The sequence below is a fragment of the Sapajus apella genome, unplaced genomic scaffold (genome assembly GCF_009761245.1).
Source record: "Sapajus apella isolate SASKATOON/1434 unplaced genomic scaffold, GSC_monkey_1.0 scaffold3, whole genome shotgun sequence".
In the NCBI taxonomy this organism is placed as follows: domain Eukaryota; kingdom Metazoa; phylum Chordata; class Mammalia; order Primates; family Cebidae; genus Sapajus; species Sapajus apella.
In genome coordinates this window covers 7,230,272-7,291,219 of record NW_022436943.1, presented here as the reverse complement: position 1 = coordinate 7,291,219, position 60,948 = coordinate 7,230,272, and the positions used below count along the sequence as shown (strand labels likewise).

Below are 60,948 nucleotides of genomic sequence, written 5' to 3'. Positions count from 1 at the left end.
ACAGCTTTATTGAGATGTGATTAACATGTGGGAAATTCACATATTTAAAATATACAACCTGATAAATTTTAGCCTATATGTACACCCATGAAGTCGTTACAGAAATCAAGATTGTGAACCATTGGCCAGGCACGATGGTGTGCCTATAATCCCAGCTACTCAGAAGACTGAGGTGGGAGGACCACTTGAGCTTATGAATTCACCAGCCAAGACAACATGGCAAGACTCCATTAAAAAAAAAAAAAAGTGAACCCCCCAAAATTTCCTCATGTGCCTTTATGTTAATAATTAATATAAGTAATAATTGATAAATTTCCCCAATCCTTCTCCAGGCAACCAGTGGGAGAGGATCACACTTTTCCCAGTGGCTCATTCCATTATTAAACAGCCATAACCATGTTTTCCTGTAAAGAATTGAAGACTGACTTCCAACCACTGGTTTCCACTCCCTGCTCTTCTCCTCCCCTCTCCCCCAATCCTTTCCTCACCACCAACGTAGTACTCTGTGGAGCCTCTCACAGTGGATGTCTTATTCTGTCCTTAGTGGAAGGTGTGGAGCTGCAGAGATATGGGCAGGCACTCAATTGGAGTCCTTCATGTTTCATTATAAACTACACATGGAAAGAGCCATGTGGAGCATTCTAGAGATGGAAACAGAACATTGCACACAGGTGGAAGAAAATTTGGTTTATGATTCTAGGAGGCTGAACCTGAAATCATGCCAGCAAACCAAAGCACATTATTTTATGAGATTGAATTCTTTATAGAGACACTCAGATCCTAGGAATAAATACCTCATGTTTAGAAGGTCTTGAAACCATAAATCTCACTAATTATCTCAGTGTCTGTTTATGACTGGGGCAGAGCAAACCCTGCAAGCACTACTCAGCAGCCCCAGGCTTCTGCCCCTTCAAGTACCAAAGCGTGCAGGTGAAAGCACAGCATTTTCCAGACAGGTTCTACCTGAGGGCCACCATTCATTTGTTTTTAGAGGCATTAGACCTATTTTATATATATATATATATCTTTTGGCAGATGCTACTGTGTGGAAGATCCTAAGTAAATATTTGCTTGGAGGCATTGGAGATAGGAATTGTCTACAGATGGTATCCTAACTGGTTAATTGAGAGAAGTCTCCTTTTTTCTGCAGAATAGTATAACCCAGAATTGGAGGACAGTAGACTTTGCTCCTGTGTTTCTCTTCTTGGGCTGTTCTTCCATACTTGGAGTGGGATTTATGGTGTAGTTAGGGGATGGTCCTGTCTGTTATGGTTTGGCTGTTTCCCCACTCAAATCTCATCTTGAATTGTAGCTCCCATAATCCCCATGTGTCATGGGAGGGACTTGGTGGGAGGTAATTGAATCTTGGGGGCAGGTTTTTCCCATGCTGTTCTGGTGACAGTAAATAAGTCTCAAGAGATCTGATGGTTTTATAAAGAGCAGTTCCTCTGCACACGCTCTCTTGCCTACAGCCATGTAAGATGTGCCATTGCTCCTCCCTCACCTTCCACCATGGTTGTGAAGCCTCCCCAGCCACGTGGAAATATGAGTCCATTAAACCTCTTTTTCTTTATAAATTACCCAGTCGTGGGTATGTCTTTATTAGCAGTGCAAGAATGGACTAACACACTGTCCTAGATAAAGTTGAGTTTGGCCAGTTGATGGAACTAGGGAGGGGGAGTCTCCATGTCCCTAAATAAAGGCCATGGAGACTCAGCCAACTTCATGCAAACATACTCCTCAGTCCTTCGTCTGGTAGAAGAATTGCACCCTACAGGCTGCTGGAGCTTACTTCCTGCATCAGACCTAAGGAGTACAGAACTCCTCCAAGAAGATGGAAGGTCAGCAAGACAAAAGACATGTATCTTGTCCCAAAGAGTCCCTGAAGTAGAATTTATGGGAAAGTCTTGCCTTAAAGATCCATCAGTGGACATTTTTCAGATACTACAGTGACCAGTCAGTGATTTCCGTGAATCATTCTGTGTTGCTATTTCCCTTTTGGCAAAATGGAGATAACAGTGGGACCCTCCCCATCCAGTTTGGATCTGTGTCCCTTCTAAATCCCATGTTGAAATGTAATTTCCAGTGTTGGAAGTGGGGTCTGGTGAGAGGTGTTTGGGTCATGGGGGCAGATGGTCCCTTATGGTTTGGTGCCGTCCTTGCAATAGTGAGTGGCAATATCTGGTTGTCTGAAAATGTGTGGCACCTCCCCTAACCCTCTTTTGTTCCTGCCTTTACCACGTGCTGTACCTGCTCCCCCTTCGCCTTCTGCCATAAATAAAAGCTTCCTGGCACTTCTCTAGAATCTGAGCAGATGCCAGCACCAGGCTTCCCATCAAGTCTGCAGAACCATGAGCCAGTTAAACCTCCTTTTTATAAATTACCTAGTTTCAGATATTTATTTATAGCAATGCAAGAATGGCCTAATATAATGCCACATAGGTGACTATGAAGATTAACTGAGTTAACACGTGTACAATGCTTAGAGTAATGGCCTAGCATAATGAGCATAGAATGGATATTCAATTTAGCAAATGTTTACTTAGGATCTTCCACACCGTAACATCAAGAATAAAAGCAGATATCAATAACAACCAAGGTTTTGGTCAGGCATGGTGGCTCATCCCTGTAATCCCAGCACTTTGGGAGACTGAGGCGGGTGGATCACTTGAGCTCAGGAGTTTGAGACCAGCTTGGCCAACATGCTGAAACCCCCTCTCTACTGAAACTGTAAAAATAAGTTGGGCATCGTGGCATGCGCCTGTAGTCTCAGCTACCTGGGAGACTGAGGCAAGAGAACTGCTTGAACCCAGGAGGCGGAAGCTGCAGTGAGCTGACATCACACCACTGCACTCTAGCCTAGGTAACAGAATGAGACTCCATCTTAAAAAAAAAAAAAAGAAAGAAAGAAAGAAAAAACAGAGGGGTTTCTTGGTTTCTGGAGTTTTGAGATCAACCTAAAAGTGTTTGTCTGTTTATTCAGCAAACATGCTTTGGTGTTTCTTCTACTCTGCACCTATGGCCTCATTCTTCATCCAAAGACTCTCTTGACTAGAGGCCAGTATCTTAGGTCCACTCTGTTCTGGGCTGTAAGACATCCAGGGTCTTCCCCTTAGTTTTCCCTGCATTTTCCTTTCCTTGACTCTTCTGGCTCATGGTAGATCAGTGGCTCTCATCCATGGGCAACTTTGCCCCAAGAGGACATTTGGCAATGTCTGAAGACTTCTTTGGTATCCATGACTTGACATTGGGGAGGTAAAAGGGAATTGCCAATGGGTTGAGGCCACAGATGCTGCTAAATGCCCTACAATGTACAGTATTATAATTTTACAATGTATCATTTTATTATTTAACAGAGACAGGGTCTTGCTGTGTTGCCCATGCTGGCCTCAAACTCCTAGGCTCAAATGATCTCCTGCTTCGGCCTCCCAAAGTGCTGGGATTAAAGGTGCGCCCGGCCAGTATCTTACAATAAATAGAACAGCATGCCCCACTAAGAATTATCTGACTGCCAGCAGTTCCCAGGTTGAGGAACTTTGCCACAGACTAATAATTTCTGGACCAGGAACTGAGGGAAAGATAGAGGGTAATCAGCTACTCCTTAAAGCTCATAGGACGATACTCTTGGACACCAGAGCCAAGGGTTCCATAGAGTGGCTGGAAGCTAAGACCTTATTCCACTAAATAAGACCTTGTTTTCTCTCCCAGGAGCCATCAGTTTGTACCTCACCTTTGCTCACCTGCTGGAGAAGAATGCATCCAGACAGTGCTTTCAGGGGTTCAGGATCCTGCCAATAGATCTTCACATTTTTCTTTTTTTTTTTTTCTTTGAGATGGAGTCTTGCTCTGTCACCAGGCTGGAGTGCAGTGGTGCAATCTCAGCTCACTGCAACCTCCGCCTCCCGGGTTCAAGCAGTTCCCCTGCCCTCAACCTCCCAAGTAGCTGGGACTACAGGCACGTGCCACCAAGCCCAGCTAGTTTTTTGTAATTTAGTAGAGATGGGGTTTCACCATGTTGGCCAGGATGGTCTCGATCTTCTGACTTCGTGATCCACCTGCCTCAGCCTCCCACAGTGCTGGGATTAAAGGTGTGAGTCACCGTGCCTGGCCGAAAGTTTTCTTTCAATGAGCTTTCCCAGGTTGAAAGAACCTGCCAATAGATTTGCCTCTTGGAACAAATTGAATAGTCAAGAGACACGCTAGCCAATGTAAACAAAAATAAAACTCCAAGCGCCCCAACCATCTAAATAAACCCCTCCTTTTGGCCAAAAGCATTCCAACTGAAAAAGTAGTTTAGGCCATGATGGAAAGTAGGGGTTGGACATGACATTATCCTCCTCCCTTTGGAATTCATTATACGCTCCTCCCATTGGAATATATCTTTGATATTCCTGCTAATATCACAGTGGGTGTACAATCTGTGATATGCAAAATATATCTTCAATATTCCTGCTAATGTCACAGTGGGTGTATACCTTGTGATACTATGCAGAGTATATCTCTGATAATCCTGATAATATCACAGTGGGTGTACTCCCTGTTATATTATGCAAAATATGTCTGTGATATTCCCCCTGATGTCACAGTGGATGTACACCCTGTGATATTATGCAGAATATATATTTGATTTCCCTGCTAATATCACTGTGGGTGTACAGCCTGTGTGTACATTTTGTAATATTATTAAGAATACATCATCAATATTCCTGCTAATATCATAGTCAGTGTACACCCTGTGATATTATGCAGAATATATCTTCAATATTCCTGCTAATATCACAATGGGGGTACACCCTGTGATATTTTGCAGAATATATTTTCAATATTTCTGCTAATATCACAGTGGGTATACACCTGCAATATTATGCAGAATCTATCTTTGATATTCCTACTAACATCACAGGGTTTACACCCAAGGTGATGTTAGTAGGAATATATCACCTTGAGATATATTTCTACCTATCTATATATATGTTAGTAGGAAGAGCATCACCTTGGGTATACGCCCTGTGATGTTATGCAGAATATATCTTTGATATTCCTGCTAATATCACAGTGGGTGTACACCCTGCGTGTACACCCACTGTGATATTATGCAGAATGTATCTTCAATATTCCTGCTAATATTACAGTGGGTGTACGCCCTGCATGTACACCATGTGATATGCAGAATTCAGCTTCGATATTACTGCTAAGGTCACAGTGGTTGTACAACCAGTGTGATATTATTCAGAATATATCTTTGATATTCCTGCTAATATCACGGTAGGTGCACACCTTGTGTGTACACCCTGTGATGTTATGCAGAATATATCTGTCCTCCATATTCCTGCTAATATCACAGTGGGTACAAACCCTGTGTACAGCCTGTGGTATTACTCAAAATATATCTATCTTTGATATTCCTGCTAATATCACAGTGGGTGCACGCCCTGTCTGTACACCCTATGATATTATGCAGAATATATTCATCTTTGATATTCCTGCTAACATCACAGTGGCTGTACAACCTGTTTGTATACCCTGTGATATTACGCAGAATATATCTATCTTCAATATCCCCACTGATATCACTGTGGGTGTGATATCAGAATATATCTATCTTTGATATTTCTGCTAATATCACGGTGGGTGTCCACCATGTGATATTATGCCAGAATAGATCTATCTCCGATTATCCTGCTAATATCACAATGGGTGCACACCCTATTTCTACATCCTGTGATATTTTGCAGAATATAGCTATCTTCAATATTCCTGCTAATATCAAAGTGGATGTGCACCTAGTGTGTCCACCAATGTGATATTATAAAGAATATATCTATCTTTGATATTCCTGCTAATATCACAGTGATTGTATACTCTGTGTGTACACCCTGTGATATTACTTCAAATATCTTCGATATTCCTGCTAATATTTCTGTGAGATGATTGATAAACATCTCAGCAATATTTTTTCATTCATATCACAGTGAGTAAACACTGTGTAAACACTGTGAGATGACTGATGAGCATCCAAGCTATATTTCCTTCATTCATATCACAGTGAGTAAACACTCTGTGTAAACACTGTGAGATGATTGATAAACATCCGAGCGATATTTCTTTTATTCACATCACAGTTTGTCAACGCTCTGTGTAAACACTGTGATACGATAACTATCATCAGAGCGATATTTCATTAATATCAGTGTAAACACTGTGACATGATATGAATATCAGAGGGATATTTGATTAATATCATATAAACACTGTGATATGATATAAGTATCAGAGGGATATTGTATTAATATCACAGTATATAAACACAGTGATATGATGAATATCAGAGTGATGTTTTATTAATATCACACTGTGTACACACTATGATATGATGAATATCAGAGCAATATTTCTTTAATATCACAGTGTAAACACTGTGATATGATGCATGTTGGAGCGATATTTCATTCCTTAATACCAGAGTGATATTAATCTCTGTGTACACTCTGTGTTCGTGCTGTGATATGATGAATATCGGAGCTATGTTTCATTATTTACTATCACAGTGTGTACACACTCTGGGTAACCAATGTGAAATGATGAATATCAGAGTGATATTTCATTAATATCACAGTGTGCATACCCAGTGATATTAGTCAGAATATCTTAGCTAGATACTCTTAGATAGATATTGTGATATAATGAATATCAGAGTGTTATTTCATTAATATATCACAGTGTGTACACACTGTGATATGATAGATATCACAGCGATATTTCATTAATACCACAGTGCATAAACATTCTTTGTAAGCACTGTGATATATGATAAATATCAGAATGATATTTCATTAATACCACGGTGTGTAAACACTCTGCATCAACACTGTGATCTGATTACTATCATCAGATGGATATTTCATTAATATCACAATGTGTAAAACAGTGTAAACATCTTGACATAACTATCATTAGAACCATATTTCATTAATATCACAGTATGTAAACACTGTGTAAACACTGTGAGATGATAACTATCATCAGAGTGATATTTCATTAATATCACAGTGTGTAAACTCTGTGTGTAAACCCTGGATATTATAAGTATCAGAGTGATATTTCATTAATATCACAGTGTGTAAACACTGTGTGTAAACTCTGGCTATTATAATTATCAGAGCGATATTTCATCAATATCATAGTGTGTCAACACTGTGTGTAAATGCCGGATATTATAAATATAAGAGCAATATTTCATTAATATCACAGTGTATAAACACTGTGTGTAAACTCTGGATATTAAAAGTATCAGAACAATATTTTGTTAATATCATAGTGTGTAAACATGTGTGTAAACCCTGGATATTATAAATATCAAAGTGGGATGTCATCAATATCACAGTGTGTAAACCCCGGATATAATAACTATCAGAGTGATATTTCATTAATATCACAGTGTGTAATCACTGTGTGTAAACCCTGGATATTATAAATATCAGAGCGATATGTCATCAATACCACAGTGCAGCCCACACTTAAGGAGAGAGGACTTTTACTCCACCTCCTTGAGGATGGAGTAGCTACACAAATTATTTGCAATTCTTCTGTGGGAGATTTGTCTCTTCTCCTCCATTCATTTATTCATTTAATCTCAGCATAGACTCAGGAATATTTTTTTACTTTGGGTTATAATCCATTACTACTTTATTTTCTTGCTCAAATTGTTCCAGCCTTGGCCATCCAGAGCCCTTTTAATTGACTCCCATGTCTCCTTAACATACCCTCCCACGTGTGTTTTTTGTTTTGTATCAATTTTTCAAATCAATTCACAAAAAGATTAATGTATTAATAATTAATGCATGCTAATAGGTATATTAACAATGCTTATGTAGCATTAGGCACAGAGACCTTAATGATAAGACTGCTGATATAACTTAGCTAACAATGTTAGCTCAACAACATTATTACAAATTCTCCCTTTTTAAATTATCCAAGTTAGAGAAACACTGACAAATCTATGGCATTAGTAGGCGCTAACTTTTGTGGACCACTTACTACTTCAGGCACCATGCTAAGCACTTAACATCTAGTACTCCGCTTAATCTTCACAACCCCCGAGCTAACCCCGAGGAATGTGAGGCACTCTGGAGTCTAGGCCAGTGGTTCCCAAAGTGTGGTAGGGACCAGCAGGTTCAGTACCACCTGAGAATTTGTTATAAAGGCATATTCTTGATCCTTACTTCAGAACTCCTGAATTAGAAACTCCAGGGCTGGGGATTAGAAAACTGTGTTTTAACATGTCCTACAAGTAATTCTTGCTAATGCTTGAGAGAGCAGTGGAGCCATACTTTAAATCCAGGTATTAGATATAGAGCCCATTGAAGTCCATGTGCTTAATTACTTAATCGTACTCCCTCCCTATTACACTAAGAAGAAAACCAGTAATAGGTGATTTCTGCTTAAAAACGAGTCATAAAAGAGATAGCAGTCCAGGGCAGTTTCATTCTGTTCTTTTTGTCTTCCAAGGCTTGACCAAGTAACTTTAAATATTAAATTCACCACTAGAGGGAGTCCTGACATTCCTCAAATACTGAACCTTTTAAAAGCTGTAACAAGCAAACCCTAAATCTTTTGCTGGAAAAAAAAAAAAAGGTTTGATTTGTATGTATCATCATTAAAACAATTTGTTTAAGCTACTTAACATGGGACAGCTGCATTTGGAGTTATATTGTTTGGCACAAATTACTTTTAACAAATAAATACAATATAGCATGACTGGTCACTTAACATCTTTCTTCATTTCTAAAACAGAACTGGAGAAGGGAAGGAGGAAACTCCAGTTAGCAAATAATAATATACTTAACTAAAAATAATCTAGTTTTAACTACATCATCATCTCTAAATTACTGATGAAATAAGACTGGAAAAGAATTCAGCAAAATTAGCCAGGTGCATGTGTCTCCTTCCACATTACTCTGAGCACTTGAGTTCAGGAATGTCAAATTCAGCACCTAGTAGATGGCAAGTTCTCAGTAAGTAATGCTGAATAAATAAATAAAGCAATTGCAACTCTCTGCCTCCAATAGACCCCTCTTAAAACATGCTAAATAAATTGGAGTTCATTCAATATTACACAAAATAATAGTGTGCTGTTTTCACAATAAATATACAAATATCACATAATAGCTCAGATAAGTCAGAGCCTATAATGCTTATAACCTGGAACAATAATTTCGAGAAATTTTGAAATGCTATACTCAGCGATGGACCGATCCTGTGACACACACCCTCCTTCTTCCAAATATGGAATGACATTCAAATGTTTCAACTTAAGATCTTTGCAAAAAATCACTTTTTTGTATTTCATTTTTATTTTCTATTTCAATAGGTGTTTGGGGAACAGGTGGTGTTTGGTTACACGAATATGTTCTTTAGTGGTGATTTCGGTGCACCCATCACTTGAGCAGTGTACACTGTATCCAATGTGTAGTATTTTATTCCTCGTCACCCCCCACTCTTTCCCTCAAGTACCCAAAGTCCAATGTATCATTCTTATGCCTTTGTGTCCTCATAGCTTAGCTCCCACTTATGAGTGAGAACACATGATGTTTGGTTTTCTATTCCTGAGTTACTTCACTTAGAATAATGATCTCCAATCCCATCCAGGTTGCTGCAAGTGCCATTATTTTGTTCCTTTTTATGACTGAGTATAATCCACCTGTATTCCATGGTATATATACGCATTTTCTTTATCCACCTGTTGATTGATGGACATTTGGGCTGGTTCCATATTTTTGCAATTGTGAATTGTACTGCTATAAATATGCATGTGCAAGTATCTTTTTTGTATAATGACTTCTCTTCCTCTGGGTAGATGCCCAGGAGTCAGATTTCTGGATCAAGTGGTAATTCTACTTCTAGTTCTTTAAGGAATCTCCACACTGTTTTCCATAGTGGTTGTACTAGTTTACATTCCTACCAACAGTGTAAAAGTGTTCCCTTTTCATCACATCCACGCCAGCATCTATTATTTTTCAAATTTTTGATTATGGCCATTCTTACAGGAGTAAGGTGGTATTGCATGGTGGTTTTGGTTTGCCAAAAAAAAAAAAAAAAATTCACTTTTAAGAGCAAAAAAGATCCTGGTACTATGGAAAGAACACTGAAGAGAGAAGACAAAGGATTTAAATCCAGCTCTTCTACTATCTGATCATGCAACTCTGCCAAGGCACTTGATCTCCCAGGCCCCCAGCTCCTCTTTGATGAGATAATGTGTCCTTGGAAAGAGTATAGCCTGTAAGAAGGAACATGCCTCCAAGTAATAAAAAGACTTGAGAGCGATTGTGTTAATGCATATTTTTTAGATATCTGTTGACAGGAGAATAATATCAAGAGCTCATATCTCAGGAGGAAGTTTCCTTGAGCACTTTTATTTCCATATATTAAGTGGATATTGAAGAAGGGTAATTCAATATGCATCTGTTCAACAATTATGATACCCTATACCAGGCATGTGCTAACAGCTTTAAGAGCTACACAATAAATCATTCGCTTTAACAACTCAATACCTTCACACTGATACAAAGACAATGACGGTGATGGTTCATTTTATGTGTCAGTATGACTGAGCCATGGGTGCCCAGACATTCCTCCAAACACTATTCTGCTGTGTCTTTGAGGGTGTTTATGATGAGACTAATATTTGCATAAAGGAGAGTGCCCTCTCTAATGTGGGCAGGCCTCATCCAGTCAATCAAAGACCTCAATAGGAAAAAGTCTCAGAAGGAGGAAACTGCTCCCACCAGACCACTTGACTCAGGACACCATCTTTTCTAGCCTTCCCTCTAGGACTCAGTCATCTGTTTTCCTTGGGTCTCCACCTGCCAGCTTTCAAACAGGAAATAAACAATCAGCTCTTCTTGTTCTCCAGCCTTTGGACTTGAACTGAAATGACATATTGGCTCTCCTGGATCTCCAGCTTGTGAACTGCAGATTTTGGGACTTCTCAGCCTCCATAATCACTTGAGCCAATTCCTTATAATAAAATTATACATATTATATATTATATTAATTATAACACAGACTATTTGTTCTGTTTCTCTAAAGAATCTTAGCTAATACAAGAACCAATCTCTAAACTCCTTAGCATGGCCAAAATGCTCTATACAACCCGGCCCCCATCTAGCCATCCAACTAAATCTCAGACCATGGAGTGCCACTTCCTCCACTCCACCCCATTGGCTTTCTTCCATGTCCTCACAAATACTGTGTCCCTTCTGTCATGAGGTTTTCACTCATTTATTTATTCATTCATTAATAAATTCAACTAATTATTGAGTTTCTACCATAAGTCAAGCACTGAGGTGGTACTGGGAATATAAAGTGAACAGGTAGGCCAGGTGCGGTGGCTTATGAATGTAATCCCACCACTTTGGGAGGCCAAGGTAGGTGGATCATCTGAGGTCAGGAGTTCGAGACCAGCCTGACCAAAATGATAAAACCCCATCTCTACCAAAAATACAAAAAAATTAGCTGGGTGTGATGGCACATGCCTGTAGTCCCAGCTACTTGAGAGGCTGAGGTAGGAGAATTGCTTGAACCCAGGAGACAGAGGTTGCAGTGAGCTGAGATCACATTACTGCACTCCAGCCTGGGAGATAGAGTAAGACTCCATCTCAAAACAAACAAACAAACAAACAAAAAAAAACAATTAAAAAAATTTTTTTAATTAAATAAATAAAATAAAGTGAACAGGTAACAGCGTGGCTAGTTTCACGGAGAATATATTCTAGTCATAGAAGACAGACATAGATCTACAGCCGTACCTGAACACCTGATCTTTGAAGCTAAGTGAGGTCCAGCCTGATTAGTACTTGAATGGGAGAAGACAGAGAAAGCATGTAAATAAACAGGTTAATTTCAGGACATGACACGTGCTTCAAAGGAAACAAAACAGGGTGATAGAATCATTTGGTGATCAGAGAAAGCCCCACTCATAGGTGATTTTTAAGCACAATTTCATACGAAGGGGCCATCCATGCAAAGATCTGAAGAAGGAACATTCCAGGCAGAGAGAATTGCAAACACAGAACTAACACTGAGATAAGCTTATCTACAGATAGACACAGAGAGAGAGGAAGAGAGAAAGCGAGAGTGAGAGTGACAGCAAGAGAGAGAGGGAGAGAGAGAGAGGGAGAGAGGGAGAAGCTTATCTATCTATCTATCTGCCTATATAGATATAGATAAATAAAGTGTGGCTATAGCACAATGGGGCAGCAATGTAGGCTTTAAATTTTTATTTGAAGCACACTGAGAGTGTTTGACATCATCCGATTTACATGTTTGATTTCACACTGCAATGTGTAACAGTGGACATGGGGAAACTAGTAAGGGAGATTTGCGTTAAGGATGACTGGTAGTAGTAGCTTGTTTTATGGGGATGTAGAAAAAAAATAAAGAAGAAATGATTCAGGGTATGTTTTGAGACGGAATAGATAGGAATTGCCCATGTGGCTGGAGAAAAGAAAGGATGACGCCTAGGTTTTTGACTTGAACAATCAGCTGGACAAAAGTAGCATTTCTGAGATATGAAATTCTGGGTAGAGACGGGACTGGGACTAAGGGAGGCATGGGACAAACTACCCTACTGTTTTTCTCTGAGGACTGTTTCTCACTCCCTCTTCACCTAGTTAACTCCTTCCTATTCTTTGGATCTCAGCTCAAATGTCACTTTCTCAATGAAGTCCTTCCCTGACGAGTTCAAACCAAAGCTCTGTATTAAATATAGGCTCAATTGCTGCCATGCAGTTTCCCTTAGAAGTAGGTTGGAAAAGTGGTCACCAATTCCTCTACCAACCACATCATCCATAACATTTCCACTGCCCTCCCACTCTCATCTCGCTGGTCTAGGCCACATGACTTGCATCCACCAATAGGACATCAAAAAACGCAACATGGGCAGTCTTGAAATGCACCTGTGCAGTAAGTAGACTTGTCCCGCTACACTGTTTTGGAACTCTGAAACCATGAAAAGAAGTCTGGCTGACATGCTAGACAATCGGAAACATATGGCTCCTGCTGATGACCTGCCACTGCCATGACACAGGAGTGAGCCCCCTAGATCATCCAGTCACCAGCTGACCAGGAAGGTAAGTAAGAGCCCAACTGAGCAGAAACTAGGTAAAAGAACTATCCAGCCCACTCAGAATCCAAAGCTAGCCAAAGGACTGTAAAAAGCCACTAAGTTTTGTGGTGATTGGTTACACCGTGAAAGTGGATACAGTAGCACGTATCTCAGTTGTCATTTTACCTATCTTTGATTAGCTTCCATCCCTCCCACCTGACTGTGAGCTCTCTAAAAGCATAGACTATTCTGGCCGGGTACAGTGGCTCATGCCTGTAATACCAGCACTTTGGGAGGCTAAGGTGGGCGAATCACAAGGTCAAGGGTTTGAGACCTGCCTGGCCAACACGATGAAACCCTGTCTCTACTAAAAGTACAAAAAAAAAAAAAAAAAAAAAAATAGTAGGGTGTGGTGGCTCGCGCCTGTAATCCCAGCTACTTGGGAGGCTGATGCAGAAGAATTGCTTGAACCTGGGAGGCAGAGATTGCAGGGAGCCAAGATCGCACCACTGCACTCCAGCCTGGGCTACAGAGCAAGGCTCCATCTCAGGGATAAAAGAAAAAAAGCATAGATTATTCTGACTTTAGGTTACTGTGCCAACCTCAAAGCCCAGTATGATACCTGGAACACACCAGGCATCCAATCTATAACATGCTGAATGAATGCAAGAAGGAAAGAGAGGTACACATTGTAACATGAGAGATTGGCACAAGAGAATGAGGGGGAGTTCATAACAAAGGACTGAAGACATCTATTTGTCCAAAATAAAATCTTTTATCGAGCAGGGCAAGGCAGTGAGGAATACCAGAACAAAATCGCATTTCCTGGGCCTCAAAGGGCTCAAAGTCTAGAGTACAGGAGGCAGTATAAAATCAACAACATGTACTGTTTGAGCATTTAGACACTTCGCTCCTTCAGACAGTATTAGGGCCCTGTACCAAAGCCTTACGACTAGGCCCTAATGCTGCCTAAAGGAGCAAAGTGCGGGAGGATCCCAGAGAGGTTTCTTAAAGCAGGTAAAGTCTGAATTGAGGCCAGGTGCAGTGGCTCATGCCTGTAATCCCAGCACTTGGGAGGCTGAGGAGGGTGGATCACTTGAGGCCAAGAGTTCAAGATCAGCCTGACCAACATGGTGAAACCCCGTCTGTACTAAAAATACAAAATATTACCCCAGCATAGTAATGCACGCCTGTAAACCCAGCTACTTGGGAGGTTGAGGCAGGAGAATTGCTTGAACCAGGAGGCAGAGGTTGCAGTGAGAAGAGACTGCGCCACTGCACTCCAGCCTGGGCAACAGAGCAAGACACCATCTCAAAAAATGTATATAAATAAATAAAGTCTGAATGGAGTCCTTGCGGTTTTGGCTGGGAAAAGCAACACACACCAAGGCTAGGAGGGTCAAAGGGGCAGAGGCGTTCAAAGGAAAAAGGAGAGCCTCCTGTTTGCTTGGGGTTTTATTATTTTTAATTTTTGTTCCCCCAGGCCAACCCTGAGAGCCAGGACTGTTCGTTATCTCAGCACAGGTTCAGTATAAGTATTGCCTCCTCATCCAACGCTCAGGCCCTTCAGGCCTGGGACCCCTGCTTCTTATGTTTCTATGATTCCCAGTGCCTAACAATCTCTTCCACCAAGTAGGAACTCGATACATATTTGCTGAATAAACGAAAAGTTAAAGATGAGGCAGTAGCACTGCTCCTTCCAAGGGCAGCTCCCAAGAGCCCAGGTTTTCAGATTCAGTAGCGAAGCGGACACGTGGGGTACGAGACTACAAGTCGCACAGGCGGAGATGAGCCCCCTGGGGCTCTGGTTTCACGTCTCCCTCCTGGATCCCGGCGGACCCGCGTCTTTTCTCCCCTGCTCGGAGTAGCAGAGCAGCCATGGAGGCTGGGTGTCTGTTCCGCGCGACTGTTGGGGAGGATGGAGGCGCCGCAGCCCCGCGGTGCTTCCCACAGGCTTCGCCCGCAGGGACGCACGGGGCGACCGCGCAAGCGGCTCTGCAGAGGTGGGCGCGCTGTCGGCCCTCTCGGTCCCTAGCTGCTCTGCGCTTCTCGAGCCCAGCCACGCTCAGGCAGCCTCCGGCTTTGACCTCTGGGGCGCTCGCCCTGTTTCCATAGAAACGCCCGGGCTGGCGCGGCGGCGCGAGGGGCGGGCTCTCCGGCTCCCGGCGGCTGCTTGCGCCGCAGCGCCCGCCCGGACGCCTGGAGCCCCAGTGGCTGAGCCCCCTGGTTGGGCCCCCGCAAAGTCTCCTGCCGTGCGCGAGGCAGCATGATGAGGCGCACCCTGGAAAACCGGTAACAGCCCGGGCCCAGTTTCCCGGGGCCCACACGGGAGGGCCGGGGTAGGGGAAGTGGAGCCTCTGTCGGTGGGGCCTCTGCGCCGAATTCCGACCCTTGGCGGGAGACTGCAAGGTCCCCGCTGTGGTCTGGGGCCTAATTCCCGGGGCTGCAGCGAGCGCTGGCGGCCAAGGGGAGCACCGGGCTCGGCAAGCTGCCAGCCACCCAAGCCAGCACTGCCGCGGGCGGGGCAGAAGCCTGGGAGGCAGTCGGGCGCCCAGGCCGCGTCTCGTGGAGCTGCCGCCTGAGGCCAGGCCCACCCGGCCTGGGCCTCTTCCTGTGCCTACACTGTCGGGTTAGTGAGGCCAGGCCCGAAATGGGGTCCCGGAGGAGAGCAGACAACGCCGGGAGACAGTGGATCCGTTGGTGGGTTTGCACCTTCAAAGCTGCAGAATGCCCGGGGTGTGTGTGCTTGTTAATGAAGCCTTCTCATCGCCAACGAGAATGTTTCACCTCTTGCGTCACCTTTTTCTCTAGGAACGCTCAAACGAAACAACTGCAAACAGCTGTCTCAAACGTGGAGAAGCATTTTGGAGAACTGTGCCAAATCTTCGCTGCCTATGTGCGGAAAACTGCCAGACTGCGAGACAAAGCAGACCTCCTGGTGAATGAAATCAACGCATATGCCGCTACAGAGACCCCACATTTAAAGCTGGGTCTGATGAACTTTGCCGACGAGTTTGCCAAACTTCAGGATTATCGACAAGCAGAGGTATGGAGTGAGGTCACAGTGTCATTGTTATGAATGAGCCATGAAGTAGTGGATGAAGGAACCGTGGAAACTTTTACTTGTAATCTACCTAACTGCAGAGGTGGATACAAACCTGATAAAGTATACATTTTCGTGTCTATAACGTTTTGTGAATCTATTAAAGAGAAGCTTTCCGTGTTGTATTTTACCGTTTCCAAGCTAAACTTAAGGGCGTCTTGAAGTCTGGAATTTCCCCACTTTATTTGCTAACTTTTGGCCAAGGGGTGGCTGTTTACTGGGGGCAGTACGAATATACCCAGGGGGAAGAAAAGAAGCATAACTCTTGTCTTGTGTGGCACGTAAGTACATTTTAAAGAATGAGTGGAGATGGAATGTTGGGAATGATAATGTGGATGGATAAATTATTAATAAATGGGCAAGAGATCATTGTTGCATCCATGCTCTGGAAAATTTACCAGTGGTTTATTAACCGCAAAAAATGCTGTGAATTATATCATGGAAGCAAACCAATACTGAGACACCGAGGGGGCTTTTTGCTCTGGGTAGCAGGAAAGGTGTCCTTGCGATTGTTTGCTTTCTAAAAGCTCATTTTTTTCTTTAATACTTTTACTTATATTTATTTTCAGTTTCAAGGCATAGGTTTCAAGTTGCCCAGTTAGAACGTTATTGCTTTTCTTGTACTTTTCTCATCAGAACCTAAAACAGAAATTTCAGTTTTCAAAATATAAAAGCATAATTTGTGAACTCATAATACTCATACAGCTGTGAAGAGTAATCACATTTAGAGGTACTTTGGAAAAATGTTGAATTCTTGTCATGAAACTTCTGTAATATGTAACAATTGTAAATAACTGGGGACTTCATGTTTCAAAGATAATTTATGTTCACAGGTAATCCTAAAATCCTATTTTAGCCGTAATTTCAATGCCTCTTTGTAGAAAACCTTTATGCTATTTATCAAATAGCAAAGTGAATTGATTTGCATTTGTTCTCCTTTTATTTCCCTTGCTTACCAAATGGTGGAAGTGCTAATGAACAATGACAAAAAGGTAGGCAACAAAAAGGAGAACAGTAAAAAGAAAAAAAGGCTTAAATAATCCATAAACTGAATAATCAGTATGGATTATAAGAAATGGTATAAACCGGGCCAGGCCCGGTGGCTCACGCCTGTAATCCCAGCACTTTGGGAGGCTGAGGCAGGTGGATCACCTGAGGTCTCAAGTTCGAGACCAACCTGACGAACATGGAGAAACCCCAAAAATTAGCCGGGTGTGGTGGCTCATGCCTGTAATCTCAGCTATTCAGGAGGCTGAGGCAGGAGAATCGCTTGAACCTGGGAGGCGAAGCTTACAGTGAGCTGAGATTGCACCATTGCACTCCAGCCTGGGCAACAAGATTGAAACTCCATCTCAAGAAAAAAAAAAAAATAAGAAAAGAAATGGTGTATACCAAACTGTCCTGAATATCCATGATTTTAGGATTCCTAATATTTGAATACTTGATGGGAACTTGATTTGTATTTTCCTAATATATTTTAAAATGAGGCATCTATAATACATTTTGTTTATGAAACTAAAGAAAAATCAATATGAAATAAAGTGTATTTGTCAATTATATAAATATGTATCATTAAAAAGCCGTTTTTCTGCTATTAAAATAATACATATTCATTTTAAGCAATTGAATACATGTCACCTATCTTGAGAGAAAAAATTTTAATGTACAAGAGCTATTTTTCTTATGCTATATTTAAATACTTGCCTTAAAAAAAAAATCTGTCTCTTCAGTGCTTTCCACTAGTGCTGTTTGTAAAAGAATTGCTCAAAGTGTGATTTAAAAACCTATAACGTTTAAGAAAAAGTAATTCTAAATGAAATAGAGATGAGACATGCAGTTTGACAGCTCAGCAACTCAGACCATTTATCTTGTTCTGTAGGCTTTGATAATTCACAAATGGCTTCCTAGGGGAAAAAAAAAATGCAGCAAATACAGTAATCCCTAAGCTTTTTTGCTTTTGACAGCTATGTTGCTTTAAATGTTTACAGGATGATCTATCTTTCAGCTTTGATTTTTCAGAAAAGTTGAGCCATTACAGTTCAGAGATGATATACGTAAAATATCCAATACTGTGCTGAACACACTGAAAATGTTAGCTGTATTATAGTTAGAGCTGTCTTAGCACTTAAACTACCACTTGAAGGTAAATAAGTAATCCTAAGGTGATGTGGTGAGGATAAGCTCCTGGGAAACCTGAGACCTTTTCTTGTCGTTTTGCTTACCAGGTGCTTTTCTACTTTTACTGTTACTGTGCAGCTTAACAGTTTTTAATGTGTTTGAGTTTAGATTCTGAGTCTTACCAATTTCTAGTGATTATCCTTTAATTTATAGGTTAAAGGTTAAACATTCTAATTTAAAATTTTACTAATTTTCAATAGGTTGAAAGACTTGAAGCCAAAGTAGTTGAACCCTTGAAAGCTTATGGGACCATTGTGAAAATGAAACGGGTAAGTAAATCCATTTTCCCACTTATGAGTTACTCTGGCAAAGAGTATCAGGATTCCAATTGTTCCTTTAATAAGAAATACAAAGTAGTATATAATCATTCTTTTTACATACTCTGAAAGATCACTTAGATCTTTAAGAACAATGAAATATTTTTAGTGGGCTTATTAAGTATACTGTAGCAACATAAGACTTTATTATGGGAACTTTAAAATATTTAATATTTATAATGAAAAATATATGGACAAATTAGTTTACTATATGAATATAAGTTTTTGTTTAAAGCAGATGATAGCATTTAAACTTTTTAAATGTATGACAGAATTCTATAAAACTAGCTTTATTGAAGTATAATTTACATCAGCAGTCGCCAGCCTTTTTGGTACCAGGGACCGGTTTTATGTAAGACAATTTTTCTTTAATTCACAATAGGGTTTGCATTCCTATAAGAATCAAATGCTGCCTCTGATCTAACGAGGCAGAGCTCAGGCCTTAATGCTAGCTTGCCCACCACTCACCTGCTGTGCTGGTCCAGTTCCTAATAGGCCGGGGGGTTAAGTGCCTCTGATTTACATGCAATAAAATTTTTCCATTTTCAGTGATCATTGAGTTTTGACAAATTTTTATATACATGTCACTACTACCACAATCAAAATTACACACTTATATACATGTATGTATTATGGTTATAGTTTCGCACTGAAATTGTGTCATTATTTTGAGAGAATATTAAACACATTCTCTCATACATAGACACACACTCATTATGTAATACTGGTAATTCCTGCAGTAATGGTACCAGGATCACACAAGAAATATTCTTCCTTTCTTAAAACAGAGTGTGAACTTCCTTAAGTCAGATATTTTTACTAACTAAAAAAAAAAATGCCAATTTGCAGGATGACCTCAAAGCAACATTCACAGCAAGGAATCGAGAAGCTAAGCAATTAACTCAGTTACAAAGAACGCGTCAGCGAAACCCATCTGATCGACATATTATTGTATCCTTTGAATTTAGGTCTTTAAAAAAAATTTTAAGGGATGGAGTACAAAAGCAAATGTATATAGAAATTATGCATTTTTACTTTTAAATGAGTGGAGAATTTGAATATAAAGGTTAAAAAGAAACACTTTTAGGAATTCTCACTATAGAAATAGGCTAATTTTAAAGAGGTTACACCACCTAATTCAAATCCCCTTATATTGTTTTCCACAATAGACTTTGCAAACAAACAAACAAAAAACCTACTCAAAAATGCGGATGTTTTTATAAAAAGTAAATTCAAATTTCTTAATTTTATTTTCACATGGGCGATGACTAAATATTAATTCTACAACTAACTTAAAGATCTATTATTAATCCTAATATATCAGTGCCCTCTATGCCCTGCTTTGAAAAAAGGAAAGAAAAATTTCCCATTTAATTTCCTTCACCTTTTGGAAATGAAACAACTATGTGAAATCATGACTTCCAGCCAGTTAATCTCAGGAGACTTAGGAGTATAATTAAGATCCAAGTTGGACACAAAGGAACCTAAATAGGACTGTCTACTGTAACAAGGTTCTTCTGTTAAACATTATTATTTATTTATTTATTTTTATCTAGTCAATCTTTACTTTTTTTTAAATTATACTTTAAGTTCTGGGGTACATGTGCAGAACGTGCAGGTTTTAGGTATACACATCCCATGGTGGTTTACTGTATCCATCACCCCATCATCTACCTTAGGTATTTCTCCTAATGCCATCCCTCCCTCCTCTATCCCCCTGTCTGCTGCTATCCTTCCCCTAGCCCCCAACCCCTCGACAGGCCCTGGTGTGTGATGTTCCCCTCCCTGTGTCCATGTGTTCTCATTGTTCAACACCCACTTATGAGTGAGAACATGCGGAAACACGACTATTTCTTAAACTATAATGTGCCTTGTTGGTGACTAAACAAAAGCATACAAAATAGTGCCTAATTGCCAGCAACTGAGGTAGGTAGGACTGTGTAGAAAGCACTAACATCCCTACTGCCTCTTTTTCCATTCCTTCTGTGTGTTTCCTTCCTACTTCCTTAAGGTTGTTACTGCCCAGCTCAGCCAGAAACCACATGAGGAGTGGCTCTTTTGAGACCCTTTGAGATTCCAGAACACCTTCATTCCTGAGGGGAGTCCCTTGAGCATTGATTTGAGGCTACACTAATTGCTTGGTCCTTCTTCCTTTGGACCAGAGGTACAGAAGCCCAACTTTGTGCTAAACAAAAATGGGCAGCCATAGGGCTGGGGGTGCCCACTGGAGACTGGGACAGAAACATCTAGATAGTCATAGTGGCATAAGATCTGCAAATGGAAATGATAGAGTCTGTTTTAAGCAAGTCAGACAAACCAGAGAATGCTGGAAAATTTATGACTGATAACTAGAGGTCAAGGCAGAGGCTATGGCCGGTGGGAGGGTGGGTTCATCAGTGTTTAAGAATTAAGCTAGGGATCCAAATTTTTTGTTTTGTTTTGTTCTTTGTGGCCTGAAGTTGGGGAGGTGGTGATATATGAAGACATCGGGAACCCTGAGCAGTTGGCAAGATTGAATCAGGAGTACTGGTGTCTACACTCAACACAGAATCTATTCCTAAGACAAACATTTTTCTGACTTGGATGCTGTGCTGTAAACACTGCTGTGGAAGGGAGACAATCTTAGAGCACAGATGAAGCAGGTCTGTGGGGCCACATTGTGGGGGAATAAATAAACCTAAGAGATTATTGGCACAGGTGAATCAATGTGCTTCCCCGGTAAGATCTGCAGCTTGTGTATTTTGACAACCTGAGACCAGAACATGAAGGACAATCTACATACAAATGTAGTCAGTACGTACATACAAATATTCAATCATAGTATCATAGAATTTTTACCAGGATAGACTCTTAAAATTCATCTATGTTGAAGTATGTTGAAGTTCAATATGTAAAATAAAATAGTCCCTCTGAGAGAAGAGGATAAGGAAAAGAATCCCAGGGCTCTGCCTGCTCACCCCCCAAGTTAGGCCCCAGGTAGCTTTTGAACAAGCTTCCTGTAATGCATTGTGAATCCAATCTGGCTTACCCTTTTAAAAATCATTTATATCAAACTCTTAACTAATTCCATTTTATATACCAATACCTTTATTCATGGAGTTGTATCTTAGTATTTTATTTTATTTTGTTTTTGTCTTTGTTTTTTTTTTTTTTATAAGCTGGAATCTCGCTCTGTCGTCCAGGCTGGTGTGCAGTGGTGCTTTCTCGGCTTACTGCAACCCCCACCTCCTGGGTTCAAACGTTTTGCCTATCTCCCCAGCTCTCTCAAGTAACGGGGATTTATAGGCACATGCCACCATGCCCAGCTAATTTTTTATATTTTTAGCAAAGACGGGGTTTCATCATGTTCCCCAGACTGGTCTCGAACTCCTGAGCTCAGGCAGTTTACCCGCCTCGGCCTCCCAAAGTGCTAGGTTTACCGGCGTGAGCCACCACGCCTGGCCTGTATCTTAGTATTTTAATCCAAAGCATTTCCTACTGAAGTTGATACAACATAGAATTTTGAAGAATTTTCAGTAAAAGAAATACTAGAAATCTATATTCTCTTTGCTAAAAATGGATGTGTTACTTTGGGTGAGTTGCTATACTCAAGTAAAAGGATTTGAGACTTTCAGTAATAGAGTTGCTGGAGGCTGTAGAAGGTGAAACTACACATATCCTAGCTATGGCTTCTGTTTCCCCGTGCTTTCCATGGGGAAGTAAGCAAGCCAACTCTGCTTACCCTTCTAAACTGTCAAATGAAAATATCAATAAATGAGGAGGGGAAAGACATGAGTCAAAAGGAAGTAGTCACAAGTAAAGAGCTGCATCAGTCATGTGTATTAGTGTTAGGAATTAGTCTGGTTGAATATTCTCTTTAGCAAAAGGTTAATATGTATCACATAACTGTTAGAGATTTTTTCATAGTAGTAAGTCTTCAAAGGAGCTCTATTTTACCTTTGAATTTCCTGTAATGAAGTTGTAGTTTAAAGAATCCTCAAACACAGCAATATAGAGAATCGTATGAGTATATAAATTTAATTTATTGAAAAAATTGTTATACTCTCTTTGAAATGTATTTTTCCTTTATGAAAAATTTCAGTCACAGGTGGGTAATAAAGTGGTGTGTCAAAAAATGGATCCTTAAAGTAAACCCTTTTACTTGTTTCAATTACATTTTCTTGAAAAAGAAAGCAAAAGCTAAGTGTCACGCTATTACATATCATAGAACTTTAACAACAAATGTAAACTTTTCCTATGATTAATTGGTAAATGATGATATATGTGACTTTTGAGTAAATATAATATTAGCACAGGAAACAAAACTTTATTTGGAAGAATTTAATCAGAAAATTGGGCTGTGCCTTCTCAAATTTCTGTGTTACCATTTAAGAAAAAGTCTTAAATGTTTTTTGGGCAACTTTTGTTAGCAGATGAGATGCTTAAAAAGAGACACACAATTAGATTAGAAATATTCTGCACTTAACGGTACTATAGCCACTAGCTATATATGGCTATTGAGCTCTTGAACTAATACTAGAGTAACTTTGGGAATAGTTTTTAATTTTTAATTTAGTTTTAATTAGTTTTAATGAAAATGGCCACATATGGGCTAGTGGGCACCGTATTGATTGGACAGTACAGATCCAGATAATAAGAGTACATGTCCAAGTGTATTAGACTTGCCATCTAATTCATTAGTTACTAGTGTATTTATTTTTTGTAATAAGCATAGAATAGAAGCAGTGTAACATGGTTGTCTTGTAAGGAAGAATCTACAAGTACAAATCCCATGCTGAAATATTTGTAGTATATATTGTATTCCACCTGATGAGGATATTATAGAATTAAGAATATTTAATGCATTTGGAGAATGAGTAGAAGTAAGCAAGGTAGAAAGGGTCTTTGGTTATATACCTGCTATCCCAAAATACCTCAATGTTGTAATGATTTTAAAAATCAGACTCTCAGTGGTGGTAATTGTCATAGCTGTAGGTCTCTCTACTGTATGCCACTCTCCTTGGTTCTTTCCAAAGATGATTTCATTTAATCCATTCAGTAGTCCTATCAGATAAGCATGAAGAGTAAGAGATAATCAGCTGCGTGCAGTGGCTAACGCCTGTAATCCCTGCACTTTGGTTGCGAAGTCAAATGGGTGGATCACCTGAGATCAGGGGTTCAAGACTAGCCTGGCCAAAATGATGAAACCCCATCTTTACTAAAAATACAAAAAATTAGCTGGGCATGGTGGCACGTGCCTGTAATCCCAGCTACTCAGGAAGCTGAGGCAGGAGAATCGCTTGAACCCAGGAGATGGAGGTTGCAGTGAGCTGAGATAGCACCAGTGAACACTAGCCTGACCAACAAGAACAAAAATCCATCTCAAAAAAAAAAAAAAAAAAAAAAAGAATAAGAGATAATCTCTAATTGAGAAAACTGAAAATAATGTTTACTAAGACGGGGAGAGAGACAAAAGAAAATGAATTTTTGATAAATGGCACAGGTAGTAAAGTAGACAGAAGCAGTAGAAAATATGGGAAATGGTTTTACAGTAAGTTATCCAATGGTGTCTGGAAAAAAAATTGATTTCGCAGACAGAAAGGGAAGGATGTGGGGGTGGCTTTTGTTCTTGGGATTTTTTTCTCTAGATCATGAATCAGGTCACTAAATAGACATAAAATTCTTTATTCTGCATGTGCTTACAGAGATCATTTTATTTATATATGGTAAAATATAATATTAATAATTTACGCTATTATGCCAAAAAGCCAGTACTGCAGAATTTACCAGTGGACTCAACTGAATGAATTCTCATTTGATTTTGTTCATATCTTTGGTTGGGGAATACTTTTGTAGGCAGAAACGGAATTACAGAGAGCTGCAATGGATGCTTCCCGAACAAGTCGTCATCTGGAGGAAACTATTGACAGCTTTGAAAGGCAGAAAATGAAGGATATAAAGGTAATAAAGTAACTGTTAGGGTTCAAAACATGTTTCTAACCTTATTTTTTACTTTAAACTTATGAAAAACTTAAATTACTCTAAATTTTTTAACCCATAAATAGCTCTTATAAAGAAAGTATGATAAATAAAGGGCTGTACACAGTGGCTCATGCCTGTAACCCTAACACTTTGGGAGGCCCAAGGCAGGTGGATCACTTGAGGCCAAGAGTTTGGGACCATCCTGGGCAACATGGCAAAATCCCTTCTCTACAAAAAATACAAAAAATTTAGCCAGGTATGGTGGCACATACTTGTAGACCCAGCTTCCTGATGCAGGAGGATCACCTGAGCCTGGGGAGGTCGAGGCAGCAGTGAGCCATGATTGCACCACTGCAGTCCATGTGCTCCAGCCTGGGCAACAGAGCCAGATGCTGCCCACCCCACCCCCTTAAAAAAAACACACACAGAAAAAGCAAAAAAATATATTATAAATAAAATATATCAGGGTTTTTTAATGGAAACAGTGGTATATAAAAAGACCAGGCACTTTATGTAAATTAGTTCAGTCTTCACAGCAACTCCATAAGGAAGAGGTATTATTAAGAAATTAAGCCGGGCGAGGTGGCTCACACCTGTAATCCAGCACCTTGGGAGGCTGAGGTGGGTGGATCACCTGAGGTCAGGAGTTTGAGACCAGACTGACCAATATGGCAAAACCCCATCTTAAAAAAAAAAAAAAGAAATTAAGCAGCCGGGTGCAACGGCTCACACCTGTAATCCCAGCACTTTGGGAGGATGAGGCAGGCAGATCACTTTAGGTCAGAAGTTTGAGACCAACCTCACCAACATGGCGAAACCCCATCTGGCTAAGTATAAAAATTAGCCAGGCGTAATGGTGCAGGCATGTAATCCCTGCTACTCAGGAGGCTGAGGCAGGAGAATAGCTTAAACCTAGGAGGTGGAGGTTGCAGTAAGCCAAATCATGCTACTGCCCTCCAGCCTGGGCGACAGAGCAAGGCTGACTCAAAAAAAAAAAAAAAAAAAAAAAAAAAGAAAAGAGAAGGATAAAGTATTTTACCTGAAGTACAATAGCCAGAAATATGAACTATAAAACAATATTTTAATCTGATTTCTGTTACAATACAGTCATTAATTTTTATAGCTTAATACTTTATAATAAGTACATATTATCAAATAAGTAAACAGGGTAATAGTAGCCAACCACATAAATTTGCATCTACTATGATATGGTATCTTAGATAACAAAATCACAAGAATTGCCTATTCTAACACATATATGGATTTGAAATTTTCTTGGGGATCATGAAATTCAGCAGGTCTTTTTGATAGCCATCTTGAAAAGCTTGAAGGACCGCTTATGACCATCTTACAGACTTTAAAACTCATCTAAGGCTCTTTTTGGCCCACTGAAGATTTTCCTGTAATGAGCATTAAATATGTTTGCTTTTATTTTACTACTATTGACAAATAAATCTTCCTTCATAAGCTATATTCTTTCAATAAAATAAGCATTATCTGCCACTTAATTATATCCTTTCTCTCTGAAATCCATGAAACAGTATTCATTTACATCTTTTATTTTAATTTCCTGTCATAGCTTCAAAGATTTCTGAGCTTCTCAATTCAGTCACAGGCTCTGTACTCTTCTGTGCAATAGATTGCCACTCACAGAAGAGCATCTTGGGGGCTGTCCCGAGACAATTCCTTTACTGAGCTAGGAGAGTATGATCAGGGTATAAAGATTTAAAATTGCTGACATCCCCTCTTAAACTCAGGGAAGAAGGAGAATTATTCAGATAATTAATTAGCTTTAACCTGAAAAATGGATGCCTGATTCCGCTGTTGGATAAGGGCTTTTCTTTCGTGATGGGAAACTGATTCCTTACTCCATTACTGTTCCTCAGACCTGCACATTTTTCATTTACACAAAAATTTGTCTCTACTCTGATCTTCGGGCTCACTTCTATGTTCTGCCTGCGTGCTGGTTTTAATTCCCTGAGCATTACAAAGTACCAAACCTGGGCAGAGAAAGTGACTGCGGCATTCCCAGCTACAATTCCGGCAGCCTGGGATTTCCTGAAGCAACAGGAGATGGAGTGAGGTGCTGTACAGTGGAGGGTACACAGAGAAGAAAAGAGCTTCTAAGCTTTTCTCTATCGTGCCCCCAAAAGAGGGAAGTCTCTTGATTTCAGAAAGTCTCTTGGTCACAAAAGAAAAACATTTTTAAAAGACAGGAAGAAACCTACACTTTTAAAACACTGGGATATAATTCATTGTGCAACTCTGGTTTTAAGTGAGTTCACATGTATATGACCATCACCACTCAATGTTAGAACGTTGTCATCACTCAGCCTTGTACAGTTTAGCTTTACCCCCCTGCCTTCCCCCCAACCCTAAGCAACCACTGCTAATCTTTGTCTCTATGGATTGAACTATTCTGCACATTTCATAGAATGGAATCATCAAATATCTTGCCTTCTGTGACTGGCTTCTTTCACCTTGCCTGCTTTCAAGGCTTATCCATGTTGTAGGATGTATCAGTCCTTCATTCCGTTTTTTGACCAAATAATATTCCGTTGTGTAGATATACAACATTTTGTTTACTCATTTCATGGACATTTTGGTGGTTTTCACCTTTTGGCTATTGTGAATACTAATATAAACATTTATGTACAAGTTTTTATGTAGGCATATATTTTTATTTTGTTTGAATATATACCCAGGAGTGGAATTACTGGATCATTGGTAACTTTATGCTTAAGCATTTGAAGAAGTGCCAGACTGTTTTCTAAAGTGAATGCACCATTGTGTTTGCCCACCAGCAGTATATGAGGATTACAACTGCTCTGCATTTTTAGTACTTGCTGTTTATCAGACTTCTTGATTATAGCCATCCTCATGGGTTTGAAGTAGTAGTTTCATTGTAGTAGTAGTCTTATTGTAGTTTTGACTTGCATTCCCTGATGATGCTTTCTGCTTTTGTTCTTTTTTCTTTTCTTTTTTTTTTTTTTTTTGAGATGGAATTTTGCTCTTGTTGCCCAGGCTGGAGTGCAATGGCACGATCTCAGCTCACGGCAACCTCCGCCTCCTGGGTTCAAGCGGTTCTCCTGTCTCAGCCTCCCAAGTAGTTGGGATTACAGGCATGTGCCACCATGCCCAGCTAATTTTGTATTTTTAGTAAAGATGAGGTTTCTCCATGTTGATCAGGCTGGTCTTGAAGTGCCAACCTCAGGCAATCCCCCCACCTCGGCCTCCCAAAGTGCTGGGATTATAGACATGAACCACTGTGCCCAACCAGCTTTTTTTCTTTTTTTAAAATAGAGACGAGGTCTCATTATGTTGCCCAGGCTGGTTTTGAATTCCTGGTCTCAAGTAATCCTCCAGCTTCAGCCTCCCAAAGTGCTGGGATTACAGGCACGAGTCACTGTTCCTGGCCTCATGATGCTTTTTGGCCATTTGTGCATATCTGCCTTGAACAAATGGCTATTCAGATCCTTTACCCTTTTTTTAATTGACTGTTCTTATTTGAATTGTGAGAGATTTTTATATATTCTAGATATAAGTCCCATATCAGATAATCTACAATTTTTGTCATTCTGTAGGTTGCCTTGTCACTTTCTTGATAGTGTCTTTGAAGCACAAGTTTTTACTTTTGATGAAATCCAGTTTATCTGTCTTTTCTTTTGTTACTTGTGTTTTGAGGTTATAGCTAAGAATCCATTGCCAAATCCAAGGTCATGAAGATTTATTCCTATATTCTCTAACAGTTTTGTAATTTCAGCTCTTATATGTCTTTGATCCATTTGAATTAATTTTTATATATTGTTAAATTTTGTAAAGGTTAAATTTCAGCACCTTTTGTTGAAGAGACTGTTCTTTCTTAAATTGAATGGTCTTGGCATCTTTGTTGAAAATCAGTTGACATGGTTTTATTTCTGAGCTCTCAGTCCTTTTCAATGATCTATGTGTGTCTGTTCTTATGGTAATACCACACTGTCTTAACATTGCTTTATGGTAAGTTTTAAAATCAAGTAATGTGAGTCTTCCTACTTTCTTTTTTAAGATTGATATGGCTATTCTGGATCTATTGCAATCCTATATGAATCTTAGAATCAGTTTGTCAGTTTCTATAAAGAAATCAGCTCGAGTTCTGATAAGGATTGTATCAAATATGTAGATCAATTTGGGGAATATTGATATCTTAACACTAATTCTTCCAATCCATGAACATGGGATGTTTGTCCATTTATTTTAATATTCTTTAATTTCTTTAAACACTATTTGTAGTAGTTTTCAGAATATAAATTGTGCATATCTTTTGTTAAGCTTTTTTCTAAGTATTGTATACTTCCTGTTGCTATCTTAAATGGATTTGTTTTCCTAATTTCATTTTTAGATTGCTTGTCACAAATGTATAGAAATATAATTGATTTTTGTATACTGCCTATGTCTTACAACCTTGCCAAACTTATTAGTTCTAATAGTTTTTTTAGTGGATTCCTTAGAATTTTTCACATATAAATTATGTCATCTGCAACAACCTGCAATTTAAATGCAAACTCCCATAACCCTAGCAAATTCCCAGAAATATGAGCACCAGATATTAATACCAGAGTCTATTAGGGTTCTGAATCTCCATTCTGTACATCATTCCTCATCACTGTCTAATTGCCTCCTTTCTAAGTAAGGCCACATTTGGGATCTTTTATAATAAAGAGGGATGTAGAAGTCTCCTAATGGTGGCCTCAAAGATCAGTCAAAAGGGTTACATTACAGCCCGTTTACTTTTTTTCTTTTATAAAGATTGTGTCTACCTATGTTGCCCGGGCTGATCTCAAACTCCTGGGCTCAAGCAGTCCTCCTACCTCCACCTCCCCAAGTGCTGGGATTACAAGTGTGACCTACTGTGCCTGGCTGGCCCCCTTATTTCTAATATAAACAGTATTTAATATTGCCATGTTGATCTTAGCATGTCTCATAAACATTTCTATGAGATAAATACTTGGAAAAGACAAATTATTGATACCACTTTTTTTTTTTTTGAGTCTCCCTCTGTCACCCAGGCTGGAGTGCAATGGCGCAGTCTTGGCTCACTGCCACCTCCGCCTCTGGGGTTCAAGCAATTCTCCTGCCTCAGTCTCCTGAGTACCTGGGATTACAGGTACCCGCCACCATGCCTGGGCAATTTTTGTATTTTTAGTAGAGATGGGGTTTCACCATCTTGGCCAGGCTGGTCTCAAACTCCTGACCTCATGATCTGCCTGCCTCAGCCTCCCAAGGTGCTAAGATTACAGGCATAAGCCACCTCACCCGGCTGATACCACTCTTATTTTGAGGAGAAACAGAGAGAACATTCCTGTTCTTACCTGTTATCAGGCTACTGCTTCTGGTAGGGCAGTTTGTGGCTCCTTCTTTAACCACTCTGGAAGCAGAAATGATTAGCAGTAGTGAGCTCTGCTCATAACTGCATTATGTGTTTGAGGTGAGTTTAATTGATAAATCCATTTGAATTTTGGTATTGGCATTAATCAGCAAGGTAATACATTTTTGACAGACTTTTCATAGGAACTTTGAAGAGTGTCTCTCTGAAATAGGCTGGTATAGAACTTAGTGTGCAAAATGAAAGAAGAATCACAATCCCATTTGTTTTCCATGTATTAGGAAAAGTCATCAGTATATGATGAATGTCAAGAAAATTTCACAATTACAAAAACGGTATTTAACCAGGAGTTACTCCTGTAATGAAGTAGCTGACATGAGCAAGAAACATCATAAATATTTATACCTTTATTTTTATTATAAATATAAATCATAAAACATATCCATAAAATAAGAGACTTTAATCTCAACACCAAAAAATATTAACCATTTTTTATTTTATACTTCCAAACTTTTCTTTTGCATATATACAGAGATATGGTAATAACAATAACAAACATTTCTTAAACATTGACTGTGTGCCAGGCACCATTCTAAGTATTTAACATGAATAAACTCATTAATTCCTCAAAACATTATGAGGAAGGTGGTATTTTTAGCCTAACGGTTATACATAAATGGGACCACCATATATGTAGCATCTCTTCTTAAAACTTTCTATATCATGGATATATTTATGCTAAGAAACACATCCGTATCATTTTTTTTGTATCCTTATAATATTTTACCAGTATGGATATATGAATTCATTTAACCAGTCCTCATTGGTGAATGTCTAGGTTATTTTTGCATTGTAGCTGTCACTGCATCATTACACATCCTTAAACAGCAGCCTTTGTGCTGGCCCAGTTATTCTCTTGAGATAAGAAGTGGAGCTCCTCCTTCAGAGCATACACTTTTAATGTATATTTTTAAAAATTCTCTCCACAAAAGTTAAACCAGTTTACATTCCTACTAAACCTTGCATAAGCACAGGTAAAATGAGTTTGTTTGTTTTGGGGGTTTTTTTTTTTTTTTTTTTTTTTTTGAGTCTCGCTGTCACACAGGCTGTAGTGCAGGCACAATCTCAGCTCACTGTAACCTCCACTTCCCAGGTTCAAGTGATTCTTCTGTCTCAGCCTCCCAAGTAGGTGGGATTATAGGCATGGACCGCCACACCCAGCTAATTTTTGTATTCTTAGTAGAAACAGGATTTCACCATGTTGGCCAGGGTAGTCTAGAACTCCTGACCTCAGGTGATCCACCTGCCTAGGCTTTCCAAAGTGCTGAGATTACAAGCATGAGCCACTGCACCTGGCAGATGTTGGCATTTCTTACTAATTTCTAAAAATTCTTTATATTGAGAAAATTAGCCCTTCAAATTAAATTGAAAGTATGTTACAAATATATTTTCTCATTTTATTGCTTACAGTGTTTTTGCCACCTCTGAGTTTTCTTATTGCCCTGTCTATCCATCTTCTTTTTGGTTTCTTCCTTGGTATCATACTTAGAAAGATTTCCATCCCTTAGGTTATATAAATACTTGCTTATATTTTCTAGTTTTTATGATTTTTAAGTATTTTAAACATTAAATATTTAGCTGACAGCTGTGTTTTGCATGTGGTGTGACATAGATACATAACTTTACAGTTTTCAAATGGATAGACAGTTATCCTGATATCCTTTATTGTATATTCTATATGCTGGAGAGTTGCCATTTCCTCTTTGCCAAAGTATTCTTAAAATCCATTTGTTAAAGATCTCTTTGTTAATCAAACAAAAGGGAGCCTTTACTGTTAGTCACTACATCAATTTAACTAGTTGGCTTTGTTGTTGTTGAGACAGGTCTCCAAATGTTGCCCAAGCTGGTCTGGGACACCTGGACACAAGGGAACCTCCTGACTCAGCCTGCCAAATAGCTTAGATTATAGGCACATGCTGTCGTGCCTGGCTAGTTTATTTCTTCAGCATTAAAAATGAGCGTTTTGGCTTGTCATCGACTCTTAGTTCAGTTTTCCCTCTAGGAGTTTCCACACTCAAGAAAACCTGACTCCTTTCTGGTTTGCAACTATCATGGGGACACTAACAACTAAGAGAGGTCCCAGCCCTGCTCAGAAGCCATTCCTCCTCTAAGGTATTCCTAGGTAGCTAGAGATACTTTAATATGAAATCCAAAATTGTATTTTAGCATAATGCTATTTATCAGTCAGTTGCCACTCCAGTATACCTGAGCCCTCTATAACTTACATGAAGTGACAATAAAAGTCATTGTGAATCATAGTTACAAGTCCCTTATTTCTGGACCCCATCTTCTCAGACTGACATATATCACTGAGTAGCAATCAAAAGGCTCTTAATGCTCCTTTAAGTGTTTTTCTAATGGTCGAGGAAAGAATCACAGGCCACTGATAATTATTTATATGGCTATCTTCCAAAGTATATGGCCACTCTTTTCTGGGTTATCTTACGAGAGCAGGAATGAAGGGAAATGTGTATTTGATTACTGCCTTCTAAAATAATCCATGCTTCAGTATTTTCTACCTTGTTCTTATTCAGCCCAGTTTTTTTGTTTTGTTTTGTTTTGTTTTTAAAGATGGGGTTTCACCATGTTGGCCAGGCTGGTCTCAAACTCCTGACCTCAGGTGATCCCCCCCGCTTGGCCTCCCAAAGTGCTGGGATTACAGGCATGAGCCACCATCCCCAGCCCAGCCCAGTTCTCTCTACAGTAATGCTTATTTTGTTATCAGATAATTAACAAAATGATAAGATCATATTTATTGAAAACTTGCCTGGTTTCCATTTTTTCCCCCACCTACTGATTACCTCACCCCCTGCTTAGATCAACATGCACATCTTCATACTCTTTGTTCATGATCTTCCTTGTCGTAAGTTTCCGTCATGCTTACAAAGGTTACCTGCACAGTCTATCTGTGAAGGAAATTATTGATTCAGCAGGAACAGCACAGTTCAGTAGGCAACAGCAAAAAAAAACCTTAAATGATCTATAACCTTATAACCTTAGAATCAGATCTGTGTCCAAAGAGTCTTTATCTGTGAGCAATCCTGGGCAAGTCAGTATTTGTAAACTAGAACGCTCCTTGCAAATATATGGTACTATTACCAGTGGCAGGAATGTCATCACTACCAAGTAATTCCTTTATGTTTAGACAATACAAGTAGCATATAGTGTGGACTATAATTCCTGTTTAAAAAATGTTCTACTGTTTGGCCTGCGGAAATTAAAAAAAAAAAAGTTCCACTGTTTAAACATCAGTTGGAGTTGCTAAAACACAAGCTTCATAACTGAACTGCTCTAATACTTAATATGCATATAGTTATTAAAAGTATATAGTAGGCCAGGCAAGGTGGCTCACACCTGTAATCCCAGCACTTTGGGAGGCTGAGGCAGGCAGATCATGAAGTCAGGAGATTGAGACCATCCTGGCTAGAACGGTGAAACCCTGTCTCTACTAAAGATACAAAAAATTAGCCAAGCATGGTGGCACACTCCTGTAGTCCCAGCTACTTGGGAAGCTGAGGCAGGAGAATCACTTGAACCTGGGAGGCAGAGACTGCAGTAAGCCAAGATCATGCCACTGCATCCAGACTGGGTGACAGAGCGAGACTCCATCTCAAAAAAAAAAAAAAAAAATTACATTTTAGTCAGATCTTTTATTATAAATATCAATTACTAGGTATAAAGAGAACTAACTAAAAACATAAGAGGGAAGTGAATGGTGATAAAGGAAATACTTTGTACAATTTGAAGGTTTGGCAACAAAAGGTCTTCACAACTATTTTTATTTCAGTTACCTTTTGTATTTTATTTGACCTATAGAAAAACAGATACTTCTGTATTTCATAAAATGCCAACATTATAGTGAGAAAGTTTCTGTATTCAGAAAGAAATGTAATTGATTGTTTAAATTCAATTCTTTGGGTTTTTTTAGACTATATTTTCCGAATTTATCACAATCGAAATGTTATTTCACGGCAAAGCTTTAGAGGTCTACACTGCTGCCTACCAGAATATACAAAACATTGATGAGGATGAAGACTTAGAGGTAGGACTATGTCTGCCTAAGCTCAGTTCTTCTTTAATGTGGAAATATTTTAAAAAGAACATAGTTTGTATGTGATTAATATCTTAAATTTGAACACTACAGTGGTTATTATGTGTAATCCAAAGCAGAAGAACTTTTATCATTTTCCATTTATTTTCAACTTTTGAAAATAACCAGGGCAAAAGTTCCAGAGTTACTTAATAGCTAGCAAAACATAATTTACATATAGCCATTTAATAAAATACTGTGTATCATTTTGACTGGTGATATAAGCCCACTTAAGTGTGCTAAAAAATAATTAACATTTATGGACTTCAGTAACATTTAAGTGTTTATGTCATGCACAATGCCCAAAGCTTTAGATGCATTTTCTCATTCAAACCTCAAATCCTAGATGGTAGCTGCTGCTCTTTCATTTTACAACTACAGCAACAGGCTTAGAGGATTGAAATAACTTATTTGTGGCCACTTAGCTAGTAAATAGAATCAGGATTCTGACTGTGTAACTTAATCACTAAGCTATGAAATAAATGTAGGTTATGTAGGCTTGCTTTATGCTGATGGTTTTATTAAGTGCAAATAATTCTGATTGGCCAAATAACATTAGAGCAAGTAAGTATCAAAGCCTGGTCCTCAATGAGCAATTCTATAAATATGCAACCCTCTTACCTTCCAAAAGGGGAAAAAAAAGGTATGAAAGTATTTATGCTGAAGTAAACTATTCAAGACATACTTTCCCCATTTCATCTCTAAGGTAGAAGTGAAAAAAGCCATGTAATCTCAACATATAACAAGAATTCTGTATTAATAAAATATGGGAGTGTCTATCATTTAACAAATTTGAAGATTCCCGGAATTTTTTTTTTTTTTTTTGTATCTTTTCCTCCCCCCTTGAGAGAGTCTCGCTCTTTCACCCAGCTGAGTGCAATCTTGGCTCACTGCAACCTCCACTTCCCCAGTTCAAGCAATTCTCCTGCCTCAGCCTCCCAAGTAGCTAGGATTATAGGAGCCCGCCACCACACCCAACTAATTTTTGTATTTTTAGTAGAGATGGGGTTTCACAATGTTGGCCAGGCTGCTCTTGATAATTCTCATTATCTGCCCACCTTGGCCTTCCAAAGTGCTAGGATCACAGGCATGAGCCACCGCGCCCAGCCTAATTTTTTTTGTATCTTAACTGTCAGTAAAGAGATCCGCTGAGCCTTCTTGTCCCATTACTCCACGGGCTCTAGGAAACTTAAGTAAAACCAGAATATAGGTTAAAGAAAATGAAGAAAAGTACATGTTACGGTGTGCGTATATGTTTCCAAACAAATCTGTTTTATATTAGTTATATATACATATTTATATTTCTCTATTTGTCAATAATGACTCTCCAAGTGTTATTTCAAAATACTACAGCTAAGGTTTAACTTTCACTCCTTTTCATGTCCTACTTTTAAAAATTGATTATCAAGGCCAGGCGCAGTGGCTCATATCTGTAATCCCAGAACTTTGGGAGGCCAAGGCAGGTGGATGACCTGAGGTTAAGAGTTCAGACCAGCCTAGCCAACATGGTGAAACCCTGTCTCTACTAAAAATGCAATTAGCTGGGCTTGGTGGTGGGTGCCTGTAATCCCAGCTACTTGGGAGGCTGAGGCAGGAGAATCACTTGAACCTGGGAGGCAAAGGTTGCAGCTAGCTGAGATTACACCACTGCACTCCAGCCTGGGTAACAAAGTAAGACTCCATCTCAAAAAAAAAAAAAAAAAAAAAATCAAGCTTTCATCTGTCACTTATAATAGTAAATGTTTATATAATGATTACTTTGAGTGAGCTACTGATCTTTGCATTTTAACTATAATATTTTAATCCTCTCAACAACTTTGATAAAAATACTTATTCTCATTTCTATGGATGAGAAAACTGAAGCACAGTGAGATTAAGAAACTTCCCAGAGATCTCATAGCCAGTAAGCAGCAGAGCTGGAAGTCTAACCCACAAGTTTGACTACAAAGTCCATTATACTTTAATTCTCTCTACATTAGACTTCCAGAAGTATGGTTCTTGATGAGTGACATTAACCATTTCCTGCAAGAAATAACACTGCATTGACTGGCAGATTCAAAAGTGATCCCCCAGTTCTCCTTCAAGACTGTAGTCCACTTTATAAGTATTTTCATTCTTCTCTTTATAATACCTTTGACATGCTATTTGTTACCTGAAATTAAAGTTCCTTCAAGCCCTTAAGACCCCAAGATTTTCCTTCTCATCCCAGAGGTCCTAATTCTTCTAATACCTCTGACATGCCTTTTGTTAACTGACATTAAAGTTCCTTCAAGTCCTTCAGTCCCCAAGATTTTCCTTCTCATCCCAGAAGACCTAGATATTCACAACACTTCCTTTATAACTTCTTACCACTACTCTTAATCAGCCATCTAAGTAGTTTGTGGGAGAAGAGCTCTATGTAAAACTAAAGGTCTCAGGAATATGTGGTAGATGTGTTTTTGTAATATCACCTCCCCTATTTTCTAGTGAAGTAATACTGAGCAAGTTAACTTCTTCACTCTTCAGCTTCCTCCTTTCTAAAATGTAGATACAGTAGTGCTTACCTCATATAGTGTTTGTTCAACTGTTTATTGTGCACCTCATATACACTAAGCACCATTCTAAGTGTGGATTATTTAGCATTCTAAGTTAGAAATGGTCCAAGTTAGTCAAAGCAGTAACTTTAAATCTACCAGGCAATTCAGATCCCCCCCCAAAAAAACAACTGTGTAACGATTTTTTAATAATATGACCAGTCCCATAAAGAAAAAAAAAGTGTGTTGTGTGTGATGGGATTCTAAATAATCTGGAGAATCAGAGTGATTTCTTAATTAGAATTTTGAGGGATGCATAGGATGCCTGGCAAAAACTTTCAGGTAGACGGCATACATAGATACACAAAGGTCCTGAGACAGGACTGTTTTAAAGAAAGAACAGTATATTTAAAACAACATAACTGAAGAATCATGGTGTGTATTGGGAAAAAAACAGAACAACACAATATAGGGCATAAGCACGTGTTCAAAGAACCATGGGCATAAACTGTTATGCCACATAGCAACTGTGGAGGGAGCAGTCTGGGGAGAATTGTGAGACCAGGGGAAGTAACTAATTGATATAACTGATATACCATCAAAACAGGTACCTACCAAGAGGAGGAAGGATCCTGTAAATACAAGGTTTCTTGGAAAGAAGTAAAGAAGACATGCAGAAAAAGACTGAGAAATTACTTGCTATTCTTCCAGACAGTCCATGCTTTATAAGGACCACTGAGATTTATTCCAGCTGCAGCCAGTGTTTTGTAGTTAGGCACCTCCAGTTATATCACAAGCCATCTTACCTTACTTGTTCTTCACATAAGTATTGTCAGGCCACCTCTATATTAACTTCAGAGCACATTCAGATCTTGAGAATCACTCTTAGAAGAGATCTTGGACCATGTTGGAAAATGCATTATTGCCAAAAAACTGAAGTAAAAGGTTAATTTTAATAAATATTTAACTGGTATAGACTTGTATCCCAAGGGTTACATACTGCTTTTCATTTCCCACTTTAAATTCCATCTTTGCTAGAAAAGTTAAAGGAACGTTTTAACAAAATATATCTTCTCCAAATACCAGTTGATTAATGAGTCATTGCATTTTTATATCATACTAGTTTGTCAGTGCTCCATGTCTGGCACCAAAATAGAATTGGGTCCTTGGTAACCTGTTAACCTAATTAGCACCCCTGAATTCCTTTAAAATACACGTCTCACCTCCTATCTTTTATCTTTAATTCCTTTCGTGTCCTACAGTTCTCTTAAAGGACTGTGTAGCCATCCCCTAATTTGGGTCTCCTTTTACCCCCAGTAAAAGATGTTAATTAAATTTACTTTTGCCAGATGAACATCATTCATGAATGATCATTCACTTTTGCCAAATGAACATCAAATGAATGATATTCATTTGGCAAACGTGAATGTAATTAACGTCTTCCATTTGCCAGGGAGGAGTTGCATAGATAAAACAGGGCTCCCTTGCTCTAGAGAACTTCTGACTAGCTGAGACAGATAATGCAATCAATTACAAAACACTGAGTTAAAAGCAATACTTGAGGGTATGAACAGTAGGAGCTACTAAGACAATAGGAGAAAGCATAAGATGGAGTTTTATATTGTCTTGAAGGACAAGTAAGTTTGCTGTAATTCTAGGCTAAAGAACTAGCATTACAAAGGCATAGTATAACTTATGTTCTGCATTTACAGTCAAGGGCCACAAAAAGTTTTAGAATAGAGAAACAGGCTGAGCATGGTGGCTCACACTTGTAATCTCAGCATTATGGGAGGCTGAAGCAGAATTCCTTGAGGCCAGGAGTTCAAAACCAGCACGGGCAACATAGCAAGACGCTGTACAAAAAAAGAAAAAATTAGCCAAAGTGCACCTGTGGTCCTTCTGCATTGAGTGGCAGAGGGACCACTCAGGAGGCTAAGGCAGGAGAATCACTTGAGCCCAGGAGTTTGAGGATACAGTGAGCCATGACTGCATTACTGCAGTTCAGCCTGAGTGACAGAGTGGCTCCCTGTCGAAAAGAAAGAGAGCAATAACTTATTTTGGCCTTAAATTAAAAAGTAAGCTATAAAAGGTACGTAGAGTCAATAAAAGTGCCTCAGGTGAGAAACCTAAGTGTGTGTGTGTGTATTTTTTTTTTTTTTTTTGAGACAGGGTCTCCTCCTTTTGTCTGCTGGCATGTAGTGGCACAATCACAGCTTACTGCAGCCTTGACCTCTGAGTTTAGGTGATCCTCCCACCTTAGCCTCCCAAGTAGCTAGAATTGTAGGCATGTCCGACTATGCCTAATTTTTGTATTTTTTGTAGAGATGGAGTTTCGCCATGTTGCCCAGGCTGGTTATGAACTCCTGTGGCTCAAGCGATCTGCCTGCATCAGCCTCCCAAAGTGTCAGGTGAGAAATTTAGGGAGAATGCCCAGGCTTATAGCTTGTTCTTCTAGGTAAAGGATAATGTCTTTCATTATAATAGCTAATCTAGAGCTACACTGTTCAGTAAAGTAGCCAGTAGGCATATATGGCTATTTAAAGTTCAATTAATTTAAAAATTCAGCTCCTCAGCCACATGAACCACATTTCAAGTGCTTAGTAGCTACACATGGCCAGTGGCTACATTTTTGGACAGCGCACAACAGCATGCATTTCCATCATCTCAGAAAGTTCTACTGGACCGTGCTAGTCTACAGCAGGAGATAGTTGGGAGCATGAATACAGCTGTCACAGGGTATGCTTGTCAGGGGATTCGTTGAAGGGTAGTCATTAACAGTGTAGATACATCTTTGAGAGAAACTTCAAGACAGGGTCTTCTGTCACCTAGGATGGAGTGCAGTGGCATAATCTCGGTTACCTGCAACCAGTGCCTCCCAGACTCAAATGAATCTCCTGCCTCAGCCTCCTAAGTAGGTGGGACTACAGGCATGCACCACCACCACTGGCTGATTGTTTTTTTTAATTTTTTATAGAGATGGGGTTCTGCCATGTTGCCCAGGCTAGTCTCAAACTCCTAGGCTGAAGTGATCCTCCTGCCTTGGCCTCCCAAAGTGTTGGGATTATAGGCATGAGTCACTGTGCCCAGCAGCATTGTTTTTATAAAGTGGCCTAAAGGAAACCCTTTAAAAGTATTTTAGGTGTAAGTAGTAGAAAAGGAGATGTAAAGAAATAGAGAAGCTAGGACAATGAAAGAGCTTAGTAGCATGTAAGTTTCAAGAAGGGGGTCAGTGAGGAAGAGAAAAAAAAAGACCTTAATGATTTGGGCAAGGGCAATTTTAGTGGAAGTGAAAAGCTCAATTGTAGTTTGTTGAAAAATAAATGGAAATTTCTTAAAAAAGAAAAAAAATGGAGATAAAGTCAAATATTCAAAGTTTTTTTTTTTTTGGTTTTGTTTTTTTGAGACGGAGTTTCGCTCTCGTTACCCAGGCTGGAGTGCAATGGCGCGATCTCGGCTCACCGCAGCCTCCGCCTCCTGGGTTCAGGCAATTCTCCTGCCTCAGCCTCCTGAGTAGCTGGGATTACAGGCACGCGCCACCATGCCCAGCTAATTTTTGTATTTTTAGTAGAGACGGGGTTTCACCACGTTGACCAGGATGGTCTCGATCTCTTGACCTCGTGATCCACCCGCCTCGGCCTCCCAAAGTGCTGGGATTACAGGCGTGAGCCACCGCGCCCGGCCTCAAAGTTTTTAAGAAGTTATACCTTGAGGTAAGTAAAAAGAGAGACTGATCTTGACCTTGTTTTCGAGGAGAGGGAACCTTTGGAAAGCAAAAACTTTTGTTTGTTGGTTGGGTTTGAAGTTTTGGTTAGAAAAATGCACACTGGAAATAAATCAGAATTGTATTTTAAGAAACAGAGAAGGAAAAGGAGGGGCAAAAAGCTTGAGGAAAACGAGGAAAGTTGAAGAGATTGACATCTGATAACTTTACCTACTAGTCTATTAGAGAAATGGTGGGAGTAGGATAGAAAAGATGGAGATAGGCAGGTTTAAGAGTAACGTTTGGAAATAGTGCCTTAAGAAAAGAGAACTGAGAAGTCATGGCATTCCAGATACTAGTTAAGGTTGGAATCCATAAATTATAGTGGCTCCAATTTACTCTAAGGTGATTTTCCATAGCAGTACTGCAATGAAGTTAAATTGGTAAGAGTTGAGAATATGAGGAACAGAAAGAATCAAAGGTGTGAGACGCAGCCTCCCTACTAGCTTGCATGCTCTTTGGGGGTCTGAACTTTTGCAGTTCTCCTGGCAAAAGCATTTAAATGATTGTTTCATGACTAATTACTATTTATATCTGTCATCATCTTACATAGTTCAAACATAATTTTTAGCTTTCATCTTTCTAGCTTATTTTTGTTTTACATTTGCAATAACTGGAATTTTGTCCATTTGGGGGGAGTTGTTTAAAAAAAAAAATCTTAACTAAGGAACTTGACTGTCTTTTGTTTATCATCTACTTTATAATGCTATTTTTATCATTACAATAGGTTTTCCGAAATTCTCTGTATGCACCAGATTATTCTTCTCGTTTAGATATTGTAAGAGCAAATTCAAAGTCACCTCTTCAGAGATCACTGTCAGCTAAGTGTGTATCTGGAACAGGACAGGTGAGTAAGAAACCATAATCTAAAGGAATTTGAGCTGCTGCCTTTGGAATTGTTGAGTTCTAAAAATGTTTCCCCTCAGCCATTACACCACATGTAACTTATTCTCCTCGGACCTATTTCCTCTTCTATAAAATGACTGACGATTCCACTAGGTGCAGCTCTGTTATTTCTTAAGTATCTTTTATACTGTAATTTATATGTAATAAAGCATAACACTTGAGAGCAGAAGTGAAAAAGAAGAATGCTAATGCAGATGGGTTATCTGCTATAATATGAAAACCACAGATTCTGAAGTCAAACTTGGGTTTAAATCTATCAAGACAGTGGATCTATCTGATTTAATTATAAGTATAAATTTAAATACTGAATTATACCAATAAAGGGCTTTTGCTGAATACAGAAATCATTTCATTTTGTTCTATACCCAGAAAGCCTGAGTTTCCCAGTATCTAGAGCATGGTCTTTTTCTGTAAGATGTGGAAACTAAATGCCTTAGGCTTTGTGGACCATATGGTTTCTACCCAACTACAAATAACAACTATAAACACATAGAGCAGTGTGACTGTGTTCTAATAAAATTCTATTTACAAAAGCAGGAGGCTGGCTGGGCCACAATTTGCCAAACCCTGATCTAGAATGCTATGCCCTTTTATTCATATCTAGCCTTCAGAATACAAAATTCAGCAAACTGTTTTCAAAATACAATTTTAGGTATACAACTTTTAGGTAAATAAAAGTTGTATTTTGAAAAGAGTTTCTCGGCCGGGCGCGGTGGCTCACGCCTGTAATCCTGGCACTTTGGGAGGCCAAGGTGGGTGGATCACCTGAGGTCAGGAGTTCAAGACCAGCCTGGCCATCATGGTGAAACCCCATCTTAATTTTAAAAAAAAAAAAAAGTTTCTCATTTCTATTTTCTATTTGATTTTCATTTGATTCTCCTCTAAGCATTTGTTTTATACGTATATCTCTCACAACCCAATATTTTTATTATTCCAGCATTAATTGCCTTGAACATAAATTTCATAAATTCACTTTTATAGTACATATTAACATTTTGACTACAACTAATATTGTCACCTTAATTAACACTTGTATATCACTTTAGAGTGCATTATCCTTAGGTTTCTCAACCTCAGCACTACTGACTTTGGGACAGATAATTGGGCCCACCAGGGAGGAGGAAGGGGACGGAGTACTGTCCTGTATATGGTAAAGATATTAAGCAGATATTAACATCCCCAGCCTCTACCCACAAGATGCCAGTAGCACACATAAACATGCAGCCCCAATAGTGACAAACAGTGTCTCTAGACATTTCCAGATGTCCCCTGGGTTAGATATAATCACCCTCAGAGAAGTTTTAAGCAACATACCCCACATGCAGCAGTCAAGCAACTTAAAGCTGGTGAATTCAGATTATCAACCCTCATTCCATTTAAGTCACATTACTTTTATATCAGTACTTCTGTCCCACTTCCTAGCTGAAGTACCCTTCTATTTTCGCCATCCATTTTGATTCTCAGATACTGTTTTTGTGAGCCAAAATTTATTGTTAACATAATATACTAAGTTTATACTTTTTTCTTGAGACGGAGTCTCGCTCTGTCACCCGGGCTGGAGTGCAGTGCAACAATCTCGGCTCACTGCAACCTCTGCCTCCTGCGTTCCAGTGATTCCCCTGCCTCAGCCTCCCAGGTAGCTGGGACTACTACAGGCATGCGCCACCATGCCCGGCTGATTTTGTATTTTTTAGTAAAGACAGGGTTTCACCATGTTGGCCAGACTGGTCTCAAACTTCTGACCTCAGGTGACCCACCCACCTCAACCTACCAAAGTGCTGGAATTACAGGCGTGAGCCACTGTGCCCAGCCTGAGTCTATACTTTTAAGGTAATGTTTTTGAAGTATTGATGGCTATCCACCTAGAATCAAATGGTTAATTACACATTTTTATTCAAAAAAATATGAATGAAAAACTGACTTCTAAGCTTAAAATTTATAGGGAATTTTCACTACTAAAAGTTATGACATATGGACATTTTTCTGAAATATTTGTTGTGTGCCCTTCTCTATAATAGCATAAAAAGATACCAAGCATGTAAAATTTTTTTAGTATCTTTATTTTTTAAAATGTGTTCTTTTAACAGGTATCCACTTGTCGACTAAGAAAGGATCAACAAGCAGATGATGATGAGGATGAAGAGTTAGATGCTACAGAAGAAGAAAATTAATTGTCTTAACTACATGTTTCCATTTTCATCATAAATGACATGAAATACACAATGACTAAATTGTAGAACTTTATACTCACTTTGATATGTTAAGCCTCAAAATGAAGACCAACTAATGGAAACTTATGCTGACCACAAAGGAAGGCTTGAAAAAAATATTACATATCAGTTATTTCAATATCCTAACTAGTGTTATGTGATTTTTGTGTTAAGTACCATTCTTTTTAAAAGATGGTATATTTCAAAGTATTTCATATTAATGCACTATATCTACTTGAAGTTCCAATAGTACATTACGACAGAAACCAAAAGATCTAACAATTCCACTTAGCTTCTTTTAGGTTAAGACTGCATGCTTTCATAACCCCAGAAAAGGGTCCTAAGTCGTCATTCTGATTACATGTAATAATAATCCATGAAGCCTTAAGAAAAAAAGATTTTTTTATGCTTTCCCTAAATTTTTGTTTTATCGTTTGATAAGTAAATTTACTTTTCAAGAAGAGTATAATCAAAGAGTAAAGATAATGTGACACTAAGATATCAGTGTTTTATGTATACACATAAAGCATAAATTTCAACTGTAAAAAAAGCCACATTCAATCTGACTCTCGTTTTAAAACTGCTGTCATACTTATACATGATACTGCAACTTTTGGAAGGCTAGTAATTTGGTGAAATGTTTCCTCATCATAGAATACCATATACCATTAAAAATTCTGTAAGATTGGCCGGGCGCGGTGGAGGCGGGCAGATCACAAGGTTAGTAGTTTGAGACCAGCCTGGCCAACATAGTGAAACCCTGTCTCTACTAAAAATACAAAAATTAGGTGGGCGTGGTGGCACATGTCTGTAGCCAGCTACTTGGGAGGCTGAGGCAGGAGAATCACTTGAACCCAGGAGGCAGAGGTTGCAGTGAGCCAAGATCACACCACTGCACTCCAGCCTGGTGACAGAGCAAGACTCTGTCTCAAAAAAAAAAAAATTCTGTAAGAATTTTACCAAGCTACTATATAGTTAATAAAAGGGTATTCAGTCACTTTTATTTCTGAAAAATATAAAATAATTGGAGCCTTTCAGTGTAGCTGATGCTTCTGTCTCTTTTGGTAATTATACTTTTATTTCATGGATACCAGACAGGCATATAAAAGTTAAAGAATTTATCAAATCATTTGGGGTAATTCAAAAATGCAATTATTCATAACAGAAAAATAAAGACTTTCTAGAAAGTTTTTTTTTTTTTTTTTGAGACGGAGTTTCGCTCTTGTTGCCCAGGCTGGAGTGCAATGGCGGGATCTCGGCTCACCACAACCTCCGTCTCCTGGGTTCAGGCAATTCTCCTGTCTCAGCCTCCTGAGTAGCTGGGATTACAGGCACGCGCCACCATGCCCAGCTGATTTTTTGTATTTTTAGTAGAGACGGGGTTTCACCATGTTGACCAGGATGGTCTCGATCTCTTGACCTCGTGATCCACCCGCCTCGGCCTCCCAAAGCGCTGGTCTAGAAAGTTTTTGACTTTGTCATTCATGGCTCTGTTCTTATCAAAGCACTCCTTCCTGAGAACAGTCCTAAGTGACAAAGTTACTTCAGTACTGTTTTGTAAAATATTTAAAACATTTAAAAACCCTAAATAGATATTCTTAAGAAAAAGATATCATTGGATATTTACTACTTTCTCACTCAGTATTTAAATTTGGTGTTGTAATCTGGGGGAAAACAACAGTTACTGTATCTTGCGGCTTACTAAATGTGAAGAGCAACTTCTCTTGAGCATTATTTGCCTTACTGGTAAAGTTAAAACTGCATAAAACAATAATTCTGGAATAAAACATACATTCTGCCTACCTCAAAGAAATACTCTAAGAACAAAGGAATACTATCCATGAAAATACTTTCATTAATGTAAAATTTTCATTAATTAGACCATTAAATATTTTACTATCTGCCAACCTAGGTCTGGTCTAATTTTTAAAGGGCCAGATAGTAAATATTTTTACTTTGTGGGTGGAGGCAAATTCAAGACTATTATAAGGGTACTTATGTAACCATTTAAGACTTAAATACACTTAAAAATGTAAAAAACCATTCCTTGCTTCCCACTGCCACAATAGGCAACCAATCAAACCAACCCAGCCTGTAAGTCTCCCTATCTATTATCTCCAAACTAGGAATACAAATTGAGTATCCTTTATCTGAAGTGCTTGGGACCAGAAATATTTAAGACTCTGGATTTCTTCTGGTTTTGGAGTATTTACATTACACCAGTTCAACATTCCTAACCCCAAAATCTGAAATCTCAAAATGTTGCAATGAGCATTTTTTGAGCATCATGTTGACACAGAAAAAGTTTGCAATTTTTGGACCATTTGAAATTTCAGATTTCCAGACTAGGAATACTTACCTGTAGTACATTTACTAGGATTCTCAAAATTAAATAATAGTTAATTCATAATTATACATCATATAGTATCTAATACAGCTCAATAATATATTTATTGCAAATATATTTGCAATATATTGCAATATATTTATTGCAAAAACTGGCAGCAAGGTCACTACTTAACAGGCGATTACATGACTCAAGAACCACAGCTCTCAACAGTGTTCTCAGTAAATTGATAGAAAAGCACTCCTAATATAATTTTTACCTATCTTGGTTGTGGGATTGACTTTCTAGACATGATCTACATTTTTTTAGATAACTTCTAGACAAAAATGTATGGCTTTAAGACAAATGCCACTGGATATCAGACTACAGAACATGCCTCCAGTATACCTGGTATACCTTCAGGATAGGAGAGGAGAAACTGGCTATGAGATGATAATTACTGAAGCTGAGTGATATGTACGTGGAAATTTATTTTTATGTTTGAAATTGATGAGGTGCTGGGAAGCTGGCTCTCTGAGGGGACAACGGGAGGGGAATACCTTTATTTGCTGCATTTATCAATTTCTATGGTGTAAATACTCCTGCCGTGGTCAATTTGTTATTGGCATATCACTAAAGGCAGAGTTGGGGAGAGATGTGCAAAGATGGCTCCCAACTAGAATATACCACTTTCTGTAATAAACTTTTTATAATGAAATTTAAAAATACTAAATCCTGCCATATTAAGGAGTAAACGGAAATATTCACATCAATTAATTTAAAAATCAAAATATAAGGCTGGGTACAATGGCTCACACCTGTAAACCCAAAACATTCTGGGAGACCAAGGAGGGAGGACTGCTTGAGGCCAGAAATTCCAGAACAGCCTGGGCAACACAGTGAGACCCCCCTGTTCTCCAAAAAAATTTAAAACTTAGCCAGACAAGGTGGCACACACCTGTATTCCCAGCTTTCAGGAAGCTGAAGCAGAAAGACAGCGTGAGCCCAGGAGTTGGAAGCTGCAATGAACCATTATCAGACCCCTGCACTCCAGCCTGGCCAACAGAACAAGACTCTGGCTCTTAAAATAATAAAACTACAAAGCTTATGTTTACTATAGCCAGGCTCTCATCTGCCACCCCAGCCCAGTTTGAAAAGCAATTCCACAGTAAGTTATCTCTCACGTAAAGCTTCTTAGCTTTATTCCTTTGTATTTGAGAAGTATTTTTTAACTTTCCATATATTATTCAAGATGGCTGACCAAATGAACCATCTATACAATCTTTGCTCAATTAAAAATATCATTTCTTTCTTCATTGTGCTTGGTTTTGATATTCCAAACAATCAATTTAACATTACCCTAGCTACTTACAAGCTTATAAAGAATCATACTGAGGTGCTTTTTCGTATCAAATTTACCTGTTTATTCACTCTATAGTGAGCAGATTTTGTTTATTCACTATTTAAAACAAAGACAGAAATTTAATCAGATTTTTCTTAATTTCCTTAAATCACTGAAAAGTAACACCAAAAATACATATAGGTACTGATTAATTACTGACAAAGTGTTCTACCTATGCAATATCCTTAAATTACCATATGTAAATTCAACCATATTCTTATTTATTCAACGTGTTAAATCTGGATTACAGAACTGAGGAAAATTATGTTTTACGTAAATTATAAAAGGCCAACCAAAGTCAATCATGTTAAATAAAATGAACAATTCTGAAACAGAAGCCAGTAATATACAATGTGAGTATCCCAAGAGAAACCCTGAATATAAAGAAACTTTTAAAGTCACTTTTTTTTTTTTAAATTAACAATGTTTGAGCATGCTGGTTTTACCTTTTTGAATGCTAATTTTAAACCAATAATTGAAATACGAAAATATCACTTATCTTTGCAAGTATCTTTAGCATGGTCTTCCTAATTTAAAATACCATTTTAAAAAGTTAGGCAGCAAAAGTAAGCATGAGCTGGAGTCAGTTGTCTGGGTTGAAATTGGCCTCATGATTTAATACCTGTGACTTCAAGCAAGTTGCTTAATCTCCCACTTCATTATCTCATTTGTGAAATAGAGGTAAATAACCCTGTACTCATAGGGAATACTGAGATTATGCATATAAAGTGCTTACAGTGCCTAGCACATAGTAAGTGCCTAATGTTAGCCATAAATATCATTATGGGTATAGAAAATCAAATTCCCTATCTGAGAAATGTATGCACTAAATGCTGAATATCAAAGAAGTCAAAATTCAACCACACAAGTCTTAGTTACGGAGTCTCTGCATGGATACAAAGTTTTGAAGCTAAAAAATGAGAACCTAGTATTACATGCAAGTTATGTGACTCATCAGTAGATTCTTTCTAGAAAAACAAACTATACCATTTGTCAGATTCTTCCCAGCATAAGCCTGAGTCCCCTTGCACCTACAATTAGATTCTTATTTTACTGTCTTTTGAGTGTGTTGTATTATTCCTATTTTGTTAAGATGTCGAAGAAACCATGGAATTACACACAGCACTATACATTATTATTATAGAATGTCTGGTCCCTCCCATCATAAATATGGTTTAATAAAGCTATTGAAAAACTTCACAATATCAAGCTGCAATTTTTTTTCTTTTTATACAAATACAAGTTAATTAGTTGCTCTATTAAGTTGCAATTTTATTTTTATAAAACTTTGTAAAGTTTTGAACATGGAAACCCTAAGAATCACCTAAGCTTTTTACGTAAGTAAATTTCAAGTTGACTGTCCATTTTGAACTATTTATAATTAACAGGACACTTAACACAGTAATATCTCAGACAAGGAAGAGGGCATTAATTCTGCAGGCAGGTAGCAATGAAAACGCCAAACCTGAACAATCAGTCACTATTTCCTTACATAGTTTGAGTAAAAAATGTAGACTACAGAATGAAAAAAAAAAGTGAAATGTATCTTCCCCAAATACAAATCTATTTCAATGAGTCTTAAAGCTTACCCATGACATCAACAAAAATGAATGAACTCAGGGAATTCTTTCTCACCATCAAAGAAAAAAAAAACAGCATGTATAATTTTAAATTAGAAAAAAAATGAATGGCAATTTGCAAGCAAAAGAAAACCAGATTCACATTCTACTATTTACATTTGTTCTATTCACAGGTCAAAATTAAAACATTTCATTAGATTTAAAAAAAAAACAACACCTTTTAAAAACAAATGTATTTTACTCTATCAATACTGCAAGGAAGATAACTGAATTTAGAAATGCTCTCTACAGCAAAGTTAACTTAACTTTTCGGGGCCCAACGGGCCTATCATTTAGATCTTTAATAGCAGCCATAGCTTCATTATAGTTTATCATAGCAACAATGGCTTCCCCTGTAGGTAAGCCTTGCTCATTATACTGTATTGAAACTGAATCAGGTATGATTCTGTAACCATGGAAAAAGTCTAAAATTTCATTAACATTAGCTTTAAATGGAAGATTCATTATCTTAATAGGAGTTACTCTACCTGAACCACAATTTATCTTTGGATCAGTAATAAATCTCCCCTCAGCAAAACTTCCCATATTATGCTTTCCAAAATCAAACTTGCCACCTTCTGGGCGACCAAAATTCACAAAAGGGCGGTGACTTCTGAAATCATCAGGAGGGCTCCTAAAATCCTCACCAGGAGGTCTAAAATTGTCAGGAAGTCTAGGGTCCTCCTCCAGAGCTTCCCTAAGGTCTTCCTCTGGGAGCTGCCTGAAGTCCTCATCAGAAGGGCATCTAAAATCTTCCTCCTGGGGGCTCCTGAAGTCCTCATCAGGTGGGTGCCTAAAGTCTTCATCGGGAGGGCTCCTGAAGTCTTCATCTGGCGGGTGCCTGAAATCTTCCTCTCGAGAGCGCCTGAAATGCTCCTGAGGTGGACGCCTGAAATGCTCCTGGGGCGGTCTCCGGAAGTGCTCCGGGGGTGGCCGCCTGAAATGCTCCGGGGGTGGTCGCCTGAAATGCTCCGGGGGTGGCCGCCTGAAATGCTCCGGGGGTGGCCGCCGGAAATGCTCCGGGGGTGGCCGCCGGAAATGCTCCGGGGGTGGCCTCCGGAAATGCTCCTGAGGTGGCCTCCGGAAATGCTCCTGCGGTGACTGCCTGAAGTCCTCCTCAGGGGAGTGCCTGAAATCCTCCTCTGGGGGCCGCCTGAAGTCATCCTCGGGTGGCCGCCTCCATTCTCCCTGAAGAGGCCGCCTAAAGTCCTCCTCTGGGGGCCGTCTCCAGTCCTCCTCGGGCGGCCGCCTGAAATCTTCCTCTGGGAGCCGCCTGAAGTCCTCTTCAGGAGGTTGCCTGAAGTCCTCCTCAGGAAGCTGCCTGAAGTCCTCCGTGGGAGACCGCCTGAAATCCTCCTCCAGTGGCCGCCTCCAATCCTCCTCAAGGGGCCTCCTCCAGTCTTCCTCCCTAGGGTGCCTGAAGTCATCCTCCGGAGGGCGCCTGAAATCTTCCTCCCAAGGGCGCCTGAAGTCCTCCTCAGAAGGCCGCCTGAAGTCCTCTTCCCGAGGTCGCCTGAAGTCCTCTGGGGAACGCCTGAAGTCCTCCGGGGGAAACCTGAAATCCTCTGAGGAGTGTCGGAAGTCTTCTGGAGGGTGCCTGTCAGGCTGCCGGAAATCCCTCTGGGCATGCTTGAAGTTATCCAGTTGCCTCAGGTCCTCTAGCTGATGTCTAAAGCTTTCAAAAGGACCAACTGAGTATATTGGTGGGTCTTTTGAGTCAAATAAATGGGAATGATCACCTCGCTCACGTGACTGTGAGCGAGCTTGCATCTTCTCACTGGACATCAAGGAAAAATTTACACCAAACTCCTGCATTTGTGCCTCGGATATAAGTCTTAATAATACCTCTGTCCCTAAGAATCTTCGTCGGTTTAAACGCTCAGCTTTCATGGCCTGTTCTTCTGATTTAAATTTCACTAATGCTTCTCCCAGACCAACACCTTTGTCATCATAAAGCAAGTAAATGTCATCCTCAGCAAGAAGAAAGTCTGCAAAGAACTTCTGCACTTCAACTTTTGTAACATCAAATGGAAAATTTCTTATATAGATGCACAGCTTCTGGCCAGAGTTACCTTCTTGAGAGTATTTCTGTGAAACATGTCCAGGCCTATCTCTCTCTAGTGACCCTGATCTCTTCTTTTCATAACGTGCAATGAACTTCAGCATTTGTTTTCTAGAAATTGGATCAATATGAACTGGACGATACTGTAAAACAGTCTTATGTAAACTCAGAGCAGTATTGTAGTCTTTCAGAGTCTTGAACCTCACAAAGGCATATCTTGTTCTATTTTCATCTTTATATAAAAATCTAATCTGTTCATCAGTCAGATCAGTACCTCTAAAGAAATTTCTTAAATCTCTTTCGTCAATACTGAGGGACAGATTTTTTAAGTGAACATAAAATCCAAGAGGGGAACGAGAACGTGTCCTTCTGGGAGATTTTGAATGAGACCGTTTTCGAAAATGTCTATCATTAATTCCTCTTGGTGGAGAATGGTCTTCAGATCTCCTAAGAATGTCACCCTCCTTAACTGCATTACCACCAAACTCAATCCACTGTTGTTCTGATCCTTGCATTACTTCTATGAATCTTGAACCCATAAAACTTCTATGACATTTAAGACCTCCTGAAGCATCAACACATGAAGCAAATTTTACTATGGCATCACCATTATTTCGGCCATCATGATGTTTTAAGAAAATTACTCCATCCACACACAAACCAGAGAAAAAGACACGTACATCATCTTCATTTACTAGGTAAGGCAAACCTCGTAGAAACAAGTAAGGATTCTCGGCCTTCAATGGCCTTGTCTTTCTTGGCCTTAAATTACCATGTCCTGTACCATTAGTATGAAACCCAGCATCTTGATTAATTGAAGAGCCATATCCAGAATTACTTGCTTCTTCCTTAACAGACTCAATAAAATTAGACAGGCTGCCAACCCCTGATGCCCCAGATCGTGGGCGCCCTCTTCCTACACGATCAGTTCTTTTCATGTCTATAGTCTTCTGCATTTCTGCCTTGCTACTAAGAAAGAGCTCTACAGATGAATCCTTGATAAACCCTCCTGAACGACTTACGGCACGTCTTGCATCTTCATCTGTTGCAAAAATAATAAAAGCCTCCCCAATTTCCCCTCCAATTATATGCACTCCTCCATCAGGAATAGTCAATCCCGTGAAGAAGTGACGAATATCCACAGGCCCCGCAATAAAAGGAAGCCCCAGTAAACGGATGACTACAGCCATGCTGAGCTCAAACCACAGCAATAATGACCTGCAGACAAAAAGGTACACATAATAGCAAGTCTTATTTTTGAAGTACCTTAGCCCAAACTAAGCTTAATAATTACCTGGTTCCTGCTTCCTTCAACATTTATAAATAAAAACAAGATACAAGTTCACAAAAATACTGGTCATATCTAATTATTAAAGAAAACAAGGAATAAACTTTCTCCCATCTAAAAATACAAATAAACCAACTACCTTGAAGAAACATTTCGTATCACCTATTCTATACAACAGGAACTTCAAAAATATAAAAATCTTCCTTTGTAAATGTGCCAAATGCTGCTTCACAAGACCAAACTACTTTCAGACTCATTTAGAATCTTATCTTCTACCGAAACATGAGAGAGCTTTGTAGATTAAAGCATTTTATCAACTGCAATGAATTTTGCATATTTAGAAAAGTCGTCTATGGTTAGTACATAATTTTTGCTCATAATAAATTGCCTACCACTGGCCAAACACAGAGAGAGAACAAAAGCCAGGGCAAGCATGATGGCTCATGCCTGTAATCCCAGGCTTTGGAAGACCAAGACAAGAGGATCGCTTGAGGCCAAGAGTTCAAGACCAGCCTTGGCAAGAGAGCGAGAGCTTGTCTCTAAAAAGAACAAATTAGCTAGGCGTGGTGGCATGCACTTGTAGTCTGTCCCAGCTACTCAGGAGGCTGAGGCAGGAAGACTGCTTGAGCCCAGGAATTTGAAATTTGGGGATACAATGGGCTGCAACTGTGCCACCACTGCATTCCAGCCTGGGTGACAGAGTAACACCCTGTCTTTAGAAAAAAAAAAAAAAAAACAGAAGCCATAGGTACCTAGATATACTATTCTACTTCACATGTCTTTTTGTCAAGCCTCTGTAAAAAGCCTTAAACTCTGGATATCTTACCTTTTTTAAATTTCTTGTAGACCTGTTAATTCTGTAAAAGCAACTTAACTGTGGAAAGAAAATGAAATATAATTAATCCTTGAACCCTGTAATTTATCTTAAACAACGCCAGATTAGGATATCCATTTCAGAATTACCTATCAAAAGTGAAGCAATATAAGGAACCAAAATTACAGGTGTTAGAAAATGGTCTTTTGTTCCAAGGGAAAATTAATCATCCTTCTGCAAAAAGGAGATACAATATCCAAATAGACATATAAAAATTATTTAAAAATTTAAAACTTGCCGAAAATTGAACAACTGCTCCTTGATTAGAAGTAGCATGAAGAAAGGAGTGAAAGAAATGTTATATATTTTGAATGCAGTAGTAGTTACAAGGTTGTATAAATTTACCAAGGTTTACTGCATTGTATCATTAGGGTCTATACATTTTGCTGTAGACAAGTTTTACATCTACTTTAAAAAACTGTTCTACAAGGAAAATCTCAAGAGTACGAAAAGTTTAAAAAAGAAAAAAGAACTTCAATCATTTTGCCACATGAAAATCCAAAAATCTAGTTCATATTTATATCCAACACTTGTGCTGTTCTCCTCCCTTTCAAAACATACGACCAAATCAAATTAAAGCAACAATTCAAAATTACACAATAAATGAATAAAACAGCAAAGCCTGAAATCCAAAAATCAATTTTTAAAAGAATAAATCCAAACCTATGGCTACTGTTTGGATGCAATTTAAAGGCCTATATAAACAACTCACACTTCCACGCATAGAACCAAATTTCACGATGCCAGTAGTATAAAGGCAAACACTACAATATCCCTAAAGTCAAAAATCTCAGTACCACTCCTTACTGCAAAAATAGTAACTGTTAACATTCATCTCAAGCCAAACAGAAAATGCTAATAATAATGCTAATATTAATAATGGCAATAGCAGATTTCCATTTCAAACAACTATTCCGCATTCTACTAAGGAAACCCAAATGACAATATAGAAAAGTAAAAGTAAAAATGAATTTGGAATACTCAGGATTACCAGGTCACTGAAAAATTTCAATGTATTTTTTTTTTAAGAAATTTGCATTTAATACTTTCAGGAATACCCAACCTATTTCATGAAGACTTGCCAAACTAATCATTATAATTTACACTTTTGGGGAGGGAGGAGACAGGGTCTCACTCTGCCACTCAGGCTGGAGTGCAGTGGCACGATCTTGGCTCACTGCAGCCTCAACTTATCCAGGCTCAGGCAATCCTCCAACCTCAGCCTCCCAAGTAGCTGGGACTACGGGTGCACACCACCACACCCAGCTAATTTCTGTTATTTTTTGTAGAGCCAGGGTTTCACCATGTTGCCCAGGCTGATAGGGAACTCCTGGGCTCAAGCAATCAGCCTGCCTCAGCCTCTCACAGTGCTAATGACTTACAGCTATGAGCCACTGCACCTGGCATAATTTACATGTTTTTAATGTACAATAAATGTGGCTTTAATCCAGTACTTACACTTAAGTATCACTGTTCACCAAAGTGGGGGTCTGAAGACATATGCACTGAGGTCTGTTTTCCTTTAAAAAGGGTCCATAGATTAACCAGAAGCTAAACTAGCAAAGACATCAAATTACTTCACACATTCTACATGTGAAAAATGTTAATGAAGTTTGCTATTAAAGTATTTGCACAGTAACAAAAAATTAAAAAGCCTAATTTCTTCAACAACCCAATATCCAGACCAAGACTTCAACAAAAACTATAAATGGTTTCTGGAATATTTAACCACATTAAAGTCCCAAGACTCCCTCCTATGCAAACTGGCTTAACTACTCTTTTACTTTTAACATATTTCAGAAAGCACCGTAAGATATACGTATTTTTGTCTCTCCTAAGCTTTCTTAAAATTTTTAAAGGGATTTACCCTGGGAACATAAATTCATCTACAAGAGAAATTAGAGACGTTTCAAGGAATAATTATATCTCAAATTCAAAAAAATCTCTAGTGATTTATCCTACCTAAAAACTATCTTTTTAACCACAGTTTCATGAGCACAAAACTCATGAATTCCAATTCACGCAGACTCTTTAAAAACTTTATTCTCATTTGCCACAGTTAAAATACAACTAATGCTTAAACTTCTCTGCCCTTAAGACAGTAGGGTAATGTACCATTTACGCCTCTGCAATAACACACCTTGGAGACCAACTGACAGACCAGCTCTCAAAATGGTCACTTGTTTCCAATATGCCATTTCCTTAAGCAAATTCTCCAGAAATTCTACTCTTAACACACTAAATTACACAAAAGCACAACACAAAAATTACCCTAAAGTACTCTGCAATTAAAATTTTCCTAGTTATGAATGCAAAAAGTATTTTTGTGCCTTATGTATTTGAAGACATTAATCTGTTAAAATTTCTACAAAAAGAAGAAAGTGGATCCCTAAAAGGTCATTTGAGTAAATCAGTGAAATTAAAAGCGCATTTTAAATAACTTTGCTTTTTTATCAAACGATTCATCCCACTTAATCACCATCATAACTAAACAATATGTAATGTGCATCTTCTAATCAAGATTTAAGGAGATACGGAGAGGGAAATAGGGGAGGGAGGCTGAATTTGAATAGGTAATATCTCAGATCCATTTGATTTTTAACTAACGAAGAAAAATTCATTTTCCAGATATGGTAAGGGAAATAATTTTTTTTAACTCTGTGACTACTTCGTAAAGCCCAAAGTCATGATGTAGCACATTCAAATTCTAAACGTGAGTTTCCCCGGCAGAAAATAATCTACACCAACCCATAATTATTCTTGATGATCCACCTTTTATAATGAAGATGTTTAAAATTAAAACCAAAGGTATGACCAATTAGAGCCACAGTCCCTAAGAAGAACTGTAAATGAAGACGAATCCACAGGGCACAGGACTTCTCCCAACATCCATCATCCTCAAACGGGAATCTTCCGAAGGCATTGATTCTACAGCCAAAAGCCTTTGTCCACAATTCCCACGGGTCAGAGCTTCCTTCTTTCGCGCCAGGCCAAAGTTGCTACGTGGGATCCGATGTTGTCGCCAGACTTTCAGCCAAAATCAGCCTTCAAATTAACCTGGACCGCCCAACCTCTGTGCCTTTCCGTTATGCCGTCTCAAGGGCAAACATTCCACCCTAACTCGCCAGAAGGTGAACTGCACCCAAATCTAACTGAAAACACTTGCCCTTCTCAAGCCTAATGAGCCGGGCCTGCAGCGCTTTTCTGCCACCACTGACTACGATGACATAGCAAAGAAAAAAAAAATACCTATGAAATCCTTCGAGATCTTCACTCTCAAGATCCCTGGGAAGCGCACATACACCACCACATGGAAGCTGACGGGAAAGGGAGAGTCGGTGTTTTAGCAAGAAAAGAGGGTGCCCTAACTGCAGGAGCTACGCTAGATCCCCGGGTGGCCGCCGGCCCCGCCTTTCCCCGTTCTTCCGGCTTGGTCGCCCAGCCCGCCCCACCCCCGGCGCCCAGAGGGGAACTGCTTCGCACTTGGCAAACACACACCACTGATGCCGAGTCGGACACACAAGGCCGGAGGCTAAGGGAACTCCTCGTCGCAGCAGCCTCCCCAGAACAGGTAGAGCCCTCAGTGAGCCTAGAAGAAGATGGCGCCCACGGCCCCTCAGCTCCGGACAAACGGACGTACAGTTTGTCTGCCCATGCGCTCTCCCAGCGTAACTTACCAACAGGCTTGCGCAGGCGCGCTGCCGCTCACTCGCTTCCCTTGCGAGAGGAGGGGAGGTGGAGCCGCGGGTTGGCTGAGCTCCTGCGCTTGCCCAAATTCTGCCCAGCCCAGAGACCTCGACTTTGAACGTGAGAAATTCGGAGACACAGTCAGGGCTCAGCTGGTAGGTGTACCGAGAATCTTCTGTAGACAACTGTGGAAGTGCAGTGGACAAACCTTTAGGATTTCCAGAAGTTAAGAAAAGAGATGCAAAAGCAGAGAAAAGACGGTTTGTCTTTTCAGTGCTGCATTACTATGTGGCGTAAAGCATCTTCTAAAAAAGCTCCTGTGGCCAGACGCGGTGGCTCGCGTCTGTAATCCCAGCACTTTGGGAGGCCGAGGCGGGAGGATCACTTGAGGTCAGTAGTTCGAGACCAGCCTGGCCAACATAGCAAAACCCCTGTCTCTACTAAAAATACCCAAAAAATTAGCCAGGCATGGTGGCGGCCGCCTGTAATCCCAGCTACTCGGGAGGCTAAGGCAAGAGAATCGCTTGAACCTCAGAGATGAAGGCTGCAGTGAGCCCAGATCGCACTACTGCACTCCAACCTGGTCGAAAGAATGAGACTCCGTCTCAAAAAATAAAAATAAGCCAGGCGCGGTGGCTCACGCCTGTAATCCTAGCACTTTGGGAGGCCGAGGTGGGTGGATCACCTGAGGTCAGGAGTACAAGACCAATCTGGCCATCATGGTGAAACCCCATCTTTAAGAAATAAAAATAAATAAAATAAATAAAAAAGGTTCTGTAAACCCTTGATGACCACAGAAATGGCAATTTTACTGCCATAGATGTTCACCAAGTACAATCCCAACACCTGGGGCTTAATAAATGCATGCTTAGTCAATTTTATAGATATTAATAACCTTATGAAATGTCTTTATAAATTTGTTCCTATCATCTGGATTTTGTAACAAGAGAACAGATGAGCCAATACTGAAATTTCAGTAATGGAAAAGCAATATTGCAGGCATATTCTGTGATCCCTGCTACATAAAAGCTGGTGAACGACCTCTTGTTTGGTTTTATCATTTACAAATAGCAAAGTTGCCCACCACGTTGTATACCTACATGGTGCATTTGTGGATGGATTCAAAGCTCATTAAGCAGAAAGTACATTTAAAACATATTGTTGGCCAGGCATTGTGGCTCACGCCTGTAATCCAAGCACTTTGGAGGCCAAGGCGGGTGGATCACCTGAGGTGGGGAGTTCAAGACCAGCCTGACCAACATGGTGAAACCCCGTCTTTAAAAAAAAAAAAACATATTGTTACAGATGAGAGAAAAAGTAAGTTGTGAATCCCTTTTTCACTGTAAAATACTCATTCTTTAATGATATGTTTATAAGAAAGAAGAGGTAGTTTGATAAGTAAATAAAAAGATGATTACCACAGTGAGAGCCATCTTTACTCACACAAATTATCCTCTCTGTGCCTCAGTTTCTTCATCTGTAAAATGGGGATACTACTAGTACCTACCTCTTAGGGTTGTGGGAAACATTTACTAAATATGTATGTCTCAGATATAGGTAAATAAGTGAGACTATTATAAATATTTGTTACTTGAGATGTCAAGGTGATCTATAGCGAAGCAGAGGATGTCATTCTGAGGTGTTAGGCTCACTGATTAGATATCATTTACCTTGATAATCCATAGTTTGGTCCTGGTCTTGCAATCTCAGGAACATGACCTTAAAAATTAACACTGGCCAGGTACAGTGACTCAAACCCATAATCCCAGCACTTGGGGAGGCCAAGGCAAGCAAATCACCCAAGATCAGGAGTTCAAGGCCAGCCTGGCCAACGTGGTAAAACTCTCGTCTGTACTAAAATTACAAAAATTAGCTGGGCGTGGTGGCAGGCACCTGTAATCCTGGCTACTCAGGAGGCTGAGGCAGGAGAATTGCTTGAACCCAGGAGGCGGAGGTTGCAGTGAGCCAAGATCATGCCACTCTTCTCCAGCCTGGGCAACAAGAGCAAAACTCCATCTCAAAGTTAACATTTATTGAGTTTGTTATGTGCCAGGAGTTATGCATTATCTCAGTTTATTCTTACAACTACTTTTGGAGGCAGGTACTATTATTGTTCCTATTTTACTGGTAAGGGAAACTGAGGCATAGAGGATTATATAGCTTGCACAGGGTGACACAGTACAAAATAAAACCAGGCAAAATTGAGCCCTACTGGTCTGCCTGCAGAAGCCATTACTCTGTATCGCACAGAGAGAGGATTCTGTCCTCAGAGGCAGACTCCCTTTAAACAAGTATACAGAAGGAGTACTCTAAGAAATAAAACATGAGTTACCTAATCTCAGAAGGTGACTCTCAGTTAAGGGTCCCTGGAGACATTCTCACTCATCTTAACAAAAATAACAGCCATCATTTAATGAATACTTACTATAGGACTCACCTGGCCAAGTGTGCTCAGATCAGACTCTGTCCTCTGAACAAGCTCTGACAGGCATTGCCAGCCTCCCATGGCCTCCTTCATTGTTCTAGGCTGACCTCCTCCTCCTATTCACACAGACTTTCTCCAGCTAGGACACTATATTGAATGTCTGTCCTTTTGGGGTTTTGTTGAGACAGAGTCTCACTCTGTCACCCAAGCTAGAGTACAATGGTACAATCCTGGCTCACTGCAATGTCCACCTCCCGGGTTCAAAAGATTCTCGTGCCTCAGCCTCCTAAGAAGTAGCTGGGATTACAGGTGTGTGTGCCACCATGCCTGGCTAATTTTTTTTTTTTTTTTTTTTTTTTTTTTTTAGTAGAGATGAGTTTTCACCATGTTGCCCAGGCTGGTCTCAAACTCCTGGCCTCAAGTGATCCGCCTGCCTCCGTCTCCCAAAGTGCTGGGATTATAGGCAGGAGCCACTGCACCTGTCCTAAATGTCTTTTCTAGTCTGCCCCTTGCTTTTCTGATGATCATATCATTATAATCAGAACAAGAAAATTCTGATCAATGAAATTTGAGCATAATCACATGATATTCTGGTTGTTGAACAGTTTCTTGTCCCTTTGGTGTATCAGCATGAAAACTTAATCATTTTGGGGAATCGAGATAAAATGAAGTTTCTCAAGTGGAAAAACAAGGCTAGATCCTAAGCATGGTGACCACACTGAACTGTGGCCATTCTGTGACTCTGCTTGGATAATTAGCCTTCCAGGTGTTTTACCATACTATATCACCACCCACCCTTCATGGACAATTCTGGTCTCAGAGAGTTTTCAGTTGTCCTTCTTAGGTCTTCAGCATCCACACAAAGAGCCTTTTATCACTTGATCTCAGAGTTCCTTGATCTCCTCAATTCCTGGAACCTTTATCTTCTCAACTCATTCCTTGATTTCTACTCTGAGAGCCTCCACACCTTGACTTCTAGTCAATTTGTAGCCCAAGGTCCTGGGTTTTGGATATGCACTATGAAAATGTACCCACTTATAACTGTTGCACCCTGCATTCTTGTTGTTTCAAAAAAGTGCTAGGAGGAAGCTCAGCCCCAGAAAAACAAAGACCAAAATGATTTGGATCCAGAGATGCCTGAGTTGAAGATGAAATTTTGCAAACTCCCCTTATTACCCTGCTAAAATCCCCACCCAGGGAAGAGCTTATTCACTATTTTCTACATGCAATGTATGTAGAAGCATGATAGGCAATGTGTCTTCACTGTCTTTACTCCACCTGTACATACAGTGATGAAGCTAACCAGCTCAATAAAAGCACTGTTTTCACTGTTGCTTGGAGAAGCACTGCTTTGGGAATTATTCCCAGTGTCCTTCCTTGTTGCAAGTAATGAAATCCCATTGTTAAATCCTCTTTGGTTGTGGTTATTGGACTGTCACCTTCCAAGCTAAGAAACCCACCCATTGTGTAGGTAACAAATCTAACTAGGATTTATCAAGCATCATAGACTATGAGTCAAGAGCCTTGCTAAGTCCTCTGTACCATAGTTCCATAAAAACGGAAAAAGAAGAAGAGCCTTGCTAAGTCTCTTGAAAGACTAAGATAAAAAAGGTATTGTCCTCTTTCCTCAAAAAGCTCACATTCTAGCAGAGGAGAAAGCACACACATTCCACTAGTCATTACACACAGGAAGATGTGTA

The 60,948-nt window shown here is 39.4% G+C and overlaps 3 protein-coding genes across 11 annotated transcripts; 2 read left to right on the top strand and 1 right to left on the bottom strand.

Annotated features, from left to right (window-relative positions):
- Nucleotides 1-15,202: 15,202 nt before the first annotated feature.
- Nucleotides 15,203-43,678, top strand: CIBAR1 (CBY1 interacting BAR domain containing 1). Of its 7 annotated transcripts, XM_032249233.1 has the most exons (10): nt 15,203-15,397; nt 15,917-16,151; nt 17,177-17,200; nt 18,587-18,655; nt 19,553-19,654; nt 22,785-22,790; nt 24,539-24,643; nt 34,015-34,128; nt 41,177-41,296; nt 43,443-43,677. In XM_032249233.1, exons 1-10 carry the CDS (start codon nt 15,372-15,374, stop codon nt 43,524-43,526), a joined length of 885 nt encoding a protein of 294 aa, XP_032105124.1. In that variant the 5' UTR covers nt 15,203-15,371; the 3' UTR covers nt 43,527-43,677. The 7 variants fall into 7 exon arrangements, with proteins under 7 accessions (XP_032105124.1, XP_032105154.1, XP_032105133.1 ...); XM_032249263.1 differs by lacking the exon at nt 34,015-34,128 and having other exon boundaries at nt 43,443-43,678; XM_032249242.1 differs by lacking the exon at nt 17,177-17,200.
- A 2,074-nt stretch (nt 43,679-45,752) lies between these two features.
- RBM12B (RNA binding motif protein 12B) lies at nt 45,753-56,768 on the bottom strand. 3 transcript variants are annotated; one of them, XM_032249207.1, is made up of 4 exons: nt 56,635-56,763; nt 56,386-56,453; nt 53,089-53,136; nt 45,753-52,192 (listed from the first exon to the last, which is right to left on the bottom strand). In XM_032249207.1, the coding sequence occupies exon 4, from the start codon at nt 52,162-52,164 to the stop codon at nt 49,159-49,161; it is 3,006 nt and encodes a 1,001-aa protein (XP_032105098.1). In that variant the 5' UTR covers nt 52,165-52,192; nt 53,089-53,136; nt 56,386-56,453; nt 56,635-56,763; the 3' UTR covers nt 45,753-49,158. The 3 variants fall into 3 exon arrangements, with proteins under 3 accessions (XP_032105098.1, XP_032105102.1, XP_032105109.1); XM_032249211.1 differs by lacking the exon at nt 56,386-56,453 and having other exon boundaries at nt 56,635-56,768; XM_032249218.1 differs by lacking the exon at nt 56,386-56,453 and having other exon boundaries at nt 56,620-56,752.
- Nucleotides 56,251-57,101, top strand: LOC116530853. Its single transcript, XM_032249307.1, has one exon. The coding sequence runs from the start codon at nt 56,447-56,449 to the stop codon at nt 56,939-56,941; it is 495 nt and encodes a 164-aa protein (XP_032105198.1). The 5' UTR covers nt 56,251-56,446; the 3' UTR covers nt 56,942-57,101.
- The last annotated feature ends 3,847 nt before the right edge of the window (nt 57,102-60,948 follow it).

Coding starts and splice junctions, on each gene's coding strand:
- RBM12B (XM_032249211.1), bottom strand. CDS start 52,164: ATGGCTGTAGTCATCCGTTTACTGGGGCTTCCTTTTATTGCGGGGCCT.
- CIBAR1 (XM_032249233.1), top strand. CDS start 15,372: ATGATGAGGCGCACCCTGGAAAACCG. Junction 16,152..17,176: donor AGGATTATCGACAAGCAGAG/GTATGGAGTGAG, acceptor CAAATGGTGGAA/GTGCTAATGAACAATGACAA. Junction 18,656..19,552: donor CCATTGTGAAAATGAAACGG/GTAAGTAAATCC, acceptor GCCAATTTGCAG/GATGACCTCAAAGCAACATT.
- LOC116530853 (XM_032249307.1), top strand. CDS start 56,447: ATGGAAGCTGACGGGAAAGGGAGAGTCGGTGTTTTAGCAAGAAAAGAG.